The sequence below is a fragment of the Chenopodium quinoa genome, unplaced genomic scaffold, assembly GCF_001683475.1.
Source record: "Chenopodium quinoa cultivar QQ74 unplaced genomic scaffold, ASM168347v1, whole genome shotgun sequence".
NCBI classification, from domain to species: Eukaryota; Viridiplantae; Streptophyta; class Magnoliopsida; order Caryophyllales; family Amaranthaceae; genus Chenopodium; species Chenopodium quinoa.
The window spans coordinates 1,152,751-1,224,839 of NW_018744991.1; the positions used below are offsets into that span (position 1 = coordinate 1,152,751).

General features: G+C 34.2%; 4 protein-coding genes across 5 annotated transcripts; 3 read left to right on the forward strand and 1 right to left on the reverse strand.

Moving 5' to 3' along the window:
- Positions 1 to 6,776: 6,776 nt before the first annotated feature.
- Positions 6,777 to 16,236, forward strand: LOC110706864 (TATA-binding protein-associated factor BTAF1-like). 2 transcript variants are annotated; one of them, XM_021884840.1, is made up of 5 exons: positions 6,777 to 13,193; positions 13,882 to 13,963; positions 14,507 to 14,604; positions 14,831 to 14,913; positions 15,540 to 16,236. In XM_021884840.1, the coding sequence occupies exon 1, from the start codon at positions 7,059 to 7,061 to the stop codon at positions 13,158 to 13,160; it is 6,102 nt and encodes a 2,033-aa protein (XP_021740532.1). In that variant the 5' UTR covers positions 6,777 to 7,058; the 3' UTR covers positions 13,161 to 13,193; positions 13,882 to 13,963; positions 14,507 to 14,604; positions 14,831 to 14,913; positions 15,540 to 16,236. The 2 variants fall into 2 exon arrangements, with proteins under 2 accessions (XP_021740532.1, XP_021740533.1); XM_021884841.1 differs by lacking the exon at positions 13,882 to 13,963.
- Positions 16,237 to 25,752: 9,516 nt separating this feature from the next.
- On the forward strand, positions 25,753 to 48,125 carry LOC110706865 (protein MOR1-like). Its single transcript, XM_021884842.1, has 54 exons — positions 25,753 to 26,110; positions 26,263 to 26,368; positions 26,468 to 26,591; positions 29,225 to 29,304; positions 29,432 to 29,609; positions 29,702 to 29,766; positions 30,605 to 30,687; positions 30,904 to 30,989; positions 31,165 to 31,278; positions 31,387 to 31,506; positions 32,312 to 32,414; positions 33,012 to 33,148; positions 33,322 to 33,387; positions 33,474 to 33,591; positions 33,686 to 33,720; positions 35,068 to 35,130; positions 35,232 to 35,333; positions 35,417 to 35,522; positions 35,704 to 35,816; positions 37,810 to 37,897; positions 38,019 to 38,119; positions 38,316 to 38,423; positions 38,518 to 38,623; positions 38,710 to 38,789; positions 38,866 to 39,012; positions 39,134 to 39,209; positions 39,333 to 39,457; positions 39,630 to 39,740; positions 39,846 to 39,995; positions 40,107 to 40,181; positions 40,284 to 40,365; positions 40,449 to 40,576; positions 40,671 to 40,772; positions 40,868 to 40,942; positions 41,257 to 41,352; positions 41,432 to 41,533; positions 41,677 to 41,778; positions 42,066 to 42,248; positions 42,336 to 42,447; positions 43,131 to 43,207; positions 43,283 to 43,362; positions 44,051 to 44,113; positions 44,216 to 44,342; positions 44,525 to 44,647; positions 45,053 to 45,130; positions 45,236 to 45,394; positions 45,475 to 45,633; positions 45,933 to 46,030; positions 46,137 to 46,293; positions 46,411 to 46,527; positions 46,627 to 46,722; positions 46,873 to 46,944; positions 47,017 to 47,305; positions 47,406 to 48,125. Exons 1-54 carry the CDS (start codon positions 25,948 to 25,950, stop codon positions 47,666 to 47,668), a joined length of 6,069 nt encoding a protein of 2,022 aa, XP_021740534.1. The 5' UTR covers positions 25,753 to 25,947; the 3' UTR covers positions 47,669 to 48,125.
- Positions 48,126 to 49,277: 1,152 nt separating this feature from the next.
- On the forward strand, positions 49,278 to 55,019 carry LOC110706866. Its single transcript, XM_021884843.1, has 3 exons — positions 49,278 to 49,555; positions 52,291 to 52,490; positions 54,423 to 55,019. The coding sequence occupies exons 1-3, from the start codon at positions 49,466 to 49,468 to the stop codon at positions 54,676 to 54,678; spliced, it is 546 nt and encodes a 181-aa protein (XP_021740535.1). The 5' UTR covers positions 49,278 to 49,465; the 3' UTR covers positions 54,679 to 55,019.
- An 8,981-nt stretch (positions 55,020 to 64,000) lies between these two features.
- LOC110706867 (dof zinc finger protein DOF4.7-like) lies at positions 64,001 to 65,672 on the reverse strand. Its single transcript, XM_021884844.1, has one exon. The coding sequence runs from the start codon at positions 65,074 to 65,076 to the stop codon at positions 64,120 to 64,122; it is 957 nt and encodes a 318-aa protein (XP_021740536.1). The 5' UTR covers positions 65,077 to 65,672; the 3' UTR covers positions 64,001 to 64,119.
- Between the last annotated feature and the right edge of the window lie 6,417 nt (positions 65,673 to 72,089).

The window sequence follows — 72,089 nt, forward strand, 5'->3', positions numbered from 1 at the left end:
CAGACCCCTTTTCTTTTTTCATCTTTGTTGGACGACTGTTTCTGTCGTCCTTCTCTATTGTCGAACCTCTTCCCGTCCGACTGTTTCATTGTACACAGATCAGTCGCCTGTATATAGGCTTCTGCTTCAATCAAGGCCTCTTGAAGAGTCGCCACCCTTTTTCGAACTAAATCAAATTTGAAGGTAGACCCGTCTTTGAGACCTCTAAAAAAGTCAGTATAAGCTACCTCATCCGGTAACCCTTGAATCTGTATTCTCATCAGGTTGAACCGCCTGATGTAGGAACGAAGCCCCTCCTTTTCACCCTGCTGAATTGTTCCCAAATCAAGGGTCGTTTTCTTCGCAGGGATGTTCATTGCAAAGTTGGAGGCAAATAAGTAAGCAAGCGTCCTGAAACTGTTTACACAACCAGTCGGCAGGTTGCCGAACCATTGCTGTGCAATTCCCTTGAGAGTTGCTGGGAAACACTTGCACCAAGTGGGATCATCCAACCCTTGAAGGTACATCAGGTTGGTGAATGCCATCAAATGGTCTTCCGGGTTAGTAGTGCCATCATAGGCGCCTACTAAAACATTTTTTACTTTGGCCGGCTGAGCGGCTTCAGTAATTTCCTTGGAGAAGGCCGACGGCTGTTCACCAAGTCTAAGCAGCCGTAGCTGCCAGTCCATAGGTTGGACGTTTTTTGCTGCAGGTCCACCAAATGGAGGTGGCTGCATAAAATATTGTTGTTGCGGCACAAATGGTAAATTTGGTACCGCCTGCGCACTATGAAAGCCAGACTGACGGGAGGTGCCGCCTGACTGACTCTCATGGTACGACTGAGTTGGCCTCGTCGAGGCATTTCGCAAACTGTCCTGAAAATTTGAAGTAGAAGCCGACTCTGATAATCGGTCACTCTTCTTCTGCTCTAGCAGGTGCCGAGCATCTGAGAACGTTTGCCTTGACCCGTCCGCCTGAATATGACGAACCGGTTTCCTATTTCCCGTAGGATAACGGAGTTTTGTGAAATCAAGAGCAGACGGCTCCCGCTTCTTAGACTTAGGATGGGGAGTCGCCTCTCGCCCTTGAACTGGCTTCCTCTTCAGTGAAGTGGAAGGTTTTTTGGCCGCCTGCTCTTTGACTGAAGCAGGCGGTTTTTTGTTGATCAACTCTTGGATCTCTCCCTTGAATCCCCTCATGAAGGTCATGAGTTCGTTCCTTGTGATGGGAGCAGACCCATCAGTCGGCTGTTGCCGAGCAAGCGGTGCGCCTGCTGGCTCGCTTCCTGTTTGAAGATACTCCCGTTCCCTTATTTCAGTATGACGGGTACGGCGGGCCCTTAGGGTCCCGTCTGGAGCTGTATGAGTTTCAACTTCAAATTCACTTTCGGTATCATGGTCCGACTGAACTTGAGGGTCGTCTAGGGGACGCCTCTCTTCTGGGGTCGGTACAGACTTGGATGCCATCTCTGAAGTACTCTCCCCACAGACGGCGCCAAATGTTTCGGGGTTTTCTGATGTCCTGCGGGAGAGTTACAATTCCGAGACTGGAACCGGACGCCTGTACCTGCAAAATAACGGAGACTCCTGAGAGCTCCGCCTCCAACGGTCAAGTTAGTACCTGATTAAGGAGTAATTAATACAGAAATTAAAGTAAAAAGGTCTCTCTAGGTGAGAGTATTTAATGTAGATAATCTGCTTTGCTAGCGAGATCAGCCGGTTATTAGTGTGTTCTGTCAATTATTCGGTCCCTCGATTAATGAGGATTAATCGAGTATTTATAGCCTTGGGAAGCGTGCAACTCTCTAGGTTTAAGGTAAACCTAGGGCCGATCGGGCTTCTAGACTGAAATGGGCCTTGATGGCCGGTTGTCCCATTTGGCATGGGTGGACACGTGGCGTGTCTTAAGTGGTCCGTGGAGGACGCGTGGCGGAACCTGGTTGGTCCACTTGTCAAACGGCGCTTGGTGGATAAAAATCCCCTAATCACAAAGTATTTCGTATTATACTTTACTACATTACTTTACGTAATTTTCTTTTATAAAATAGTATAAAATTTTATTTTTTAAAACTTATGGATGTGGGTATTAGGCGAGTGCGAGTGGGGCGGGGGGGTATGAAGTGGGGCTGCTGGGGCGGGGCAGGGATGGGGTGGGTACAACCTAAAATCCACCCCCACCCCATCACCCATGGTGGGTATGGTTTTTATCCCCATCCTCGCCCCACCACCTATCCAAATCGGGACCCATTCCCGCCCCACTGACATCCCTAATTCCAACAAGTACCCACAAAATTACATTTATTCTTTTGTATAAATCACAAATATTAGTCAAAGAAAATTAGATAAATTAGAGAATTTTGGATAGAGTTTTATTATTATACACTTCTAATATTTCACATATACAAAATTAATCATAACTTTTAATAATATCCTATAACTATGTTCTAATTCCATCATAAAATTTATTTTAAAAATTTCTTTAAAATAAGATCCCTTTATAATATATTTAATTTATTTTTAAAATGAATCAATAAAAATAGGTTTTAATTAGTAAAAATAATTTTAGTTTGGTAAAAATTATATACTTTCAGTTCAGTAAAAATAATCTAAGTTCAATAAAAATAATTTCAAGTCTATAATAACATAGATTTCGATTTACAAACAAAATTACAAAAAGTACAAGTATTATATAAATAAGCAATATGATAATGTATGTCTAAATATCTAGCATTATCAAAAGGGATTATATGACCTTATTTAACATTCAAACCAAAAAATTTATCAACAATCTGGGCATCGCCTGGACACAAATAGGTATTATTGTGACACATATGATGCTCGTATACTTCTTCAAGGTTTGAGCCATTCTGTGAAAATAAATAAAGGCGGTCTTGCAACCAGGCCACGAGACAGCACACTTGGCACTCCAGTTTTTCACCAAGTGTCATGTCACGTGGGCGACAAATAGGTATTTATTGTGACACATATGATGCTAAGTAAGCAAAGTTTGGATAGATTTTTAAAGATAAAAATATTGTATAGAGTTTTATTATCGATATACTTCTAATATTTCATATATAAAAAATTAATCATAACTTTTAATAAATATCTTATAGCTCAGTACTATTTCCATTATAAAATTCGTTTTAAAAATTTCTTAAAAATAAGATTCATTTATAATATATTTATTTATAAAAATAATAGTAAATTAGTGAAAATAAGTTTTAATCAGATCAGGAAAAATAATTTTAGTTTTGGCAAAAATACCTTCAGTTCAATAAAAATAATTTCAGTTAAATAAAATATAATTTCAATTCAGTATGTATGTCTAAATATCGTGCATTATCAAAATGGATTATATGACCGTATGTAACATTCAATCCAAAAAGTTTATCCTAACCTTTTATCAATCAACCATCTGGGCATCGCCCGAGCACAAAACTAGTTAGTCAATAACTTAATAGTAAAACAGACATCGGGAGTGACACGTGTCACATCCTGGTGTTGTTTTTCCCTCCAAAACTCCCCTTTCTTTTTTAACAATTTTTTTTTTTGTTAATATCTGATTTTATAATAATATTATTTCAAATCTTTTATATTATCTTTATGACAAATATATTCCTTTTTATTTGGTGTTCATAATTTTTCTATACTCATTTACCTATATAATTATTCCAACTCCTTTTTAATCATTTTTTAAACGGGGTATTTTTTTATTTTTCCAAAAAAGTAATAATAAAATTGATTCATATAATTGATGTTAGAGAAATTACTTTAAAAAATCACTTAAATTTTTTTTCAAATACCTCTAGCTAATATATTATTGCAATTTCAATATAACTATATATTAAAATTAATTACAATTTTGTTTCTGAAATTTTACTACAACGTATATATTATCACAAATTAAGGATTTATAGCGTATAGTATAACTATTAAATAAATGTTATGTTTGACAATTATATCAATTGTCTAATTCTAGGGAAAGGTAAAATATCAATTAATGTTTTTGTAAATTACGTAATTAAAAAAAATCAATATCTTAGTGCAAAAAAAATTATTACTATCTTTTTGCGAGACACTTGATTGAGATGATAAATTTATTACACCTGTTATTCATAAATATACATATATATATATATATATATATATATATATATATATATATATATATATACTGAAAGACACACCGGGCATAGTGATAGTTGACATCTCCTTTTGTATTTTTTTGTTTTGATAAAAATCTATTATCTACAAACAATTATAAAAAAAAAAAGATTCAACTACAATAATTGGATAGCTTCAAACACATTTTTTATAATAACAAAGAATGACGATATCATGTATGCAGAGCATCAATCCATAAACAAAATTACAGATTAGCTAGTGTTGCCCAATTATAGATTGTTCTTGCCTTTAATGATCAGAGTAATATTTATTTCCATTGAAATTAAATGATTTTCTTAGATATAAAAGGTGATATAGTATTTGTAATAAATATATTTATGTGTACGTTGTGCACTTTTGCTAATAGTTTTAGTGGAGATTTTTAGTCTATTGTTTGATTAATTTTTTATGTTTATTAAAAGGCATTTACAAATAAGTATTTACTAATATGGCCACTAGATCTGATCAAAACAAGCCCTGCTTGAAAAAATTCTCGAGTTTGGACAGCCCAAAAAATCCATTTTTGTTTAATTTTTTTTGCTTTGCCTATTGATATAGATTATGACAATATAATTTCTACACATTTGATGTGTATGTTTCATCAAATTTTATTTATTGAATATAATTAATTTTCTTAAAAATTATCAGATTTACCGTGCATGGCACGGGCCTTAAGTTAGTATATCACTAATCGATTGAGCTATTCAACTTTAATTTCAACCTATATGGCTACACCAAAAATTATATACTCGAAATTGACCAAATGATTTAATACTACTAAGTGTTTGCAAGAAGTGAAAAATTCATTGCAAATGAGATTATTGTTTGGTTGACAAAATTGAAAGAGACGAGGAATTCAAATAATGAGGATGTTATTAGTTGTGTGAATAGATTTAGCTTTGAGCTAGCTTTGAGCTATCTACTACAAGTAGTAGCTAACTAGCTATAGAGTCTTAGAGATAGCTTTTGACAAACTATATATACTCCAATTCAAAAGCTAGATTTATTAATTTCATGAAACAATACTTCAAAAGCTATAATTTACCATTTACTACTAAATTGTCAGACATTATTATTTGAATTAAGTCATAAGAGTGTTTTTTGTGAGTTTTATTTTTTATTTAGGGAACCACAAGGGTAAGTGATGAAAATCAATCTCAAAATCCCCTAAATTTGGGATGAAAGCTCTAACCAACTGAGTTACGGAGTATTCTTTATTGAGTGCGCTCGTACATTTTTTTTTACGTAACTTTATCCAATTTAACTAATTCTCTCTCCCCTTGATCAACCCCACCTACAAGATAGTTTATGATGGTAAGACAATTTCTCTATTTTAGTTTGATATAACTCTAGTGTTTATCTAAAATGTTTATTTACTTATTTGCCTTCATTAATGCTAATTATCTCTTTTTTAAAATTTTTAGAATAGTGTGTGGATATTTAAACCCCTAAAAGTATTTGTTTGCATATTTTTTTTCCCTTATTATTGTTACCAACAGTCAACAGTTAAAGAAGTAATATAAGACCAAAACAAAAGAGCTTTTCAAATATGACTTTGCTATGGCGATATGCTAACTGCCCTAGTAATTTTAAAATTTGTACATACATAAAAAGTTTACTTAAAATTTTATTGTTGAACAATGGTTGATCCTCGACAAACCAGTCCATTGGCCCAATTTGAAAAATAATGAGAATTGGACCAAAATCTTAAAAGGAAAAGCCCAATTTTATAGGTTGATACATGAATCTTTTATCTTTGGAGTAAAGGCCTGTTCAGCCAGCTACATAGACAACTACTTGCAAGTTACAAAATACGAGTATAGCAATAACACAATATTCATGATTACTTGCGTAATTGGTATATTCTTGAGCTAAAGGCCTACTGCTTGTTGCATTGTATTCATCCAAAATACGAAATCAAGGGCAGTGTTTTCAGCATGTGCAAAACATATAAATTAATCTTTGGTCCTTAAACCGTTAGTTTGTATGTAATATAACTATACAAGTAACAATCGCGCATCATCATTTGAAAAATAATAACAAAAAAAAAAGGCGTGAAGCTTCATTTGAATCAATAAAAATAAAAACAACCGTGCATCACAAAAGGCTTGATACTAGTTTTACAATAATACATATCTTTCACATGACTTGTAACTAGTTTTGGTCGGTGCACTTGTTAGATACGAAAGGGCTACACCCGTCACCAAGAGAGAGAGTCAACTTCACAAACCTAAGGATGTTCCATTTCAAAATCATATGACATTAGGAGTAGTAGCCCCTTTATCTTATAAAGTAATTAACTTTTTATTAAGATACTCCGAAACAACCTATTTATCAATCAGAAACAACTCATTTGTCACCTATAAATACCTCTAAACAAAATAAATTTAAACCCATACAATATGAAAAACCAATCAATAGAGTAATACTATACACACTTTTCCATTGGATCATGACTTTTCAATCATAGTCCCTTAAACCCAAAATCAAATGGACCTCATAATAACCCAATAATAACATAACAAGTAGGTCAGCCCAAGCCTCAATTTTATATTAATAAAAACAAATTCCAATTATCCATAACATAACATAAAATTAATTTTATTTTATTTTATTTTATTTTTTAAGTGGGGTAGCCTTATTTGGGTGTTTGTATTTCGTAAATTGTCAAATGCCAACAGAAAATGAGGATTCAAAGCTCTCTTCTTCCTTCAAACCCTCTCCTCTATCTCTCTATATATACTCTCCAATGTATTCTCCTTCGCATTTTCCGGCTAACTTTTTCTTCCTTCAGATCCCTAATTTCACCTTAAACCCTAGATTTTTCCCCTTTTTAGGGTTTCCTCTTCTCAATTTCTCCCCCAATTGCTTCGATTTCAATCTCAATTTCTTCCTATTCTTGACTGTAATGTCATGGCGCAGCAGGTTCCGCAACCTCAACCTCAGCCGCAGCAGCAGTCATCTTCGCGGCTCAATCGTCTCCTCACCTTGCTCGATACCGGGTCGACGCAGCAAACTCGTTTCGCAGCTGCGAGGCAAATCGGGGACATCGCTAGGTCGCACCCTCAGGAGCTGAATCCGTTGTTGCGGAAGGTGTCGCAGTGTTTGAGGAGTCGGAATTGGGATACGAGAGTTGCTGCGGCGAAGGCAATTGGGGCAATTGCGGAGAACACGAAGCGGGTTTCGATCGAGCAGCTAGTTGATATTTCGGCGAAGAAGGTTTCCGATGCCGGGTTCAGGTGCCCTGAGTTGAAGCCGAAGAATGAGGCAAGTATTTCATCGTTTCGTAGTTTTGATATTAATAAAGTGTTGGAATTTGGGATTTTATTGGCTTCTGGGGGGCAGGAATATGATGTTAGTGATGATAATAATGCTAAGAATTCTAAACAAAGATTGGCTAGACAAAAGAAGAATCTTCGTAGGAGATTGGGGCTTGATATGTGTGAACAGTTTATGGATGTTAGTGATATGATTAGGGATGAGGATCTTGTGATGTTTCCATCTTCGGAATCATCAAAAACTGTAGGTGATTATAGTAGGAAGAGAGGTGGGTATCGGGCGTTTCGGTTGCAGAGGCCGAGTGCCAGGGAATTGAATCTTTTGAAGAGGAAAGCGAAGGTTAATTCGAATGATGTTAGGTGTGGGGTGAATGTGGGGGTGCAGAAGGCTGGGGCTGTTTCGTCGGGTGGGTCTGAGGCGTTTAGGGGAGGTAGTGGGTCGGGTAAGGGATCGGTGGAGTCGGCTACTGATGATGATGGGGTGGAACTTGAGGAAGATGGGTGTTGGCAGTTTCATGGGTATGTTGAACAGCTTCTTGTTGATATGTTTGATCCTGTTTGGGAGATTCGTCATGGGAGTATTATGGCCTTGAGGGAAATTTTGACTTATCAGGGTGCTTATGCTGGGGTGTCTATGAATGACTCGGGCTCTCGAGGTGGTCGGGCAGTGGATAATGCGAGTGAGAAAGTGAGGTTACCTGTGAAAAGAGAGAGAGAAATTGACTTGAATTTGGAAGTTCCAGAAGATGGGTCTATGGAGATTTTGAAAAGGGTGAAGCATGAAGGCATTGAACCATCTTCGGAGCAAATGGGTGTGAAGGTTGAGCAAAATGGAGAAAATGCTTCTAGCCTAACTGAAGCTAATGTTGGTTCTGTAATAATGAAATCTGAACCCGATGTTTTAGAGACAAAGAGTGTGAGTGAAGGTGGTGATTTGCATATGATAGATTCAATTGATGCTGCTGAGAAGAAGGTAGATGTGGTGGAAAGTCTTAGCACGAATCCTGAGCTGATGAATTTGGTTGGATCAGCTAGGAATTCATGGCTTAGAAATTGTGAGTTTTTACAAGACTGTGCTATTTGCTTCCTTTGTGTGCTATCATTGGATCGTTTTGGAGATTATGTATCAGATCAAGTTGTTGCTCCTGTGAGGGAAACATGTGCTCAAGCGTTAGGGGCTGTGCTCAAGTACATGGCCCCTGGATTAGTGCGGGAAACTATGAATATATTATTGCAAATGCAGAGGAGACCAGAATGGGAAATTCGCCATGGCAGCCTGTTGGGGATTAAATATCTGATTGCTGTACGGAGAGAGATGATGTCTGATTTGCTGGGGTTTGTTCTACCTGCTTGCAAAAGTGGACTGGAAGATCCTGATGATGATGTCAGAGCAGTTGCTGCTGATGCTCTTATACCCGCTGCATCTTCTATTGTTGCTAACATGAATCAGTTGCTGCATCCGATTGTAATGCTGTTGTGGGATATTTTGCTTGATTTAGATGATCTTAGCCCGTCTACCAGTAGTGTCATGAATCTTCTGGCAGAAATCTATACTCATGCAGGGTTGACTGGAAATATGCTTGATACGTTGATACTGCAGGGTCCTCAGGAACTTGATCTAAATGAAGATTTGTCATACAAAGATGAATTGGAGGTAACAGCAGCAAACGAAAACCCTTATATGTTATCAGCTCTGGCTCCACGTTTATGGCCATTTATGAGACATAGTATCTCATCGGTTCGATATTCAGCCATTAGAACGCTGGAAAGGCTGCTTGAAGCTCGATATAAAAGACACATCACTGAGCCTTCTGCTGATTCTTTTTGGCCTTCCTCAATTTTGGGTGACACCCTTCGCATTGTCTTCCAGAATTTGCTGCTGGAGTCAAATGAAGAAATTTTACAGTGCAGTGAGAGGGTGTGGAAGCTATTGCTTCATTGCCCTGTTATGGATCTAGTGACTGCTGCAAGTTCCCATATCTCCTCGTGGTTGGAGTTGGCTACTACTCCTTATGGCTCCGAATTGGATATTAAAAAGATGTTCTGGCCTGTCGCCCCACCTCAGAAAGGAAGATTTGTCACTGCTGCAAAAATGCGGGCTGTGAAGGTGGACAGTTATGCTGGAAGAGGTGGTAATGTAGGGGCTGCAAAAGGGACCATACTAGAGGACTCTGGAGATGCTTCTGCTTCCTCTGTCAAGATAGTTGTCGGTGCTGATTCGGAGAAGTCTGTGACTCGCACGCGAGTAGTGGCTGCAGCAGCTTTGGGTATTCTTGCTTCAAAGTGGCCAGAGTCATCAATACACCATATAACTGATCCATTATGGAAAGATATATCCTCATTATCTGGTGTCCAGCGGCAGATATCTTCGATGGTTCTGATTGCTTGGTTTAAGGAGATGAAAAATGGGGATGTTTCACCAGCACAGGGAGTTAATTCTGCTCTTTTTGAACAATTTAAGATTTGGCTGCTGGATTTGTTGGCCTGTACTGATCCTTCTTTGCCAACAAAAGATTCATCACTACCTTATGCTGAGCTGTCAAGAACATACTCCAAGATGCGCAGTGAAGCCAGTCACTTGCTCCAAGCTGTTGAGTCATGTGGAATGTTGAAGGATCTTTTGTCAACTACTAGTATTGACCTTGGAAATTTGGGTATGGATGATGCAGTGGACTTTGCTCTGAAAGTTGTGCTGCCTAGCTATGATAGCTCTGTAGAGAGCCCCGGAGAAAAGCTTGTTTTAGATGATGTAGAGTCCTCAAGACAACGTTTACTGACAACCACTGGCTATTTGAAGTGTGTGCAAAGCAATTTGCATGTTACTGTTTCTTCTTTGATTGCTGCTGCAATTGTATGGATTTCAGATCTTCCTAAAAGGCTTAATCCAATTATCTTGCCCTTGATGGCTTCTCTGAAAAGAGAACAAGAGGAAATACTGCAACAGAAGGCTGCTGAAGCTCTTGCTGAGCTTATCGATGATTGTATTGCACGTAAACCCAGTCCTAATGAAAAATTGGTCAAGAACGTTTGTAGTTTGACCTGCATGGACCCTTCTGAGACACCTCAAGCAGGAATCATAACATCAATGGAAGTCATTGAGGACCAGGAACTCCTTTTATGTAGAAGCATGAGTTCAAATCAGAGGTCTAGGGGCCGTTCAGTAGCTAGTGTTGAAGAGAGATCAAAGGTTGAAGGTTTCATCAGCAGGCGAGGAGCTGAACTTGCTCTTAAGCACTTGTGTAAAAAGTTTGGGGCTTCCTTGTTTGACAAAATTCCCAAGTTATGGGATTGTCTTTCAGAAGTTCTTAAGCCCATTGATCTGCAAGGGGAAGTTTCTGCTGAAGAGAAAAAGATTACGGTAGCAATTGAATCTATCAGTGATCCTCAACTTTTGATAAATAACATACAAGTGGTACGCTCAATTGCCCCTTTGCTGGATGATGCATTGAAGCCAAAACTGCTCACTCTCCTCCCATGCATTTTCAGATGTGTTCGTCATTCACATGTTGCTGTTAGATTAGCCGCTTCCAGATGTATTACTACTATGGCAAAGTCCATGATAGTTAGTGTGATGGCATCTGTGGTTGAGAACGCTGTGCCTATGTTGGGTGATACTGCATCCGTTCCTGCCAGACAAGGAGCAGGTATGCTTATTGGTCTGCTTGTCCAAGGATTGGGAATGGAACTGGTCCCTTATGCTCCCTTGTTAGTTGTTCCTCTTCTTAGGTGCATGAGTGATTCTGATGCTTCAGTGAGGCAGAGTGTGACACGGAGTTTTGCTGCATTGGTGCCTTTTCTTCCTTTGGCGCGCGGCCTTCCTCCGCCTGCTGGAATCAATGATAGCTTGTTACGAGACAAAGAGGATGCAAAATTCTTGGAGCAGCTACTTGATAATTCTAGCATCGATGACTATAAACTTTTTACCGAGTTAAAGGTAACCTTAAGGAGATACCAACAAGAAGGCATTAATTGGTTAGCTTTTCTTAGACGTTTTAAATTGCATGGAATTTTATGCGATGATATGGGACTTGGTAAAACCCTACAAGCTTCTGCAATTGTTGCATCAGATATAGCCGAACATTGCCTGATAAATAATGGCAAAGAGCCTCTTCCCTCTTTGATTGTTTGCCCTTCAACTCTTGTTGGTCATTGGGCATATGAGGTAGAGAAGTTTATTGATCCTGCTGTTATCAGTACTCTTCAATATGCTGGCTCTGCTGAAGAACGTATTACCATTAGAAGTCTCTTTAACAAGCATAATGTTATCATAACTTCATATGATGTTGTGCGTAAAGATGTCGATTTTTTTGGGCAGCTTCAGTGGAATTATTGCATCTTGGATGAGGGGCATGTTATAAAAAATGCCAGGTCAAAGATTACTGCTGCTGTGAAGCAGTTGAAAGCTCAAAATCGTCTTATACTCAGTGGAACTCCTATTCAAAATAACATTTTGGATTTGTGGTCTCTTTTTGATTTTTTGATGCCTGGTTTTCTTGGGTCCGATAGACAATTTCAAGCTTTATATGGAAAGCCCTTGTTGGCAGCAAGAGATCCGAAATGTTCTGCTAAGGATGCTGAAGCTGGTGCTTTAGCTATGGAGGCACTGCACAAGCAGGTGATGCCGTTCTTGCTCCGACGAACAAAAGATGAAGTCTTATCTGATCTTCCTGAGAAAATCATTCAGGACAGATATTGTGACCTTAGCCCTGTTCAATTGAAACTATATGAGCAGTTTTCAGGCTCCCATGCTAAAAAGGAAATATCAAGTATTGTCAATCTGGATGACTCCTACAAAGAGGCTAAGGATGAAAAATTTGCTCCTAAAGCATCATCACATATCTTCCAGGCACTTCAGTATCTGCTCAAACTTTGCAGTCATCCACTGCTAGTAGCTAGTGATGATGCAGTTGATTCACTAAAACATATTTTGTCAGATCTCCTTCCTGGAAGTCCTGATGTCATCTCTGAACTCCATAAACTTCACCACTCTCCTAAATTGATTGCTCTTCAGGAGATCCTGGAAGAGTGTGGGATAGGTGTTGATGCATCAAATTCTGAAAGCATGATTAACTTTGGTCAGCATAGAGTTTTGATATTTGCTCAGCACAAGGCCTTGTTGGACATAATAGAAAGAGACTTGTTCCGTAACCATATGAGAAATGTGGCATATCTGCGCTTGGATGGATCCGTACATACAGAAAAGCGTTTTGATATAGTCAAAGCTTTTAATTCTGATCCTACAATTGATGTATTGCTGCTTACAACGCATGTTGGCGGGCTTGGTTTGAATTTGACATCAGCTGACACTCTTATTTTTATGGAGCATGACTGGAATCCAATGCGAGATCTCCAGGCAATGGATAGAGCACACAGGCTTGGTCAAAAGAAAGTAGTGAACGTACATCGTCTCATCATGCGGGGAACTCTAGAAGAGAAAGTTATGAGCCTTCAGAAATTCAAAGTATCAGTTGCTAATTCTGTTATCAATGCAGACAATGCCAGCTTGAAAACAATGAACACAGATCAGCTCTTGGACCTTTTCACGCCTGCTGAGAACTCCAGAAAGGGTGGCTTAAAACTGAAGAACTCTGAGGGCAATTCAAATGAAAATAAAAAAGGATCTGGAAGTGGCAAAGGCTTGAAAGCCATTCTTAATGGTCTGGAAGAACTCTGGGATCAATCACAATACACAGAAGAATACAATCTTGACCAGTTTCTATCAAAGCTCAATGGTTGAGCATCAAAACTGGTGGAAATTTGTATATATTTTGTAAGTTCTGTAAATCCTTCTATTAATTGGTTGTGATCCCTTGCCTTAGAATTTTTTACATTTTCTTTCGAAATTGATACAGCCGGATAAGCTTCTTCTTGTTCATTAAGAAGAGCTTCGTTTTATCTTATACTTCCTCCATTTCATTTTAGTTGATACGTGTTGACTTTGAACACTATTTATGAAAGTTACTTTCACTTTTTGCTGTGATATATAATTGAGAAAATACATAGTCAATGGGGAGTCTTGTTACATTCGTCTCATTGTATAATTTCAAATATGAACTTTTTATAATTTTTTGCGTATTGATAATTGAAGGTTTTAATGTTTGAAATTGTGCATTGACAAATGTGCCTAAAGAAATGTGTAGAAGTACCTTGTGGTTGTATGCTACTTTGCACCATTTTTCTGTGTGGTGTTTATTTCACAATACCGGGCAATCTAAAGGGAGGAAAAAGATAGAGGAGTTTTTTTTTTTTTTTTTTTTGGGGGGGGGGGGGGGGGGGGGGGGTGGGGGAGGGGGCTTTGTAATAGTAGTCAATTTTAGTGATTAATCTCCAATTTGGAACTTAAAACATCAACATCTTACTTGCTACATAAAACGTCAACATCTTACTTGCTACATAAAACGTCAACATCTTACTTGCTACACGACTATGGCGTACTAAGGGTTCTCTTTTTCTGTCAGGTATACGGAGGGTCAAAACAGCTCCATGTTTTATAGAGTGCTTCTCCTCCATTTGTGTAATTGTTGCCTGTCAGCTCTGCTGGTATGTTGTATCTAATATATATCTGGTCAATTGTTATCAATACTGCTATTACCCAAATCTCTTTTTCTCTTTGCACACAAGATATTATTTTTGCTGTGGTAAAGGTTCTCTAACAAATCTGAGATTAGCTTTTGTGGGGTTAGATAAACTTTTTTGGACTAAAAATAGGGGGGGGGGGGGGTGGATTTTTTTGGGGGGTGGAGAGGTGGGGGTGGAAACAATTTGAACTATGTGATGTTTTTGGTATAAATGAGGGCTAACCTCCCGCCAGTTTTGTGACTGGGTGAGAGATATTTTTAAAACAGAGATTGTAGCATTTCTACATTATGATGGCAACTAATTGTAAAATTTCCACTGGCCTATAAAATGTAGAGTATTATCTATTTAATTGGTAGCCATTATAATTCTTCGTGTAAAGATGATTTACTGTGTACAATTCATCATTTGCATTTGAGAGAGTTATAGAAACAGACCTGCTTTACAAGCTTCAAAACCTTTTAAAATTATCATGAGCTGACATGCTGTGACCTTCTCATTGTTCAGGAATAGCACGTTTACAAGGCCAGGGGTGGTTCAGGGAAGAGCAATGGGAACAATTCAAGTAACAGAGGACTGCGTTTTCTGCCTGTTGCTCTTCCAAGGTACATATTGCAAAGAGCTCAGATTTAAAGGTTTCCGGTTAGGGCTACCTTTATCCTATAAGACTTTTCTTTGATGACTAGATGATTTGTGTTGAGGGTTTGTGAAATAGTTGTAGCTGTCTGTACCTTTTCTCCTTTCATTAGTCCTTGTTACCCCCTTTCCAAGCTGCTTTTTCATGCAAATAAATGCTAATCTAGTCCACTAAAATTTGTTTTTTCTTTTCAGTACATCTGCTTGGGCAAAATCATGTAGATTGTAAGAGATGTCAGATGAAGGAGATGGAGGAAGCCACCATTTCAGCCTTTCAGGTAGGCACCATATACACTTTTAAAAAAAAAAAAAATTAAAAAAAAATCTCCTGAGTTGTTAGTTATCCATTGTTTCTTATACTTGTACCTTCATATCATTTCTATTTGTGCTAACCATTCACTTTATGCATTCATCTACTAGTAATTTTTTTTGTCTTCTGCTTAACATTCTGATCTATGTCTGTTAGTCCCTGTTGTATGACATGTGTTGATGGGCAGTTGAAAATATACCTCTTGAAGGGGTTAAATTTGTTTAATCCCATCAGTGGGGTCGGCTACATGAACCATAAGTGATTATTCCGTATGGTCATCTACAAAAATCTTCCTCCTCCACAAAAATTAAAACTTATTTAACTAGAGTTGTGTACATAATCCTATTTTCCAACACATATCAATGCTGTGAGACTTCCAACTTTGTATCTTAAGATGTCCTAGCATTCTATGTAGTAACTAATGTACAATTTACCCAGGATCAGAGGGGCATTTCTTTTTTCTTCTTTTTTTTTTTTTTTTTTTTTTTTTTTGTTTATGGTTTTTGATCTAAAGTTAATGCTATTAATTCTTAGTTATACTGGTTTTCAAATGGGGAGGTTAACACAAGATTGTCACTTCTTTTCTGTTCTCAGGTTGATCTTTTGTGGTGAAACAAGATTGCCTCTCTTCTTTTTGTAAAGAGGAACACAGCTGATGAGAGAATTTTTATCCAGTTTAACATTCAAATCGACAAGTGTAGTGGAAGTTGCCAAGAAGTGGTGAATTTTGAAATTGTCCATTTTTTTGGATCTGAACTCTGAAGCCGATGAACATATGCAAATTTTGGAACAAGTAAACATTATTAACATGCAAATGAAGTAATGAAGCCTTTGAACTGATTATATCTGGTGAAGAAAGTAGATGTCTGACCACTATTCAATTGATTTATAGTTGGATTCTAAAGCATAGCTGGTTTTCTTGAGATATGTTGGATGTGATGTTTAGCTTTCTACTCCTATTAAATTAGAAAGAAATCAAGGAGTCCTCCGCATGTCTTCTTCCTTATGATCAAATCACAATGTTCATTACTAGAAGGGTCTTATCTTGCTCTTTCCTGTAGCTTCAATTATCTTTTTATTCCGGCTAGCTTTCTCCCAATTTTTTAGCTGCTTTGCATTTTGGTGAATGCTGTTTGCTTAATGCAATCAGTCCGCAGGTCTTTTCTGAAGCGTTTGAGGTATCAAAGATGTGATATATAAGTCATTGTAGTACCTTGCAATTTGCATCAACTTGCAAATTGAATGCTGTCAGAAATCCAGTTTTTTTTTTTTTTTTTTTTTTTTTTTTTTTTGAAGATTGTAACAAATTGATTCTTATGGTATTGATTTATCCCGAATATCAGACCAATTTTCAACAGTACAACCTGTTGCATACCACTGGTGATCGAAGCAGTGATCCATCATCCATGTGGTTCTGTTCGTTCTGCCAATCTGCCAAGTATATATGATTGTTCCAATTTTGAAAAATGTTGGTTTTCTTCTCTCAAGCTGTTGAATCCGTAGATTTTCTTTTGCAATGTGTGAAGTTCAAGGGATCCAAATTTTTTTGAGAGATGAGACAGTAGCCTTTTATGGAGATAGAGAGTTCTTTTGTCGGAGTAGTAGATAAAACTAGCCAAGTACCACGCCAAGTTTGGAGAGACCTTGACAGCCTTGGCAAGATTTTGACGCTTAGGGTAGCTTAATGTGGGTGTGGGAGTACACTGTAGATGCTAGAATACAAGCCATGTGAGCTATTTGTAGAGGGAGGTTTGATCATTCTTAAGGTTACGCATGTCAACACTTGAGTGTAAAGGTGGGAGGTAAGAGATTCCCACTACTCCCAAGCAAATGTAGTTGGTGGGGTTTGAACTCATGACTATAAAGTCACAAGGTGAGTTCCCCACCAACTTTATCAAGTTTAAAATACTATTACATTTTTTTATTTTTTTTTAAAAAACTTTTACACAACTTGAAGGACGATGTCTTTTAAAATCAAAACAAAGTAAAATCTCAAGTGAGTATATTGAATGTTTACCTAAATAATCAAAAGTTATATTTTATCATTAATTATCTCTCTTTAATTGTCCCTTTTTATATCATATTTTTGTATTTTATTTTCTTCTATTTATTTCACAAAGTCACTATTGGATGTAATTAATTACTATTACAAAATTTACTCACTCCGTTATATGAAATTAATTAACCTAACTTTGACTTTTATGAATTTTCAACTAATTCTACATATACATTTTATGAATTTTCAACTAATTCTACATATACATCAAAACAATACCAAATGATTATTTGGGATCTTGTTATGGTTCATTTTATTGCATTTTCAATAATTCAATAATTTTTTATTTTTTTTTTACCAAATTCATACAATATATGTATTTAAAGCTAGTAAAATGTAGGGTTGTTCACGGTACGATTTGCATTTTTTTCAAACCGCACTTATAACCAAATCGCACCACAAAGGCGCAAAGTGCGGTTTGGTGCGGTTTAACCACTTTTTTTTAAAATCATAAATATTTTTTTAAAAAAAAAAACTTTTACTTTATTTTGTGATTATAAACCTATAATTTAAATATTAAACTCTTTTTTAACCTTTAATTACTTAATAGTCAAAGATTACATCATAATTTTAAGTTCTTTTATATATTTTTTTGATAAAAATGGTTTAAATGTTTGTCGTTTAACGGTGTAAATCGCAAACCGCATCAAAGTGCGGTTTGGTCCAAATTTTTTTGGAAACTGCAACCAAATCGCAAACTCGCGGTTTGGTCATTTTCGAAAATCGCACCAAACCGCACTCTAAACAACCCTGTGCATTGAATGTTATGAATAAAACAAACATTTTTTTTAGGGAAACACCAAACAAAATCATTAATTAAGGAATAAAGTATCTGAGAGAAATTGATTAACATGTAATTAACATGTAATTTTTTAAAAAATATGTAAATTAATATTGTAGTATACAAATGAGTAATAATGAAATAATTATACTCCGTAAAATTTAGTATTACGACCAAAATTATTTGCTCATGGTGTCCTTCAAGCATTCAAGTTTAAGAAAACCTTCATATTTTAAGTTTTCCAATGAAAAATGATGGGATGCATCATTAGTACAAATCACATAATTAACTAAATAGACCGTTAAGTATATAGCCAAATATCTTAGTTGGAGTGGTATGGCATAGTGTACTACAAACCATTAAAAAAACACCCACTATGATCTATGATTAACAACATTGATGCTTCCAAATTTTATATTAACGTTAATAATTCAAATTTTACAAAGTATTAATACCATATAATATACGGTATTTGGAGAAGTACAAATCATAATTTAACGTCAAATTAATTTAAACCTCTAACTTTCCCCAGTTTTATTACTTCATATGGGACCCACCCTAACCTATAATGTTGACGTTTAACTACCACGCGCGCATTAGTCGTAAATTCTTTTCTTTGTAAATGAAAATCCCACATATATGGCCAAATGGCCCCAAGTCTATCTTAATTACTCCTCCAGTCCTCCGTATGTTCTACGGAGTAGTACTGTAGTAAAAGGGCCCTATTGTGTCTGGAATTTTTAACAGGTCAACTCGGTCCAGATTAACGGACTAGACAATTTAAAAGAGTGGGAAAAAGGTAAGGAAATCCCATCTCAAATTGTCACTAGCGGGAATTGGCTCTCCTTTCCACTACACTAAATTTAACTTGGTATAATTTCGCTTTGAATACTTTAGATATACAATTTTTTACTATTTACTACTCGTATTTGGGGCTAGACAATTTAGAAGAGCGAGGGAAAGGTAAGAGAATCTCATTTTCCAAATTGCCGCTAGTGGGAATTGACTCTCCTTTCCATCAGACCAAACTTAACTTGGTATAATTTCTTTTTGAATACTTTAGATATACATTTACTACTCGTATTTGGGTCAGGATAATGTCATGAGTCATGACATGAGGTTGATCATTAGTGTACATTTAATTTATACCTCTACATTTTTGTTAGTAAATTTTTTTATTCATAATTTTATTAACTACATATTACTCTATAATATTTTGTTTTAAAAGAAAATATAATGACATACCTTGGTGGTAAGACATAATTGGAAGTTACATGTTCAATGTTAGACTTTATTATAAATTTTGCGAAAATGAACCAAACGACTATATGGCTATTCAATTTTAATTAATTAATCCAATCCGATCTAATCCGAATTTTTCGATATCCAAAATATCAAATTGGAAAATTTTGATATTTAATTAGACCAGATTTTCATATTAAATCACCAGATTTTCTTGTCGAACATGGCTTAATTAGTGTATATTTTTATTTATCCATGTTTCAAAATGAGCGAATATATACAAGCTTCTCACCTTGATAATCAAATTTTTTATCTAATGGCAAAATTATAAATAAAATACCTATAGATTCGCTTTTTATATATTAAAAAAAAAAATTCTTGTACTTTTGCGTAACTTCAATGGTAGAGGGAAAGCACAACTTCAATAGAGGAGGAAAAGCTCACCTACCTTTTAGGTTAATTATCCCCTTTATTTCTCTATTTTTCTTAGGGTTTTTGTTATGCCGTCGGATATAGTGGTGTTGGTGTTGGCAAAGTCTCCATCGAAGTGACTTGAAGAAGGAGACAAAGAAGATGAATGAGGGTGGGATCGGAGTAAGGAGGAGGAATATGAAGGTAGATGGGATTGCGGGAAGAAGATAAAGATGAAGGTGGGTTGGTTTTCGGTGGTGGATCACGTGCGGAAGGATATTTATATGAAGGAAGAAGGATCAATGACTAATTTAGAGAAATATCCTTCACTATATTGCAAAAATGACACTTAGCTTAATAAGCTTATAACCCTTGATATAGTTTATCAAGGTGATTTGATAAACCTAGTCCGCTTCTTTCAAAATTATTGGGCTATTATTAATCATGATCTCAATGATCTTGTAAATTAAAACTTTATGCAAGGTATAAAAAAGGACCAATATGTTTTGATCTAACAATTTACCCATTGGGTTACTTTATTCAATAGCCACCCCTCTTTCACTTTTTGTAAGAATAAAAGTAAGCTTGTTTTCATTGTCCAAGAATAAAATATTGCATATGCAACATATTGGTTAATATCAGTAATTCTCCCTTGTTTTTTTTTTTTTTTTTTTTGTACATTATGGGAACCAACATCTATCATAAAATGTCTTTCCCAAAAGTAACCTCAGATAGTATCTCGTTCATTTATACCAAAACACTTCTTCATTTTTTTCAATTGTTTTTTTTTTTTTTTTGCTTCAATTGAATCCTTTATTGGTATTAAAAATAGTACCATATATGCATAATTTAATACCAACAAGCATTAAAGTTAATAAAGACTCAATTTATTAGAGACAAAGTATTCTATTCACAAATATCCTAGTTCAACTTTCATGAGCCAAACTTAAAACACCGCTTTAGAGTTTATGGAAAGGTAATGAATCTGATATAATTAGATAGATTTTGTTGTAGAGTTAAGTTTGAAAGAGTAAATACTCCATAGTATGCCTGATCACGGATCGGATATCCGATCCGATATCCGATTTCGGATCGGATACCCGAATCCGAAAATTTGCAAATTTGATATCCGTATCCGATCCGAAATGTTTCGGATATCCGATATCCGATATCCGAAATTTTTCGGATCGGATACTTCAATTATCCGTTATCCGAAATTTTTAAAAACTATTTTTAAAAATATTATTTTTTCCGTTTATTATAATAAACTATTTCATTATACAATGTGTTCTTTTATTTTTATTTTTTTGGGAAAAAGGGAGCATATTAAATTACTTAATCAAACGGTTCATACAAGGCATCATCAAAAAATCAAAACCAAAGCTTCTCTGATTGTCTCTAACAGAACAAACAGAAATAGAAAAGCTAAAGCAATAAGAGATCTGCATCCAATTAGTTGCTACTGTCCTGAAGGTCTTGCTCATAAATATCATTCACGCAAGTTGGAGCAACATCATGTGGTCTTTCATCATCCTCCATATTAATCGCAAGCTTCCATGTCAATGTAATTGAAGTCAATATTACGATCAATCTTCAAAAATTCTCCAATATCCCTCAAAATGACAACTAGTTCATTAGTTCCATAATTTTCTAGGATTTGCTTGCAAGCCACGATCCATCGCTTCTTCTGAGTTCTAATTACACAGCCTGCACCCGCCTCTCCGGAATTTCTCCATGATCCGTCATATTAACCTTTTGAGTACCTTGTCCTGGCCTCTTCCACATTTCATACTGGTTACGAATGGCTGGAGCTTTTCCTTTCCCCTGAAAAACAGAATTAGTGGCAACCAAATCGACCATAAACCTGTTAAGCATAGTTACAGGATGAAGCATAGCCAGGGCAGCAACAAGCCAACAACGGAGCAGCAACAACGGAGCAGCAAAACAGCAGGGCAGCAACAACGGAGCAGCAAAACAGCACGTCAGCAACAGCAATATCAGTACAGCAACACAGCACCATCAATACATCAACACAGCACCTGGCAGCAATAAAAAACAGCAATAAACAAACTAAAAAAACAGCAAAGCAACACACAAAACCACTAAACCAATTAACCAAGCAAATATTAAACACACAAAAACATATTAAACACACATAAAATAATCTCTACAAAGCTCCAAGCCACTAAAAGTCCACAAACTCCAAATTAGTAAATTACACCACAAAAAACAAAATAAAAAAAATTACAACTTAATCTTATGTATCTCAAGCTCCAATCTCCAATCTTCAAGCTCATCTTCAATTTGTCACATGTAATCATCAACAACGCCACTCGAAGGTTGCTCAATAAGTGGTAATAACTCTACACAACAATTTTTAAAAAGAATATAGAATAAAAAATTAGTTAGAAGTTAAAACTAAATTATGCAAATTAATTAAAAAAAAAAACATAATAACTAATAAAATGTTTTACCTTCTTCAATTCTCTCAATATCTTCAAGATTTTCTTCAACTACTAAAGGACCACGAGTATTTCGCAACCAATCTTGAGCACATATCAAAGCTTCAACCATATTTGATGAAAGTGAGCTACGAAATGGATCAAGTACTCGTCCACCCGTACTAAATGCAGATTCAGACGCTACAGTGGACACGGGAATAGCTAACACATCTTTCGCCATAAGAGCTACTATAGGATATCTTTCCCCACGATTCTTCCACCAATCTAAGGTATCAAAGCTCTTTCCAATAGTGTTAGGTTCTCTTTCATCATTTAGATACCTATCCAAATCATTCGGTTACGAACCCGACACTCGTCCAACGAACAGTGTGTGCATGCAACTGATAAAATAATTTGATTCAAGACACATCAAATACTAAATTTTCTAGTAGGCACAATTCTATATTATCATTAAATCTTAAATCAAAGCAAAATTAAATAAGAATTCCCATTTGATTAATTTTTTCTCCAGTTTCAGACATACCCATTTGATTAATTTTAGGAGGGAATCAGAGAACTATTAAGATAAACTAGATTAAAAATTGTTAATTTATGATTTATGCAAATCTAATTGAGAGTCTTGTTGAGAAGGGGAGTTGAAGGGAGTCTCTTTCTCTTTACAAGACGAAAATGAAAAAAACGAAAGAAATCAACAACAACTCAAAAACAGACTTCCTACATTCAAGATACTCAACAACATTTCAAGTTTCAGATATACACAAATTAATCAATGGGTGATTCAAAATTTCATATAGCATTCAAGTATTCAAGTATTCAAAAAAACCCTAATTTCAGTAAGTTGTGAAATTTGTAAAGAGAGATGGAGTTTTACCTAAGCGAGAAGGAACTTGGAAGTAGTCAAGCATGCGGCGGCCGACGAGAAGGAATGAGAGTTGAGAGAGGCAGAGAGGGAGGCGACTGAGAATTTGAGAAATCGAGAATGAGAGTCTGAGAGAGACAGAGAGCAGAAGAGGAGGCGACTGAGAAATTGAGAATGAGAAAGAGGGATTGAGGTTTAGTGGTTTACTGGTTTAGAATTTAGTAATGTAGTCAAGATCATGTGGTAAATCTGTAATTTGGTAATACTAGTTAAATAATTCAAAGTATTATGATAATTAAATTTTAAATTCGATCACTTTCAAATTTATTTGGAAAATATGTACTCCGTATTTGTTTAAAAATCAAAACATTATACCCAAAGTTAATTCAATTCATGGGCATCCTTTTAGTTTTATTGATTATTGAATACTTTTAGTTTTATTGATTATTGAATACTCAATAAGGTAGGATATTAAATTGACTATTCGATTCGGTAAATTGGTAACGATAATCAATGATCACTCTTACTCATCATGATTGAGCGCAATTTATTTCTTGAAATTAATTCTAACTTCTAAGTTTAAGGTTTTGTTAATTACAGAGTAAATAGATCAGAAGTCATCTTTAAAAAGTACAGTAATAACATACATGATCTGATGATCGTTATATAATTACCATTAACCCCATAATACTCCATATGAATGACAATTAATTTGATTAACTTAAGTATTGAGAATAGCAAGATTTATTGACCAGGTAGTATTTGGTGTAGACGTGTAGTTGATAAGAGTATCACCTCACGACTTCATGGGTTTCGATTCCTACTGGCTAGGGGTTCTTATGATGCGAGTCGAGTTTTCATTTTAGTGTATACATATGATGATACGAGTACATAAATAACGTTTTATTTATTAATTATTAATATAAAAAAAAAGTTTTTTTATCAAAATAATTTAATTTTTAGTGAATATAATATTATATAAAGGAATTCGAGCTTCTCACGAGCTTTCGAGTCGACTCGTCTCATTAACATTTCGAGTCAAGCTCACTCGAGTCGAGTTTTGATCGAGTCGAGCTCGAGTAGCTCGCGAGTTGTCTCGTCTCATAATCACCCCTACTACTGGATGTGGTTCTTAAAAGCTGGAGGTTCCCTTATCTCCCCCACCCCCTTCCCAAAAGCCTGCTATACGTAACTAAGTTGGTTTACTTGAAAAAGATATTGATCTAGTATGGTCGTTCTCCTTACCCACCAATATAAAACAAAAACTAAAAAAAAAAAAAAAAACTTGATATAGTAGGACAGAGAGGTGTCATTCAAGTGTTTGGATTCCGTGAAGTTGGATCGAATCTATTTTTTAATTTGAGACATACAAAATTATTATTTCCAAATAAGTCGATATTTGAATTTAATTTTTGTAGATTGTATCAATCGGGTGAATTTTTGACACATCTAGAACTTTTTTTTTAGATTAAGGTTTGACACATCTAGACTAGTACACAACAAAAATACATAATTGGAGTTCAAATAGAAAAAAATACATAATTGGAGTTATCTCGACATAAGTAGAAACAATTTAAATTGAAAAAAGCCCAAGATTAAGGAAAAACAGTTCCCATACAAGTTTACATTTTAGATTTTACTATTTTAGGCCCAAAAAGCCAAGCCCAGCTTAATTTTCGGATATCAATTCGGATACGGATATCCGATATCCGATTTTTATCGGATATTCGTATATCCGATATCCGATTTTTTTTCGGATATTCGGATATCCGAAATCTGAAAATTTACTATCCGAGTTGGTATCCGATATCCGACTTTAAAAAAAAAATCGGATCGAATATCCTAAAAAAACGAATCGGATATGAATCGGATTTTCGAATTTTCGGATATTCGGATTTTCCTGCACAGCCCTACTCCATAGTACAAGTATTTAGGCTTTAGGTGAATATGTATGTAACATGACACGCTCTAGCTCTACGTTTATATTATGAAAAGTTGAGGTTGTGAACATAGCTTAAGACACATTAATTAAAATACTAAAAGTGTCGAATGACGCATGAACTAATTATATTCCTTCAATCTATTAACATGGTTCCTATTCCCAAGTTTTTTTTACCCTTTAACTCCACTATATATAATGATTTTCACATATTTGTTAATTCACTAAATATACTTTATATTTTAAAATTCCATTATCCTTATTTTATAGGTTGTGTATAATTATATTATTGATTTTTAATTGAAGTTTATCTGAGTACAAAATCCCAATTCATGACCCAAAACCTATAAAATGCATGACTCGGGAATCATATTTTACCCGAAATTGCATGGAATGATCTTGGCTCAAGCAGATCTTAGCATAACCCAAATTGATAATCAACGTATTTAAAAACGTCACATGAAGTAATAAATAAACCCAAAAAATCAACCCAAACAATGTATTACTTGAACAACAATCGACTCAAATCGATCCAACTCAAACAATTTCATTACCCTTAATGGCTTTAAGTGTTGCGATGAATATGGAACGAAAAGAGTATAATGCTCATAGGCAGTATAGATTTGCTTTACCAAAATTTGGTACAAGCACGTGGACACAAAACATTCGTCACTGCGCGTAAGTGTACACACCTAAACGGCTAAACCTGAAAGCCTACAACACAATTTTTTTTCTATTTTATTTTCAAAATCGAAAAAAATAAAAAAGTTAGGGCTTGTTTGGCATTGTTTTTTTATTTTTTTTGAAAACAAAAAACTAAAAACAGGAAACAAGAAAAAGGTGTTTCCAGTTATCTGTTATCAGTTTTCAAAATTATAATGATTTTAATAAATTTGACTAATTTTTTATTCATTATATACATACATCATATGATTTTAAAAAGACAAAAAACCAAAAAGCAGAAAACCAAAACTCTTATTTACTTATTTTATTTTTGATGAAATTATAGTGTATGCTCCTATTTCTTTACTCATCTCCATTTTTTAAATTTTATTTTTTCTAATTTTCTCTCTCCTCGCCGGCAACAGAAAGAGAGAGAAAAAAATTTGAACCAAAAAATTTGAATTTCCGAAAATTTTGAACAAAAAATTTATTTTTTCTCACATTTTTCTTGCTCTCATTGCTCAAATTCAGATCGAGCTTCTGCAAATTTTATGCCCTAGAAAAAATTGTGTGATTTTCTGGGTAAATTATGTCGACGGAAGATGAGAAGTTGTTGAAGGAGGCGAAGAAACTTCCATGGGAAGATCGATTGTTTCATAAGAATTGGAAGGTTCGTAATGATGCGAACATCGACCTTGTTGCATTTTTCGACTCCATTACCGATCCCAAGGACACTCGGCTTCGTGAATTTGGTATATTTTTTAGGGTTTTTGATTTTGTTTTAGTGGATTAGATCTGATGAAATTGGGTGTTTTTTTGATAATGCATTTTGAATTTTGGATTTGGATCTTATTGTGTGAAATGGGGTTTTTTTGATTTTTTTTTTTGGTTGGGATTTTTTCAGGGCATTATTTTAAGAAAACAGTGACTGATTCTAATGCACCGGTGCAAGAGAAAGCGCTTGATGCTTTGATTGCTTATTTAAAAGCTGCGGATGCGGATGTTGGAAGGTGGGTTTGGGTTAAGAGAGTGAAATTGTTGGTTTTGGGTTGTTCATTGTTGCTTTGAAATTTATGGGTAATTTTGTTGGTTTTGTGTTTATGATTTAGGTATGGCAAAGAAGTATGTGATGCTGTTGTTGCGAAATGTCTTACCGGGAGGCCGAAGACTGTGGAGAAGGCACAAATGGTGTTTATACTTTGGGTGGAGTTGGAGGCAGTTGAGGCTTTCTTGGTATGAAACTTTCCTGTTTAGTTTCTATTACGCAATTGAGTAGCCGGTATTGCATTTTGTTTTGTATCTGTGAGCTCCTTTTCTGGTGGGAGGAACGAGTGCTAAGATAGATTTTTGGAGCAAAAGTGTATTACACTATGGCCTTGCTTTTGTAAACTTGTAATGCAGTGATTATTTTTGGAATTGCATTTTACTAGTGTTTGGCTATGTACCTTTTGCAAGTGACATAGAGACTGTTTCTGGTTTTATCTACTCTGGAGTATTAGACAGCACTGTCAGCTTCTTTGCTAGTATATTCATGGTCAGCTTTTCTAGCAGATGTGGTTTTCGTTATTGAAAACTTATTGTCTCCATTACTATTTAAAGGGGTCTGAAGCCTGAGTTATCTCATGTAATCTATGGAAAAGGTTTGGGTGATTGAGTTTCAGATTAATAGAATATATATGTTGAATTTTCACGGCAGAGAGTTTTGAAGAGTGGTATGTTGAAGTCTTTCTTGCTCTTGTTTCATCTAACTCAATACCATCACTCTATGGGTTGGCTACAACATTAAGTTTTGATCATGTCCTTCCCTACATGGTTTTAGTAAGTTATAGGGCGTAGTATTATGGGTACTTTGGCCTAAGTGTAGTGTTATTACCTTTGTATCTATCTCAATTGCTATTACCATAATATGCTTTAATTAAAATTGCAATTGCAATGGTAAAAAGCTCCGGACAATAAATGTACTTTTTGTTTACAATGGTACCATATATTTAATATATTTTGGAGGTAAGAGAACCCAATTCAGGAAACACTTGAAAGGTTAACGTTAATATGGAGGGGGAAGAGATAAGATACCAAGTTCTGTGATATAATGAAGAGGTAATTGTATGAAATTGATGGAACTTAGGAGTAGTTATTTAAATACTAGGATGAAAGAGAGATTCAAAGACAATGGAGGTATTCCTTAAATGCTTACATATTATTCATGAAGTGTGGAGTACCAATGGCTAGACAGTAAGACCCCTTGCACCTTTACTACTCAACCGCATTTTATTCTTCTATATACTATCTCCGTTTCAAATTATTTGCAACTATTAGACATTTTCTACTCACACTTTATGTCAAGTCATTGCAAATAATTTCAAACAGAGGTAGTATAAAATTAAGCCTAGTCTCAAGCCGCGACTAGAGAACTTCAGGAAAAGAAATTGCAATGTCTTGGATTTACCTAATTCTAAAAGTATGTATGTACATATTTCAAGTATTTTTCTGATTTACCAAGGAATGTTTAGGTTGCTTTTGGCCAATCCCTCACTACTAGGTTGGCCTAGATGTCAACCTGTGGAAGCTCCCTTAGTTACTATTGGACATATTTATTCTCTTCTTTCTTTTTTTTTTTTTTTTTTTTTTTTGTTGTTGTTGTTGTTGTTGTTGTTGTTGTTGTTGTTGTTATTCATAAAAAATATCTTGGCTGAAAGGTGTATTTTGCAGAAAAGTTTATATGTTTTAAACCCAAATTTAAAGAGGAATTTTAAGTGTATTAGTTTTAAATTTATTGTAATTAAATGGCGTATTTAGACCAGAGTTTTATTGTAGCTTTATCTGAGGATTGAGGTCTTTGTGCCTCCTGTGCCTAAGTGATAGCAACTCATCTTGGTTCCTAAATTGGTGTCCAACTTTACAATACTCTGCTTGTTCGAGATTGTATGTTAGATATGGTGGATAGTTAAAGAATGTTTTTCTCTATCCCAGGAATGGATATTATATATTTAATCTGGTTGATAAATTTATATTTCTATCATTGACATTTATAATGGAAAGGTTAGGACCTACATGTACCCTATCACCTATATACAATTTTTAGAAGTACTTTTAGGGCCAATCTGCCATCACATGCTCACATAGACTTCTGTCTTTGATTCCTATGGGCTATGGCTGATATTTAGAGGAACTGTCATCTCCTGTAGCTCTCTATGTATTTGGAGGGGACTTTGTCCTTTACACTTCCTACCGTATGATTATGACAAAATTTGTATTTTGAATTTAAGAACACACATGAAGCATCATGGGTTTTCTAGGAGCTACTTATGTTTAATCAATGTAACAAAATTTGTCTCGTGTATGCTGACAAAAGATAAGGTCTTTGAACTTCCAGAGTTAACAGAGATTGTGATTGAGCAATTAGATCGATTTGGCTTTTAGTTTTCATGTGCAACTTGGCTGATCCTGCTGGCTCTAGTGAGTGTAATAATTTTCTCTGGCATTTTGTCTTATAATAATTGTTCAAATATATTTTGATGAGAGTTGAGATGTTGAAGCTGGTGGACTTTCTGTGGTCATGATCTGACCTGTTTCGTTATCTGGTCTTTTGTATTCTATATTTTCATGTACATAAAATGGATTTAAGCATCAACTGGTATTGCTGATGAATTATAGAATGCTCTTGTAACTTACTCAACAATGATGCAATTTTTGATTTTCTTTGATACCCTTTTTTTTGATTTCTGTGTTGTTGGCTTAAGTCAGCAGAACATGCTTGTTGTTTCTTTTGTGCTTTCTAGCTATAGTAAATGACCTTTAAACTCTGTATGTTATCTCTCTCTCTCTCCCCGTCTCTCTCTAACGAATTTGTACTTATTCAATGTAAGGATGCTATGGAAAAGGCTATTAAAGCCAAAGTGGCTAAAGCTGTTGTTCCTGCCATTGACGTCATGTTTCAAGCGTTAAGGTTCGTGGGCTGTACTGCATGTGCTTAATATATCATTTTTGGTTATTTTATTATCTATGTCGTTTTCTTGGTTGACTTTAGTTTCTCTTATGCTTACAATCTATCTTATCTTTGGGGTGTTAAATAGTGAATTTGGGTCCAAGATTATACCCCCGAAAAGAATTCTTAAGATGTTACCAGAGCTTTTTGATCATCAAGACCAAAATGTTCGTGCATCCTCTAAAGGATTGACCTTAGAGTTATGTCGCTGGATTGGACAGGACCCAGTGAAATCCATCTTGTTTGAAAAAATGAGGGATACAATGGTAAAACTATCTATATATTATCATACTTTTTTCTATGCTCTTTCGTATCTAGTATGTTGGACTGATGATTTATTTTATTTTTGTGTCTTTAGAAAAAAGAGCTGGAGGCAGAGCTTGTCAATGTTACCGGGATAGCGAAGCCCACACGAAAGATAAGGTGATGCTAGTATGCAATTTGATTTTGCGCTTTCTGATTGTGACAAAGTGTGTAAGGTCAAAAGTGATTCATTATGCTCATAGTCTGGAATTTTCTTAAACCTCTAAATTGTATCTTAGATGCTCATACCATTTCCACCAGTTTCTCTGACTATCTTGATTAGGCTGTTTGATTTATGTAATATTCTGATTGCTTGAGGCTGGGATTGAAAATATGTCAATAAATTTAGCTCCGTTTGATTTTTCCGAAATGTCCTGAATTTGAATGTATACTTGCCTGATGGCACAAGGGGTGATATATTTGTCAAGCAAGGTTTATCTGCTTTTATTTGCGTTTTCTTTGTTTCAGATATGGATTTTGCCTTAAAACTACACTCTTTCCGTCATAGGGTTTCTCCACATTATCCTTCTCCTGATTTCTTTTCCTTTGATCTTGTATCTGTTTTGTTTTTAGTGTTGGCCATCTGAACGTTTTTGTTCGTATTAAAATTGGGGGGTTCATTTGATTTTTGTAGTTAGATGCCCTCTAGTCTTATTCAGAACAAATCCCTTGATGCCAGTGCATCTACTCTCAATTGATTATTTCATTAGGAAGGTAAATATTGAATTCACAGCTTCCTGCGTGAAATATTTTTTATTGACCAGAATTTTTAGCTACCTGACCACCTGTGTGTTCAGCATGAATAAGGCTTTTGTATCCATAGGACATCCCTTCTTCAGCTAAAAGGCAAATCGATCGTCTGTGAATATCATGAATATGAATTTTGTATCCGTTGAACAGTTGCTGAATACAATAATGATTTTCTTTTTGGTTATCCATGCACTTATTATTTATTCAGATCTGAACAAGACAAAGAACCCGAACCTGAGGTTGTTGCTGAAGTGGAAAACGCAGGACCTTCAGAAGAATCTACATCCGATGGTATGCAATGATATACGTTGATTCATATTGAATACTGTTTAGCTGATGATACTAGCAAAAGAAAAAAAAAAAAGGCAAAAAATTCAGCGATATATGTCAGAAATTGAGTAGTGTATGTCGTATAGCTCCATATAATTACCATATTTGACTGGGGAAACCCCCCATTAATCTTGGCTTGCTACTGTGTTGAAATTGATAGCAGCACTTTGGTTTCAGCTCCACAGGTTATAGATGAATATGAGCTAGTTGATCCGGTGGACATATTAACACCATTAGAGAAATCAGGATTTTGGGATGGAGTGGTCAGTACTCTCATACCAATTTGTTCTCTTTGTAAATGTTAGTTCTATATACTATAAATGTAGGGTTTTATTATGTCAGTGGCTAATTGACACTTCAATCTACTGTTCATTGGTCTCTTTATTCTTTGGGAGTTTTGTTGGAGACTTATTGTCACTTCTGATTTGGTTTGATTAGAAAGCTACTAAGTGGTCTGAACGAAAGGAGGCTGTTGCGGAGTTGACAAAACTTGCTTCCACCAAGAGGATAGCACCCGGTGATTTCACTGAAGTCTGCAGAACACTCAAAAAGGTTGTTTTGACACCTCTTCTTTCCTCTTATATATGATTTAAATCCTTTCCATTGACTGTGGTTAGTCTCTTGCTGCTTAACACGTTTGACTATGTAATGTCGTTGCAGTTAGTCACAGATGTAAACATAGCTGTTGCAGCTGAAGCCATACAGGCTATTGGGAACCTTGCTCGAGGCTTAAGGGCACACTTTGCTGGGAGCTCACGCTTTTTGCTTCCTGTTTTACTTGTAAGATGTCACAATGGTTTCCGGAAGGCCTCTTTTTATTTTATTTTATTTTATTTAATCAGGCTGCTTTCTTTGTTGTGTTTTGTGTTGCATCTGCTTACTGTCTAAGTTTGGTATTGTTATAATGAAGTGTGCCACCATGTTGACTTAACATATCTATGCATGACTCCTTTGTGTTTCTAACTCCACCCCACCTAGGGGTGCTTATGATGCGAGTCGAGTTCGAGTTTGGGGTATCTCAGACTCGACTCGTTGACATATCAAGTCGAGCTTAATCGAGTCGAGTTTTGACCAAGTTGAGCTTTGACCGAGTCGATCTCGAGTAGCTTGCTAATTGATCCGGTCTTAGTAGAACCCCCTATTTAGTGTAACATTTGTTCCTTCTCTTTATTTTTGTATTATAAAAAATATACATGTGATGATATGAGTACATAAATGTTATATATATGTTAATAATTATTGTAAAATAAAGTTTTGAATCAAAATATTTTTATTTTTATTAAATATAATAATAAATAAAGGAATTCGAGTTTCTCATGAGTTTTCGAGTCGAGTATTGACCTACTCGACTCAACTCATTAACATTTTGAGTCAATTTCGAGCTCGAGTCGAGCTCACTTGAGTCGAGTTTTGACCGAGTCGAGCTCGAGTAGCCTGCGAGTTGTCTCGTCTCATAAGCACCCCTAACCCCACCCCTCTCTTCTAAGTGTATTTCTGTTTGCTATTCAAAAAAAAAAGTGTATTTCTGTTTGTGATCTTATGTAATGTAATTGCCATGAAGATATAACTTCGTCTTTTCTGACAGGAAAAACTGAAGGAGAAAAAGCCTACCATCACAGAAGCTTTGACTCAAACGTTACAAGCCATTTACAAGTCTGGATGTGTAAATCTCGTTGATATTGTCGAAGGTGAACTTTCATTTCTTATTTTTTAATTTTCCTTCTGATGCTCAGGCAGATTTAGATGTCTGTAGACTACAGTCCACAGGTTCAGGTGTTGTGATATTTGGGCCAGCTACTTGGAACATTGATGCATTGCATTGTACATGCCATTTAAACCAACTGTCCTGGTGAAGAATTTCTGCATTCTTTTTCTTTAGTGACTGCAATTGGGACTTCTAGGATTTCATTCATTGTTGTGATCAAATTAATACATAATAAATACTACAAGTGAAGATAATGGGTTCAGCAAAAAATCTAGAAACGGAAAGATTTCTTAGATTTGTTTTTCTTTCCCCAGTTTTAGATTACTTGGGGTGATCCTCGGGCCAACATTATGGCAGAGTAAATAATTGGCAAAACGTAAGTGTGTTATTAATTGTGTGAGTTTACTTATTAAACTTGACAAATGTTTTGGAGAAAGTATGATTTTCTCTGTGACAAATTTCTTTATTGTAATCTCCCCGTAAATGTTCTTATATCTTTTTTTTGTTAGCTATTGTAGATATTGTCTAGCAGTCAATGTCCATTTTGTGCTCATTTCTGATTCTTGTTTTATTTCTTCAGATGTTAAAACGGCTGTGAAAAATAAAGTTCCTCTTGTGAGATCTTTGACTCTAAATTGGCTCACATTTTGTATCGAGACTAGTAACAAGACTCTCATTCAAAAAGCTCACAAGGATTATGTTCCCATATGCATGGAGGTCGGTGACTTTTATTGATGACTATATTTGCTGCTTATTTTGTATATGTATATTTTTTGAATAGCTGTTTAAGTTATTTATTTTCATACTAGTGATACTAGTTGCTTAAATTTGGATCTGCTATAATACTTATAATTCTAATCTTATGATGATTTGCTTTGTGTAATGTGCAGTGTCTTAATGATGGGACTCCTGAAGTAAGAGATGCAGCCTTTTCTGTTTTGACGGCCATAGCCAAGGTGAGTATCTTATATTCTAACTTTTCCTCAGTCTTCTAGTCAACATGTTGCAAAGTAGAAACTGAAGTGTTCATCTCTTGTTTTAGTTGGTAGGTATGAGACCTTTGGAAAGGTCATTAGAGAAACTCGATGATGTCAGGAGAAAAAAGCTTAATGAAATGATTGGTGGTTCTGAAAGTGGTCCACCTGCTGGTGGAAGCTCAGGTTTGGTCTTTCATTTTTAATTCCGTTGTCCATTGAAACTGGATGTCTTTAATATTAACCTCTTTTTTTTTTTTTTTTTATTATCGCATGTCAGTCAATGTGCAAGTCTCAAGTGGATCTGCATCTGAGGTGTGTTTTGCTGTTTATTTTATATTATTTATTTTTGTTTTCTATCTCTCTTATATTGATTAATGCTTTTAGCTTTCGATGGTGCCTTCACTCCCAATTGTAGACAATGTATTTCAAAAGCGTAGGTTTTGCTAATAAAAGCACCCATTTTACAAAAAAAAAAAAACCTTCTCCTTTTACACTGCAAATATTTATTATACCCTTACTTGTATGCGTTAGTTAAATGCTTGCAATATCATGGACAAGTTTGTAAGTTTGTAATTTTGCCTTACTTCCTCTGCCATTTTCCCATGTTTGTAAGTTTGTAATGTGCACTTCCCCATGTTGCATTATTAAGGGTGTGTTTGGTTTGATGTAAAATAGTTTCATGGAAAATGATTTTCCCATTATCCATCTTTTTCCTTTTGGTTTATGAAGGGGTGGTAAACAATTTTCCTATGTTGGAAAACATTTCCTTTACAAAACAAGGGAAGCACATTTTCGTCTTTCCTCCTTACCTCATTTTTACTTTACTCTCATCTACGTCACTTTTCCATCCCTATTTTTAATTTCTCTACAACTTTTCTCGTAAGAAACCAAACAAAGGAAAACTAATTTGCAATTGTAGTTTCCATTAAGCTCTTTTTCTGGAATTGTTTTACGTCGAACCAAGCTGAGCCTAAAGGAACATAGGTAGCATTACCAACTAAAAAAGTGAGAATAGAGAATGAGGACAAACTGTTTTTTAATCGTTCTTTTGTAAACGAGTTGTGGATGAAAGTTGGTGTTCATCTTTTTTTGGAGTATATGGCGATGATTACTTCAGGGAAGTAAAATAATAAATGTGTATTACTATTAGCTGTTCGGAGTCCACGAACGATTCCGACTGGCGGTCTGTCAATTTAAACTGGTGTTTTATGGGTTGTGGGTGATTGAGGAATTTCTTAATAATTAGTCTATGTTAGACAATGATTTTCATCTATATATAATTTCCTGAATCGAAGATACTTCCTCTGTTTTTTTAGTTGCATCACTTTGCAAATTGCGGACTCCTAGGCAATTTTTTAAGATGAGATAGAGGGAATAAAAAAAAATGGACCCATGGGATAGGAGAGAGAAAGAGAGAGTTTATTAACTAAAAAGGAAAGTGATGCAACAAATTTGAAACCTCTGTTTTAGGAAAGTGATGCAACTAATTTAGAACTTCTGTTTTAGGAAAGTGATGCAACTAAAAAGAAACAGAGGAAGTATATACTTTTTTAATCAGCAATGCATTTTTTTTATGTTAATTTACATTTCTTTTTCAGTTTACTTGTTTTAGTGGGCTTATCATTTCTTACAATTTTACACTGTTTTTGTTGTTGACAGGCCTCATTTGTTAAAAAGTCAGCAGCAAGTATGCTGAGTGGGAAAAGGCCTGTTCAGGCAGCTGTGAGTGTTCTGGTTCATTTGAATCATTATTTGATTAAGTTGTAATTTTTTCTGCTCTGGGATTTTTTAAATTCATCTTGTCTGTTTTTATATTCGGTTAGCCTGCTGCCAAGAAAGGTGCTACATCAAAACCTGCTGCCAGCAAAAAAGTTGATGGAGGTGGGCAGCAGAAAACCGTGAAAATTGAACAGGAAGATGTTGAGGTATTTTTTCTTTATTTATTGATGAAGTTCCCCGGTACTTGATATAAAAAATGTCATTTATCTGTGTTTGTCCTGGTGAGCAGCCATCAGAGATGAGCCTTTTAGAAATTGAGAGCAGACTGGGTTCTCTTGTACAAGCAGAGACTATTTCTCAACTAAAGAGTACCGTATGGAAAGAAAGGCTGGAAGGTTCAAATTCTATTTAACCTTTATGTGTGGCATTATAATCATTCTTTGACTTGCTTTCATGTTATTTTGATTTGTATCTGATCTTTTTAGATTAGTTTTGTGTTGCTTTTTCTCTGTCGTTGCTGATATTAAGGTTTTAAGTGTTAGCTTTAATGGGTTATTTCTATCCACGTCCATGCAGCAATTTCCTCATTGAAAGAGCAAGTGGAGGGCATTCAGGAACTTGATCAGTCAGTGGAGATTTTGATTCGTTTGTTATGTGCCGTCCCTGGATGGAGTGAGAAAAATGTTCAGGTACATAAACAAAATTCCAATCTTTAATAAGTACCTGGTAGCTTGCACTGATCCAAAACTTTTTTCTTGAAATCATATCTATTTTAACAGTAGCTTGCTGTATTGCCAATCTATATTTTGCGAAAGACTAGACATCCGCTTTGGATGAAACATATAGGAATGGCATGGGGATTTATGTAAACAGTAAAGATAATTTATTTGCTTTGTTACCCATGTGATTTAAGGGAAAGCGTGAGGGAGAAACTACTGTTTTATTTTTTGGCCACCAAATGCCACTGCTTTACCACAGAAGCTTTACCAATCATCAACCAGGACAACCCCTGCCATTTGCCTGCCCCAACCCACCAAACTCCATTGTGATGAACCACACCATTCATACTTCCATCATACCCACTCACTTGTAAGCATTGCATGACCATTAAAATAGAAATCACCAGCAACAGGTAGATTTTTTTTTGGTTAATGTCAACAAGTTGGGAGGTTTTTTTGGGTAGTGTTTGTGACTTGTGTGTGAAGGTCTCATGGGCAGAGAGAGGATGAAATAGGTTTTGGATTGGTAGATTGATGATGAAATAATGTGTGGTTGCCTTGGATACTGAAAATTGTTGGAAATTAAAGATGAAGAAATAGGTGGTTTTGGGTATATGAGTTAAGTGGGTTTGTTTGATAAGGTGGGTAATTTAATGTGTGGTCAAATTAATTGATTGGAAGTTGTAACTTAATGTTTAGCTAAATGAATAAATAAGGATATTTGATACGGGGGAAATTGTTTGTGGTAAATTTTTGAAGTGTTGCATTTATTTGAATCTTCCCTTCTTAGGAAACTGTTTCCTCTGAAAAACATGGAGGAAATATCCTTTATCCAGATAAGTGGCATGACATAACTATCTAGCAAAAACCTTATTACTCTTCCATTGGTCATATTCAGAGAGTTAAGTCATTGCTTTTTAGCCATATAATGGCTAAAACAGTTGAGCATACCAAATCTCCAAAAGCACTTCATCTTCTGATCCTTTTTATTTCCTTCTAGATCTTATGTAATTTACATGCAAGTGCAGTAGAAATTCAAGTTTTGAAAAATATTGGTCTTCCCTGATATAAACGATATATCCAATGACAATTAGGCCACCACAAATTTTCACAAATTGTAAATTGTTGGTTCCTTATTTCATCGATGTGAAGACACTTGGCACATGCTATGGTGTAGACATTCTGCTGTTGTCAGTCTTGTCACTTCTATTTAGATTGTCTTAACACACTACCTATAGTTCCTTGTGTTCTATGTAGAAGTTGTCAATAGGAATGGGGAAATGGTAAGACTTCTGTGTATAGGCTGGCTAGATAAATTTCCCAATCTGCCTCTCTTTTTCTGGTGAATTTCTCTTAGCGCCATAACAAGTCAATCAAATGTTAGCTTATATTGGATAGTGGATTTATTTGAAATTGCAAATTTATAAATGAACATTTTTTGCTTTGAATTTTAAAATTTAGGTAGAGTAAAAAGGTTTTAAACCTGGCTCAATTAAGGAAACAAATATATGAAAGGGCTGTACGCCTGAGCTTCCTAACGCTAAAATTAGTCAATTGTTATGATCAGGGTAAAGAACCAGGAGTATAGTTTGGAAAAACTTTCTATATACATGTTTTAAGATTCCAAATTCCTTGCCTGTCTGTCTTATCCATATTCCAAGTCCGTACTTGCTCTCTGCTTATCACTCCATAGGATATTTGTATTTATATCAAGAATCAAGGATGTGTTGAGAATTTAAAGGATATCTGCCTAAGTATTGGTATCCCTGTCGTGAAATGATGTATGATTCTTTATTATTCCTATTTTACCTAGGTTGTATTGGGCAATTTTTAAGCCTTTAGCTAATTTAGTCACCTTTTTGTAGTCCAATTTTTCGCTCTATGGAAATTGTTGTTTAATGTTTTGGTACTGTTTTCTTACCACAGCTACATTGTTTAGTGACTACTATTTTGAATGTCACAGGTCCAGCAGCAAACTATTGAAGTTATTTCTTATGTAGCAATAACTGCTACAAGATTTCCCAAAAAGTGTGTTGTTCTTTGTCTTCATGGTGGGTATCTTGTTACATTGGCTTTCATATTTAGTTTATTGTTGCTTTGCTTGCTAGTGTTATCCAGAGATACAATTTTTTATATTCTGTATCTTTTTTTGATTGATTGTCTACTTCACAGGTCTAAGTGAAAGGGTGGCTGATATTAAGACCAGAGCCCAAGCGATGAAGTGCCTGACTACATTTTCAGAAGCAGTAGGTCCTGGATTTATTTTTGATAGAGTAAGTAGTTTCTATCTTCATGCTCTGTATTTGCTTCCCACCGTGCAAAACTTTTCTCATGCTCTTGATGTTGTCAGTGAAGAATTTTTGAATGAATGAAGTGATTTCTTGTTCCTTTTTTGTGAATACGGGATACAGCCCCACCTTTTCTTTATGTTCTATGGTTATTTTTTTTAATGACTTTCATTTGCTGCAGTTATATAAAATTATGAAAGAGCACAAGAATCCAAAGGTACTTAGTGAAGGCATTTTATGGATGGTTTCTGCTGTTGAGGATTTTGGTGTTTCTCTTTTGAAATTGAAGGTGATTATCTTTCTGCCATGAAATATTGAGTTATGATATAGTTTTCTTTTGCGGATAGTAATTTTAATGTAAATGCTATTTTTCTTCTGTGAAGGACTTAATTGACTTCTGCAAGGAGACAGGACTACAATCAAGTACTGCTGCTACTAGAAATGCCACGATTAAGTTGATTGGTGTCTTGCATAAATTTGTTGGCCCAGGTAATTATAGCCTCTTCCCTCGACTGCATGCTTTTCTCTTGTGAATGTGTGAAGCAGTGGAAAAGTGTTAACCAATCTTATTGCAGACATCAAGGGGTTCCTTACAGATGTTAAACCTGCACTTCTTAGTGCACTTGATGCAGAATATGAAAAAAATCCTTATGAGGTATGTGCATTTCACTATTCCTATCCTAATGTATTTAGTTTGGAGATTTTTTTAGATTAGTGTTACTGTAATGCAGGGACCATCTGTAGCTCCAAAGAAAACAGTAAAAGCAACCGATTTGTCATCTGTTCCTGCTGGTGGCTCGGATGGTTTACCACGTGAAGATATTAGTGCCAAAATAACACCAACCTTGCTGAAAAATTTTGAAAGCCCTGATTGGAAGGTATATATTAATTCAACATTTCAATTTATGTATTATCATTGATTTTGTAGCGTTGTGCTTCAGAATTTTCCTTTTAAAGATATTGAAAGTGCTATCATCTTTATGTTTTGATAATATCTAGATACGCTTGGAATCCATCGAAGCTGTGAATAAAATTTTAGAGGAGGCCAATAAGCGTATTCAACCCATTGGAACTGGTATCACTGTGTTATGCTCATGGCTTCAATCATGTTTGAAGTTTCTGTTGTACTTTTAGTTGGCAGTGTCAGTTGTAATTTCTTCCCCCATTAGTTGTTTATGAGTATTATTTTGACAAACAGGAGAGTTGTTTGGTGCTCTTAGAGGTCGTTTGAATGACAGCAATAAAAAGCTTGTGATGGAAGCATCTTCTACCATTGGTGGTGTTGCTTTCGCCATGGGTCTTCCAGTTGAGAAAGCAAGCAAGGTTGGTTTGTTTATTTATTTGATGTTGAATTTGCTGGAGCTCTACCTGGGGTCTTTCCAGTGACTTCCCTTTTTTTTTTTTTTTTTTTTTTAATTTTTATTTTTTGATGTATTCTTCTGTATTGTTTTGTATGTGTTCTTATCTAAATTTAATTTGATTATGGCTCTTACAGGGAATTCTTTCAGATGTATTGAAATGCCTTGGTGACAATAAAAAGCAAATGAGAGAATGTGTTTTGACAACTTTGGACTTGTGGCATGGTGCTGTCCATCTTGATAAAATGGTTCGTCTAAGATAATGACTATTGTTGGATTCTTGAGTAAATGAAAATAAGCAAGAATTGACTGAACAGGAAATTGTTGTTAATAGTGCTGTTCTGCGAGTATAGGTACCCTATATTACTGCTGCTCTTTTGGAATCAAAACTTGGTGCTGAGGGGCGTAAGGATCTTTTTGAATGGTTATCTAAGCATCTTTCCCTGATGAATGACTTTCCTGATGCAGTGCAGCTGCTTAAGCCAGCTGCCACTGCCATGACGGTATTCTTTGACAATTCTTTTTATGGTTTCTGTTTGTTTTTATTGTGGTCAAATCAAATCTGTGTCATTTTTTAATTGGAGGTCCTTTTATCCTTTTGGATTTAATTTCAGGATAAGTCATCTGATGTTCGTAAAGCAGCTGATGCATGTCTTTTGGATATTCTTAAAGCTTGTGGTCCAGAAATGGTGCAATTTTAGGCTCTGCTTTAATGTTTTGTGATCAAGTAAGATTTTTGATTGTGAAAATGGATTTGTTTTTTAACAATCATAGCCTTATTGCCTTCTTAGGTGACCAAGAATTTGAGAGATATACAAGGCCCGGCTCTTTCTCATGTTGTTGAGAAGCTAAAATCTTATGGGGCTGTTCCAGGTGTGCCTTTATAAATTTTATATCATGTCTGTTAATTGTTTGCTTAGTTTGTGCTTAAGTTTACTAAGTTTTTCTGCCATCAGATTTGCACGATTCTGCTCAAGTTACTTCTACCACATCACTACCTAAGGGCAACACCAGAGTGGGTAAAACTAGCTCAAACGCTGCTGCGGAACGTGCACCCAAGTACGGAGCAAAATCAGCATCATCGGTGTGTTCCCTGTTTTGATTATTTTCCAGCTTTCACAGTTTAATTTTCTTATTTTGTGGCTTTGATTATTGAATGACTTTTGATCTTTCTACAGAGAGCTCCTCCTGCGCGGAGCTCAAGAGCAGAGTCCATCATGTCTGTTCATGATATTGCTATCCAGTCTCAGCCATTATTAAATATTAAAGATTCAAACAAGGTATTTCACCGTCGAGGTTATTTGTTTGTATTCTGTTGTTTCCTTTATTACTGTAGGGGAGTGATAATTTATGTGGTTATGATTACGTTCTGCAGGAAGATAGGGAGAGGATGGTCGTCCGCCGTTTTAAATTTGAAGAACCTCGTTTGGAGCAAATACAGGATCTTGAGGTTCGTAACTTCTAAATATCACTTCGACTCTAAAGTAAAACCGAATTTCACTTGGGCACATGTTTTATTAGGATTAGTGAGAAAATACGGTGGGGTTAGAGGATCTTGTTGATAAAATTGAATGAAAAAGTAAGTTAATGGATGATGGACACAATCAAAGTGAGAGTGTGAGACATGATGCTTCTATTTAGGGACAAGGATTTTGTTGGGAGGAATGGGCTTATTATTTGGGGACAGAGGGAACATATTTCTCAATCTAATTAATTGGTGGGCTAATCTGTTGAACTATTTGTAAACTGGCTGTTTTGTTGCAGAGTGGGCTTGCCAAATTTTTTAGGGAAGATCTGAACAGAAGGCTTCTGAGTACAGACTTCAAAAAGCACGTGGATGGCATTGAAGTGCTACATAGGGTGAGTTATGTTATACTCCGTGTCAAATTTATTATGGTATCGTTGGGATTCAATTCTTATATCTGGTTTCTTTAAACAGGCACTTCCAACCATCGTAAAGGATCTAATTGAAGTAATGGATATAGTTTTAAGGTGGTTTGTTTTGCGATTTTGTGAATCGAACACAACATGCTTATTGAAGGTGTGGTCTTTGCTCTCTTCATCTGATCTGAGTACCTTGAGCATTTTTTTCATTTTTCTTATATAGTAACATACTCTTGCTTGTGGAATGTGTGTATAATATCAGGCATCTCTAATAGGCAATTCCCCTTTTCTTAATCACAGGTCTTAGAATTTCTTCCTGAATTTTTTGAGGCATTAAGGATTGAGGGGTATGCATTGACTGAAGCAGAGGCAGCCATATTTCTTCCATGTTTGGTAGAAAAGGTTTAGCTTTTCTCTTTTTCAGTAGAGATTCTTTTTTCTTTTGATATATCTAGATGCTGTTGTGCAATTGATGAAGCACGGAACATTCCCGCGTCTTACAATATGAAGTGAATGATTTGGGTCTGATATATGATTTTACTGACTTTAGATCTTTTTTTTGCAACATATTTGATATATTCCAATTAAAATCAGTTTAATCATTTGGTTGTTATGGGTCTCTTTGTGTTTCATTCGAAGGCATGTTTCTGTCGGATGAGAACTAATTTGGCCTCTTTTTAAATCTGTAGTCTGGACATAACATTGAGAAACTACGAGAAAAAATCCATGAGCTCACTAAACAAATTGTTAGTATATATTCAGCAGCAAAACTTTTTCCTTACGTCGTGGAGGGTCTACGCTCAAAAAACAATCGAACACGTATAGAGTGTGCAGATCTTGTTGGTTTCCTTCTTGACAATCATGGAGCTGAGGCAAGTTTGGGACTTTTTTGAAAAATAAATTAGGATTAGTGTTTGATTGATGGTGAAATTGAGCATCTGCTCTCTCCTTTTTCACAGATAAGTGGGCAGCTGAAAAGCTTGCAGATTGTTGCGAGTTTAACAGCTGAACGAGATGGTGAAACTAGAAAGGCTGCTCTGAACGCGCTGGCCACTGGTTACAAAATTCTAGGTATCAAATGCTGAATTATTAGTTGTATATGTTTGCAGCTCCTTAGTTGTTTGTCACTGGTTACAAAAATCTAGGTATCAAATGCTGAATTATTAGTTTGTATATGTTTGCCGCTCCTTAGTTGTTTGTCATATTTTGATAACTTGTTCCTGGCTTGTGTAATACTGTAGATCATGGTGTTATGGATCATTGGATCTCCATTTTTTTTGTGAGATATGGCACCCCCTATTTCTCCATCAGTCCAATTTTTAATTCTTTTTTGGTGTCTGACCAAAGATTGCAAATTTAGTAAGCCCTTTTTTTTTTTTTTTTTTTTTTTTTGGGGAGGTAAATAGAGTACTCTCTGAATATCGTGTTGTCCATAAAGGTTCCTGAACTATGGAGTTTTCTGTTTCTTAATTCCTCGTATCATTGTTGCCTCTGCAATCAACAATGAAAATTGTTGTTCATCTCTGAATTTAAAGTGTTCTTTATAATTATTGACTGTTCCGGCTTTTACATGGTCATGAACATGATAAACAATTTGTTCAGCTCTTCCCAGTCCATCTGTGGTCATGCTTCTTTTAGTAGTACTGATTTATAAACTTCATTTTAGTCCAACGGTTTTATTTAAGGGAGAAGTATCTTAGTGGAGAATGAGATACCCTTCAATTTTTTGTTTTGTGACACTGTTTCTCTTACAGGTGAGGATATTTGGAGATATGTAGGGAAATTAACAGATGCTCAAAGAAGTATGATAGATGAAAAATTTAAGACAAAGGTATTTATTTCTATTTTCCGTTTTTGTGGTATCTGTCTTGTTTGTTTTAGCTGATCACATAGTGCTTTTCATTAGGCTCGTGATATGGACAAAAGGAGGGAAGGGAAGCCTGGAGATGCAAGGGCTGCTTTAAGACGCTCGGTCAGGGATAATGGGTGAGGATATCCTAATATTCAACTATGGGGCTTTACTTTGTTTCTTATGATGTACTACTTTTTACAATGGTCTCATAGCAAAGGGTTATCTAACAACTCCATTTGCTTCACGATTATCGACACTTTTGTTTGGATAAGCTTTCGCTTTTCTTCTATTTTCCACCTAGTTCAGATTGCTTTTTAATGTGTTTTTTTATCTTTGTCTGATGGCCTACATGAAAGTATAGAGTTGGAGCCTGGAAGTCCTTTAGGTTGGGAGTGTATGCTTTGTGCTGAGTTATTTTTGTGCCACTCTATACTATCTGTGACACTGGGTGGCTAATAAAATATCTCTATGCCAGTTTATATCTGTACATTTTATGGTCATTCCAGCTTATCATATGTTTGCCACCCTTATCTGAGGGGGTATGTTTTAGCAGCTAGAGGTGGGGACTTACTTATTTTTGGAGCTCTACATATGATGTATATATGTGGTTCTATTTCTTGCTTATTCCTTACTCTCTTCCTCATTTTTGTTGTATTTGTACCACCTGTATCTTCAATTTTATGCATACCATTCTTTACCTGGCCCTTAAGTTCTAACTGGTCATTTTTCTTTCATTGCTACCCTCGTCACACATTGATTGGTTGATTGCAGAAGTAAAGCTTAAATATTTACTTGCTTAAATTTTATATGAATATATCATAGGTCTGATATAGCTGAACAGAGTGGAGAAGTTTCAAGATCAATTGCTGGCCCAGTTTTTGCCAGGTATTCTCCGCTTTTCTTCCTTTGGGCTCCATCCTATCTTCTTTGCTGTTCTTATGTCAGCTCAATTTTAAATTGGTCATTTGTTTGAATTGCCTATTTCAGGGAATCCTATGTTCATCCTGAACTCCATATGGATAGAAATTCATTGCCTCGAGTCCATGCTGGTGTTAGTGGTCCTACTGACTGGAATGAAGCACTTGATATCATTGCACACGGTGCACCGGAGCAGGTATTTGTTATGCTTAAATGATCCTTAAAATAAATCCCTTAACTTTGTTGTTTGATGCTCAATAAAGAAGGCCCTTATGCAGTTCTTATTTATACCATGTTTTGAATATATATATCTGTACTTCTGATCCATGCTTGTTTCTTGCATTGAACTCATCTTTCGTGTAATCTAATTCTGTGCAGTCTGTGGAAGGAATGAAAGTAGTTTGCCATGAGTTGGCGCAGGCCACAAATGATCCTGAAGGAAGTACAATGGATGACATTGTCAAGGATGCAGACCGACTTGTCATAATCTTAGCCAATAAGGTACTCGCTCCGTTTTCTCATATGTATTACAATTTGTACCAGCACATAATGTTAGGAGGTTTAATTGATTTATTTTATTAAGACAAGTGGGGTGGGGGGAGGGTATTTGGGGTATTTAAAAACTGTAAGAAATGACAGTGAAGTTAATAGTTTATTAAATTTAAGGGATTTGAGAGGAGAGGTAATAAAAATGGAGTGGGGACCATGAGAGGAGAGAGAGAGAATAATAGAATGTAGTAATTTATCAGAAATAGAAGTATAACACTTAAAATGATAAACGGAATTAGGCAAGTGTAACACTTGGAAATTTGAGGGATTATTGGTTTGCATTCTGTAATTTCTTTCAATTCCTTTTTTTTTTTCTTCTTGCAATGCAATACTTAATTTTTGTGACAATTGAAACAGGTTGCAAAGACATTTGACTTCAGTCTAACTGGGGCTTCTTCGAGGTCCTGTAAATATGTTTTAAACACACTTATGCAGGTGATTTTTTTTTTTCTTTTTTATGGATATTTTCTTGTTGCCACTCATGCTAGATTTTATGTCTATGTTTTTGTTGCTCTTCTGATGGTTTTTATTATGCTGCAGACATTTCAAAATAAGACTCTAGCTCATGCTGTCAAGGAGAGCACCCTTGATAATCTCATTACTGAACTTCTTCTTTGGCTTTTGGATGAACGGGTTCCTCGCATGGATGATGGAGGCCAACTTCTGAAAGCTTTGAATGTTTTGATGCTTAAGATCTTGGTATATATGAATTGGCCTTTTTTGCTATTGTTTCATCACCTTTATAGTGACCTATCTGAAAGTAATGTCAATTTTTGTAGGACAATGCTGACAGGACATCATCATTTGTGGTACTCATTAAACTACTAAGTCCAGTGAGCTCCTCAAGATGGCCAGCACCTGCGGTGAATGAGTCCCTGAATGTTAGAAATCAGAAATTTTCTGATTTAGTTGTCAAGTGTTTGATAAAACTAACAAAGGTAATTTTCCTTTGTTTTGCTCGGGTGGGTGAAAGCCTTGAGTTGCATAGAGTGTAAGCTTTGCTGCTCAAAAACACCCAGTGCCGACACTTGTACTTTTATATTCTTTTGCTTAGTGTTCCTCTAAAAAGACATTTTCTGTATAGTAAATATCCATAATCAATCTTCTTTGTCCCTCTTAAATTTATACATAATTCTTTCTCTTTTCTCTTAATTCTTCTCTGCTACACTGCACTTTCTTTGGATTTACTGAGGGTTTAAAGATATCAGGTTTTTAAAATTGCCTATTCCTACTTCAGGTTCTTCAAAGCACTATATATGATGTGGACCTAGATCGCATTCTTCAAAGCATCCATGTGTACCTTCAAGAGCTTGGAATGGAAGAAATAAGGAGAAGGTAATTTTCCCTCTTCGATTGTTAGTTCTGGTTTCTTCTTATTTGAGAATTATACTCACTCGTCCTTTTTATTCTCTTATTTTGTTATAACTCTGTCTACATGAAGAGCGGGAGCTGATGATAAGCCTTTGCGTATGGTTAAAACTGTTTTGCATGAACTTGTAAAACTCCGGGGTACAGCTATCAAAGGTCATCTCTCCATGGTTCCTATAGATATGGAGCCTCAACCCATTATTCTTGCATACATTGATTTGAATCTACAGGTACTGGAATTTTGCTTTGCGCTTTGGGTTTCTAGTCAGTTTAGCATTTGATCTGTCTTACTTGCTTTCACATGTTCTTAATTTCTGCTTTATAATTTTACTATTTTCCTGTACCAGACTTTGGCAGCGGCGAGGATGCTTACCCCCACTGGACCTGTGGGCCAAACTCATTGGGGTGACTCAACTGCTAATAATCCATCTTCTGCCACTCATTCTGCTGACGCTCAGTTGAAGGTAATGCTGGACTATCAATGATGATGACATCTGGTGTCTATGCCTTGAATACATTTAGTTGTGACTGATTATGATATCTTGGCCGTATGTCTCTTGCAGCAAGAACTGGCTGCAATTTTTAAGAAAATTGGAGATAAGCAAACTTGCAGTATTGGTCTTTATGAACTGTATCGCATTACACAATTATACCCCAAGGTAACTTTTGTGCACCAACTTGGTTATCTCCTAATGCTTTGTTTTCTACCCATTAGCCTCTTTCCTCTGTTTGCATTACACAATTGCTTGATTTTGCTTAAGTATTATGCTTCAAGCATCTTTATGCTCACAATCTACTCCTATTTGTAGGTTGATATCTTTGCTCAGCTCCAAAATGCCAGTGAAGCATTCCGAACTTATATAAGAGATGGATTGGCACAGGTATGCAGCTAATTCACTATCATCGACATTAATTATAATTATAGTGCTATGCTCATCTGTTCTTTCCTGCAGATGGAGAAGAATGCAGCTGCCGGAAGGACACCATCAAGTGTTCCATTATCAACTCCACCTCCATCATCACTGAATCTTTCATCGCCAAAATTAGCTCCTCTGTCGCCTGTACATACAAACTCGCTAAATGATTCAAAATCGCTGAATACTAGAGTTGAGCCAACAAGTTTTTCTTTACCCCCATCATTCAGTGAAGATGAGAAGACAGCCAATGCAACTTCTAGAGGTTCAAATTTTGATCATCAACAGCTTCTAGGGGACCAAAGAAGTGACAGACTGGCAACAGGAGGTAACTTTATTTTGTTTTTAGTTTCTTGTTTTTTTCATTTCTTTCTTTTCCCCTTGGGAAGATGATTTTGATTGTGGGAGCTGCTGTGTGCATTGAGCAGTTACTACTGGGACATTAGATGCTATTAGAGAAAGGATGAAGAACATGCAGTTAGCGGCAGCAGGTGTAAATCCAGATTCTGGAAACAGGCCCTTGATGCCAATGAATGGTAATGTTACTCATAATCAAGCTCAGCATGAGCTAGATGATTCAGCTGCTGACAACCCGGTTCACAGTGGAGTTCTTCCTATGGATGAGAAGGCATTATCTGGGTTGCAAGCCCGGATGCAAAGACTAAAGAGTGGGTCATTTGATCATGTATAGGACAGTAAAATTGAGGATTACGATGTTGAAAGCTGCTTTACCATCTCACATAGTGCAGATCTCGTTCAGTGCCTTTTCTGGGCAGACCTCTGTACACTCTCGGATTTTGTACATAAGAATATGTAGCCAGGTTTGATGGGAAGCTTTACTTGAATTCCATGGTGGGTGTAACGGATCTTTTAGATTGGTTTCCCAGAAAAGCTTGTTACGAATGGCTCATGATATACTGTTAGCTGTAATCTATTCAGCTGTAAAAGGCCCTAGGTTTGCTCTTGGGTGATTGATGAGAGACTAATCGGGGAATAGTCTAAGAATTATTTCTTCCGCTAACCAGTGTGCAATGATTCTTGTAAACCTTACAGCTTATCATTTGTATATGATAATTGACATTATCTTTTGTTACAGATGTATCTTTTTGATGTAACTTAATGAAAAGTTTTGTTTTGTTTTGATGCAACTATTTCTTTTGGGCAATTTTCTCCACGGTTTTATTTCTTTTGCTTAAATTTAGTCTATAATTCTATATGTTGGCACTATTCTCTCGATTAGTTGCTTTTTGCTTGTTATTTTTGCTTATAGCACAACTTTTCAAGGAAAGTGAAAAGATAGGGAGTGGAAGGAAGTTGGTAAATAAAAGGCGGTAAAATTTAAAATAATAAAAAACAAAAATACCGAGTAATAAATTACAATGTAAAACTCGAAAATGTAAAGGTGAAAAAAAATATAGGTCTTAATAAATTGATTTTCTTGAATCAATTAACAATTCTCATAAAACATTTGTACCATCTGGCATTGCAACGTTTTTTTTTTTTTGGCTATAAAAGCTACTGGAGGTCTGGAGCTTATTAAGTTTAATATTAATGTCCTTGTGGATCATCAATGTAGCCATACCAAGTTACCAACAATGTCATAAAGTTAATTTGGCACAACTAGTACAAGTACAAAGTTGATGGAAAACTTTAAGTAGGTTATTTATCTGATATTTCAAATATTTGCACAAAAAAACTAAACGTCGTTGTATTATGGAGTAAATAACTTGTCTTACGTGTATCGTGTGCATAATAACAATTAATCTTTTATGTTTCCATGTGATGCTAAATTTTAACAATTACCAACCTCTTAGATTCTTATAGTTGGGTATGTTATACTATAATAGTAAGTTTTAATATATGTAAGCGACAATTCCAAAAACAATAACTTCAAGAATTAAATTTCTAATTCAAAAAACAAAATTCAAAGAAGATAATTTTTTAAAAAAAAAAAAAAAAAAAAAAAAAAAACCATAGTGCACAATAATACGTACTTCATAACAAACAAAGCACATCAATTGCATATAAGATTGTATTCGTATAAATTTAATTATTTATCAATGATGGATAACTTTACATTTAGTTTTAGTTAGAACAAGAAAAAATATTTCATTTGATCCTTTCATTCTCAATCAATCAATAAAAGCTTTAATCCCATAAGTGAAGTCGGCTACATAAACTAAAAGTGATTACTTTAAAAAAAAAAAAAAAATTCCTAATTAAATAAATAGGGGTGATGGGAATTACAAGAAGCGCGTGAATACATGAGAGTGGACTTCAATCTAATTTACCAAATCAATAACTTGTATTATAGTACAATTATAAAATAAAAATCATTAGTTCAAAGTTCAAAATTAATTCACTAATCTTCCCCTGTTATTTCTTTCAGTAGCTTCTTTTATCCTCACTCTTTCTGACAACTTCTTTTACTCAACGCTTTCTCTCTCTATCTTTCTGTTTCTCTCTCTAAGAAAAGGGTTAATTTAGAATGGCTTCAACACTTCTGTTAGTGATTGTATTTGTGCTTGATTTGATTGCTTTTGCTCTTGCTGTTGCTGCTGAACAGAGGAGAAGCACTGTTAGTTTTCCCTTTTTGCTCTACCCACAATTAAATTAAGTTAAAGGTGGAATTTTTTCTGGGTTATATTGTTAATCCCCTTAAAAATTAAAATAAAACAAATTTGTTTTTCTTCCTGTAATTTGCTAAAGGTTGAATTTTTTTCCTGAGTTCTTGTTGTTTAATTTATTATTGGCTGATAACTTGAGTTATGGGGTTTATTTTAAGCTAATATTTTCCATTTTTTTTTGGGGGGGAGGGGGTGGGAGGGGGGGGGGGGGGGTGGGGGAGGGTGGGATTTTTTTTGTTTAATGCCAATTTTAAGTTTATTAAATTAAATAATTTTGTTGTTTTATACTTTTATTTTTATGGGTTTCTTTGTTTTCAAAATGATTAAAAAAGAAAAAATTGTTTGGGAGTTTATTGTTGGGTTTTGCATAGGTTTTTGGACTACTGAAGATAAATTCTTGGTTTGAATCATTTTTGGATTAAGGATTTGGTGTTGGTGTTGTTGGTTTTGCATAGGTTTTGTTTAGGTTATGTCAACACAAATCGGCCTGGGTGTTCCAGTGGATTTGTGTACTTTTGTGCCTGATTTGCTTGAGTAGAATCCAAGTGATTACATTGAATATTAGTAAAAACTGAGTGAGTGATTGCTACAAATATATCCTCGAATAATTAAGTATAGTAATATCAACTGTCGGTTCGAATTAGATTGATGCTGGTTGCCTTTTTAACTTGTTACCATAGTAAACTATCAAGTTGAGATCGAACGCTACCCCTCAATGGCCATATGTCAAGTAAATACTTTGTATTTTATAACTTGACTAGGGGTTTTGGCTTGAATTTAAGAGAATTAACATGCTTGGAACCAATCCTATATGGTCGGTATCTTGGTAATTACTTGCATGATGGAAGTTTTTCTGTTCAAAATTTAACATGATTTAGGAAATTCTTCATGAAACTATTAGTGTTGAAGGTTTCTTGTAGTTTGGATGCAAAGTTTAAGCTTGATCATATAGGGAAGACTTATCTTGGGTTTTTATATGCTCTCTGGCTCTAGCTTTCTTGTATTGTTCATCGGGTTTCAAATTATAATACATGTCTATCAGATTTGGTGGGACTAGTAGTGGATATTGGATATGCCAAATGGGGAAGATCGGATAGCCAATTGGTTAGGTATCTTAATTTGAGGTTGTAACACTTCAAGGTATTGAAGTTATGGAGAAGTGTATATACAAACTATTGTAGTGTGAACATAGTAATAGTACAAAATCATGGGAGATTATTATCCCCCAAGTATTATACTGTGAACATAATTGTACAAAATCGTGGGAGATTATTATCTCCTTATATCAAGATTACAGGCAAATAAATGAGAATTACTCATAGCACAAACAAGGTACATAAACTAGGCATGCATAATGATAGTGATTGACTTGCTTCATCCCCATCACTCATATCCATTGATGTGTGTGTTGATCATAGCACAACAGTAAGATTTCATGTCATGCCAAAAATATTTGGATGCAGATAGTAGACTCTCCCTGCTTAAAAAATTCAATAATTACATTATGTTTTTATTTTGATTGTGTGTTATCATATGTTTATAATGCACAACTACCTGGGAACTCAGATATAAGAACATACTTCGAATTTCATTACTGTGTTAAGTTTCGTATATGACACATTTTATTCACCAAGCTGAGCATTTCTTGTTTCTCTCTCTCCTTTTTCAGCCTATATGCTAATTTAATAGTTTATCTTAAGCTCATTATTGGCCAAGTTCCATCTATTTGCCTGTTTCTAGTGAGCTTAGAATTCTGTTCCCTTTCATTATTATACACATACTCAATCTAGTTCCGTTCCTGTTAAATTTAAGCAAGTTAGCATGATTGGTATGGATTTAGTTCTAACTGTAAGGTTTTCCAGAAGTCAGAATACATCTTCCATATTACTATTACACACATACTCAATCTAGTTCCATTTCTATAAAATTTCAGCAAGTTAGCATGAATGAATGATTGGTATGGATTATGGAATATGGATTTAGTCCTTAACTGTGAGGTTTTCCAGAAGTCAGAATTCATCTTCTATTTTCATTTCTTTTTAAGTAGATCAGTTTGGAAATACATACTTAATTTGGGACATGAAGTAAGATATTACAAGAGTAAGATATTATAATTACTAGTTTACTTTAAAACCACTTCCTAAATCCTAATAGATTCCATGATAAAAAGAACCTTTGAATGTATGAAATTTTTCTGTCTTTGAATCATGAATTGGCTTATACAAAGTTGACTAGTGGAAATATAAAAAATCTATTTTTCCAATATCCTGGTTCATCCTATCATATGGTTAACTATCACCTTATGAATCTAAGATACAATATCTTTTTCAAATATCCCGGCTCATTCAATCAAAACTTTCATTGTATTTCAAAATACTAGCTTTATGTGAATTGGCAGTTTCGCACAGCTCAACACCATGTTTCCACACTGGCTTTTCGTGGGATACTGACATTGGGACTGCCAACTATGTTAGAGAACTGAGGAATTAATAAGAAGTATTAATGTTAGATAGCTGAGAAAAGTATAAAAAGGGTTAAGAGCTTATATGTTTGTTACATGACGTGAGCTTTTACATTGTGTATTTACCCTAATAGAATGGCTTCAAGATCCTTTTGTCCCGTTATGAACTAATTCCTTAAGTTAGCTTTGTACTTTCAGCAACTTATTTTTTTTTTTGGATGACAGGCCTCACTGGTTAATACAGGGACTGAATCTTACTGCAAATATGATTCAGATGTATCAACAGGCTTAGGTATTGGTGCTTTTCTACTCCTCCTGGCTAGCCAACTTCTTGTAATGTTAGTCAGCCGATGCCTTTGTTGTGGCAGAGGTCTGAGACCTGGTGGTTCCAGGACATGGGCCATTGTGCTGTTCGTTAGTTGCTGGTATGTACCAACTTCAATTCTTTCGAAATTTGATAGCAAACTTCCATATAAGGAGTACATATGTACTAAGTAATATATTTGATATGCTTACTTTGTTTCCTTGTGTTAGATATAGAGTTTACAAAATAATTAAAAGAGAAAAAATTTCACACTGCACAAATAAATTAAGAAAATTACAGTAACATAGGACGTGATACTAATCACTGTCCTTAGGATAATATTAGCCCCCACTATAAGTGTTGTTGGAGATATCCGCTAATTTACCCCCAGGATAATCCTATTTTCTAGAACAAAAAACACAACCATTTTTTTTGATCTCCATGAACGTTTTAATATTTGAAGCAGAGAGAAAATATTGAAAAGGGAAAAGTATGAAAAAATTAACTGTCCAAATGAAACCATGCCATCTATATTTATAGATAACAATGACTATCTTATTCCACGGATTTTCAAAATAAATAAATGTAATTTATCCGTTTTTAATGATAATGCTAATGTACCCAAGTGCTAAGTGCTATCTATGACTTTAGATATATAAGTAGTTATATATATCTAACTCACGTAGTATAGCTCTAAACAAAGTATCCAATTCAATTAGCCACTTAAGTATGCACTTGAATACATCAGTACAATTCTCCCTCTTCTTACCATGTGGGACAATGTTCCCTTTGCTCATACAATTTAAGACTACTTCAACACCTTGTGTATCGTAACCTGCTTTCAGGGTAATTACATGTTTAGATAAGTTCCTATAACTTGAAACAATGGTTCCCAAGTTCAATTTTTAATCAAACTAAGTTCGGATAGCTAATTTAGCAAATTTCAGGTGGAAAAAAAAAAAAGAAACCTTTGATTGTTTTTAGGAAAAATGAAAACTAATAATCCCACCTTTACCATTTCTGCTCAAAACAATCCCACCTTTTCTAAATCTAGAAACAATCCCACCTTTAACCTCCATATTCTCAAAACAGGTCTTTTACCGGTTTGTGATGTTGGTAACTTGTTTTAGAAGGTGAGTCACCACATGTCACCGTTTGATTGGTCATATTTTATTTTTTTAAATTAAAATATAAAAAACAAAAAAAAAAAAAAAAATTCCTTCCCAACTCCCCACCACTGCCACACCAGACACCACCTCCCCACCCCTTCCCCTTTCCCCACCTCCCTTTCCCAGTTTCCCTACCCACCTCCCCTCCCCATCCATCGCCCCCTTGAACTAAAAGCCCACCCCTCGTCCAAACCTGCAACCCCAATCCGGCCAGCCTCCTTACCCACCGCAACCCTCTTAATTTCGATTTGGGTTTTCTGGGTTTGGGTTTCACTTTGGGGTTTTCTGGGTTTGAATTTCGTTTAGGTAGTCAATGGGGAGGCAGTTTCATGGGGGGTTTAGGGGTTTCGTGGGTGGTGAGGGTGGCTGCGGTGGTCGATTTTTGGGTAACGGGTGGTCAGATTAAAGAGTTAGGGAGTTTTCGTTTAAGAGGTTGTCGGATTTAGGGGTTAAGAGGGTTTCAAGGTGGTCGGGAGGGAGGTTGGTGTAGTGGCCATGGAAGAAGGTGTGGTGGTGGCCATGGAAAAAGGTGGTGTGGTGGTGGCTATGGAAGCTTGAACGAGGGAAGCTTAAGCTTGAAGAAGAGAGTTAAAAATATATTAAAAAAATTAACCTGTTCAACAGGTTGTAGGTTAAAAGGTCTGTTTTGAGAATATGAAGGTTAAAGGTGGGATTGTTTCTAGATTTCGAAAATTTGGGATTGTTTTGAGCAGAAATGGTAAAGGTGGGATTATTAGTTTCCATTTTTCCTTGTTTTTAACGGAAGATTGCCCTCTAGTAGGTCTTTAAATGAAAGGTGTCTGTCGGCTGCTTAGTTTTCAAGATGGTACTAAATATTTATTTGGTCCTTATCATTGATCAAATTTGTGTTGCTAATGATTCAGGGTGCTTTTCCTTATTGCCGAAGCATGTCTGCTTGCGGGTTCTGTAAGGAATGCCTACCACACCAAATACAGGAGTGTCTTAAATAGCCCACCTTCTTGCCAGACACTTAGGAAGGGAGTTTTTGCGGCTGGTGCTGCATTTACTGTCTTTACTGGCATAATCTCTGAACTGTACTACGTCAGCTACTCCAAGGCCAGTGTGGACTTCATTCCTAAACAACCTGGAGACACAGGCTTGCGCATGGGCAACCTATGAGATCATTGATGCATATTCTGTTAACATATACATTTCTTGCTGATGATTTTTCTGTATCTTGTTGTAGTCTCATGATGTTGGCATTGCTAGTAGCTACTAATGAACAATTGCAAATGATGTCTGACTGTCTGTCATTAGGTCTACACATAATTAGGTGTGAAATTAACATTGTTGCTCGACTCTAGAATTCTAGTATTAGTGTATATTCCTGTGATTTGACTGACATTGTTGATTTGTTGTAATCGTTTTAGCAAACTTGTGAATTGTCATTGATGAGGTGATTATTGAATTGTTATGTGTCGATGCCTTCATGGATAATATATCATGCACATTTCAGCTCACATCAGGCAAAGTTTATGACAGATTTTATTCTAGTGTTGTTCAGTTGTTGCAGGGGAAGGCGTTTCACTGTTTAGGAGGCTGACCCTCAGTTTGTTGGGTGACTCGCTAACTCGGGTCATTTTCTTATTTCCTTTACCCTATGTGTCTCCCACTTTTTCAGGGTTTCACCAAACCCTCGAAACTCTTCCATACCATGACCGCCTTGACTATCATTGACCACCCCATCACACATTCACACAACACCAATACCACCCCACCAAACCACCATAATGGAAAACCCACCCCGAAACCACCCAACCACCACAGATACGTAACAACCTTAAAAAACGAGCCGAATACACACCAAAATTTAATAATCGGCCTAGCTCAAATTGTGCTAGAATGGGCTTAGGTCTAAAATGACATAAATAATACATCCGAGCATGTTTATTATGATGTCATTATTTCATTGTTAGGTTTGAGATATCAAAAGTTGTACTCCAAATTCTATAATCTATAATATCTCAAACATGCGGAGTACAATATTTACCAATTTTATAGTTTAGATTCAACTAAAATAAATCTCTATTTATTTTAATAGCAATTGGAGTATTGGTTGTGAAATTATTGCAAATTTGCAATACCTTTGGTTTTGCAGTCTACAAATAGAATATGCTAATTTTGACTACATAATTTACCATTGAAAGCAAATGTAAAATGTTGATCATATATTTCAGATAGTGTATAATTTTGACAAGAAGTTTTACTGATTTATTGGCATCTTATAATTATGATTTTATTTATTTATTTATTTATTTTTATTTTTTTTAACATATGAAAATTTTTGTTACTACATATTTTGAATTTTGAATGTAAATGATCATTAGTTCGAGTTACAATGTTTTACTTGTTCTATTTAAATAGAATAGATCTAAACTAGGGCTACAAATAGAATAAAGCATAAATCTCATACATTAGCACGCTAGTATAAGTAGTATATAGCATAATACTACCCTTAAATTGAGTCATAACATTTGAAAATGTTTAAGGTGTCTTAAAAAGTAAAAGCACCAAACAAAAGAACATGAAAATAATTAAATGAATAAACATGAATCTTCTTAAGCAGACTGTTTTTAGTTGCTACAAATCTTAGTGGAAATACCCATAACTTTCTTTCCTATGTTTGTATGTAGCTAGACAAATATGATAATATAGTGGTAGACAATTCTACTCTGTAAATACTGTTAAGCCCAAAGAAGGCCCACCTGAGATTTACAAGTCTCATTAACTTATTCTGACAAGTGTGGATCACTTTGACCCATTTCTTCTAATTGTCTCTTCCATACAACAATCCTTTACATCTTTGAATAGGAGCCCTATCACACTTCACACCTATCCATCCCACTTTTATATAATTACCATCTTCGTTCTTTTTTAATCGCAACGGAAATGTACACTGTACAGGAAGGAGAAATAGAAAGAGATAAAAAGGAAAATTCATGTGATCATAAGTTTGGAATTTCTCCAATAGAAGTGTATTGCTACAGAAAAGGAATAGAGCGAGAGATTAAGTATATGAGGTATTAAACAACTTAGCGTCATATTCAGAATTTCCATACAGACTTTGGGAGAAGCATTAATTGTAATAGGTATACAATGTCTTAAAAAGTTAAACCTCATTAAACATAACGGTTTTTGGGTAATCAAAATTACTATGCAATTGACTAAGGTTTAAATTTTAACGACTTTTACTTGTAAGTTGCTTTTCACTCGCCCAAACTCATAAATCAAACACATATCCTTTTCAAATTAAATTAGATAGGTGAGTTAATAATTTGCCTTTAGCATTTAAGCCTCCCAAACTACCTAATCTTATCTAAATTTAAGTCAAGATTGTCATAGTCAAGGCACAATCTTGTCATTATTGTGAATCATTAGTCTGATGAGGTTTTACTAGATAAAATGTGTTACAAGGAGAGAAAACTTCAAGTGTTATTTTAAAAAAGATACTGATAAAATAAGAGGTTTTATGGTATAATATCCAAGACAATATAAATCACAAAGAATCTTTCTACATCATAACGTAATTGTAAATTCATTACAAATAAGGTTATTTTGGAGACATATAGTCATTCCAGAGTTATATTAGGAGTTTGTAAAAAGACTAAGTTTCGAAAAACACCATAACATTGAGTTTAATTTAACTTATACTAAGAAGAAGTATAATATTGTACATTCTGCATAACTTGTTTTCACTTCCCCTTAAACTACGTACTGCTTAGTACGTACCTTTGTCCAAATATTTGTTTTCAATTTAAATCACACTATTCACTTAGAATAAATGATGAATGACGATTTTGATTAATTAATTCCTTTTTATCTGTAGTAAAATTGATATGGATCATAGACTTCATAGTAGAATGAAACATTAAACCAATGCCTGCGGCAAATGGCCTTTAAATTTTGCTCCATATTACGGCTACATTAAGGTCGGAATAATAACATCCTTGATAAAAATTGGGGATTTGTAATCAAGCAAACTAAGGTGCACCAAAATATGACATGTGCCGCTTTATTAACTTCTCTAAAAACAAGTTGAAAAACAACATATCTCTTGTAAAACCATCTAAATTATTAGAGCATCACACTACTCCTTTAACGTTTTCACTACTTGCAAACGCTTACACTCAACTATTAACGTTTAAAGTTTTATTACTTTAGTTTTATTTTTAAAAAAAATTGAGTCTACAATAATATGAATACACAACTTGCATAGAAGATGTAGGAAGCATGCTTTTATCAAAGTTAGGAAACATGAGAATATTACACTTTTTTTTTTTTTTTTACTATAATCAGTATATTCGGTAAGTGCATTGCATTCTATGCCATATTTACTAATCTAGTTAAAGTTGGATAGTTGAGATTTATATTACAAGTAGTTGTTTCAATGATAAGGATACTTTTTCTTAAGAGATGGAAGAAAGATTGTAAGTTGCATTGTTGTTATAATGCATAATTTCATACCAATCTATTGACTTTTTCAATCACAATAGTGAATATAAGGGCCCTATTGTACAAATAGGTCGGTAGATTTAGCGGCTTAAGTTAATTTAGCCGCCCTATATAATATCTACAGTTTTTAATTACGATTACGAAGTATGTTGTTTGATGGTGTAACTAGTTCCACTGATAATACGACTCTTATCAGTAAAAAAAAAAAGAGAGCTTAGATGTAATTTTTCCAACTTTAATCAAAACTTTATAGCATGACCTTGTCATAATTTACGTTGTACTTGACATACACATACTCTATGGATCTCATAACATTACTAGTATCCTAAAGTTCTAACCCTAGCCACTCAAGGATAATGACAATAGACAATTCAAGTAAAATAATGTGTTCTTCTTAGATGAAAATTGATGAGAAATTCCCTGTGCCTATTTTCTACAAAACATGGACACACTTGTCACTTAGCATGTATGTAACCGACTAAATTGACAACTTTTGTAAAGCAGATGGTCCTAACCACTAAAATAGTCTTTCGAGGTCTCATAGTGCTTATGGCGAGCACCCTGGCCTCTTTCCTTTGTAGACCCAAAAAAGTTGAAATTGTCCAAAACTAAAGGCTATAATCCACGCTATCAGACCAATTTTGAAAGAAAAAAATTCCAAAATTGTAGTGGGTACGTGGGGGTGTTGTCCAACGTCATAAAAGTTGGTTTGGAATCATAACAAGCTTACCAAAAGAACTCTAAAATACTAGGAATAGTTTGTTTTAATTATGTGGTTATTTTGAAATTATATGTTGTATTGGTAGTCCATAGATGCAAGAGATGGTTCAGTATCAACTTGTCTTCCTAGGATCCTATTAAGATGTCAAGAATCGTATAGTGGGTTATCAAGCCCAAACTTACTCATTCATTACTTACCATATATGCCATTGTTGATGCATACATTATATAGGTTGTTTATACTTCGTATTATATTAGTGTTTGTTACTCAACACACGATTGTTAATTTTGGTTGTTTACAATAATTATTCATAATGAAACCGTTTTTTTGATTAAAAAGTCTCTGTAACAATGGATAGTCATTATTGATGAAAAATCACACTTACTTGCTAGTTAGACTCAATGAAAGTGTGAGAAAATAATAAGTAAATCTCAACCCCTTAAAATTCCTTATTGAGATTGATTACATGACTTAGCTTGCAAGTCATAAGTCCAAACCCATACCACGCAGTGGACCAAACAAGTCTTTAATACAATTATATCCCTTAAATTCCCTATTGAGATTGATCACATAACTTTCAAGTCACAAAATTGAACCCATACCACTAGACCAAACAAGTCTTTTTATACAATTATACTTTGTATGACCTAGTGTAATAGGCTTTAATCCTCCACCTTGTGAGATACTCATATCCCTTTGTATTATTTATTTGGCACGATAAAATGGTTATAATTACATAGTGGTTAGACCATATTAATTTGTGTTGAACAGTCAAACCTATACAATTAGGGTCATCGGAATTGAATTTTAGGAGATAAATAAAGATTCAATATAGACGTTATGAACTTAAATTCTTGCATTCAAATCATGCTCATATCTAAATTAATAAAGGAGTGAATTGTTTTTTAATAAGTACATTGGTCAAGGCATAAGATTCAAGAGTGAAGAAGTAAGACTTGAAGTCACAAATTCCACACCAAACCATCCGTATGAAAGCGACTTTAGATTGAAGACCAAATTTTGTTGATGATTAATTTAGTACAATGTACCTTATAATTATCTAAGGCAACTATGTGTGGTTGTACGTTGTTGTACCATCTTTCCACATTACATTCATGCATTAGAAACTTATGTGTTCAATTCACCCGATTTTCACTTATCTAAACTTATCTTATCTAAACTTACCTAAACTTATCTTAACTTATTAGACTTTATTAAAATTTATTTTATTTGTAATTTATACTTGGGTAATCCTTATCACTACTTATTTTTTCTAAACTGAACTTATTTGAACTTATTACCCCTGAAATAAGTGAAAATAAGGTGAACAGAACAGACCCTTAAGTATCATAGCATGTTCTTTTCCTCAAGTTTTCTTCTTCAAATTAGAACACATAAGGTATGCGCATATAGGACCGTATAAAAATTGTTCAATTGTTTTCTAAATCTCAAGATTGGACTTCCTATTTCATCAAGGAAATTAGGAGAAGATGTCATACTATCGAATTCTCGACACTTTAGGAGTAGAGGGAAAGATTTGGTACCCCTAGGTACCAGTCCGTACCAATAGTCACCAAACCAAGTATTACTGTACTCCTTCGTATTATACGGAATACAATAAGACAGTAAGTTAATATGGAAAAAAAAATAAAAAAATAAAAATTAAACGATCAAGTATGTCAAGTAAATAAAGATGGGGATTACGACGCATATTGCACTAGCTATAGGTAAACGGAATTGGGCGACGAAGATGGAACATGATGAATGATGACCTGTAGATGCATGCCCAAGTGCCGAAAATGAGTGATAAGGCACGGTAGGTTGATAAACAAATAATAGTAGAATTATGGTATAATGTAAGGTACAATAGTATAATTTAGAAGGGCTAATGATGGGACAAAGCAATGGAAAATGAGAGAAGTGGACCTCTAAAAGTTGAAGCACATGATCAAACAATCAAATTGGGTATGTTAAGAGTGTGTGAAAGGACCACTTTTGTAAGGAAATGTTAGTGCTTCTAGCTTTACAGGTAGGGCATATGATACAATTCCAACATCAACTAAAGTGACCCACAACAAGCCCACAAGCTCACCTTAGTTAAACAATTTTGTTAAATCTCATCTATTTTGTTGGATATAGATAATATAGGCAATTTTTAACCACCACTTAGATTTTTCTTGTTGAATGAAATGACATTTCTATTATTGTATGTAGGGGTGGGCTTGGCCGACCCGATATTATAATGATCAGACTCATATACATGTTCAGCATGTATGGACATTATTTTCAAATTTTGGCATGAGTTTTATATGAGTACAATGAGTCGACCCGTTTATTTGTAGCAAAATACCGAACGTATAAAAAGGGCCTCAATGGCACAACTCGACATTGCACAACACATGTGGTTTGGGTCATGCATGGGCTTTGTTTATGAAAGAACAACAAGAGTCAACCATGACATGAATTTATGAGCATAATGAAATATGGTACGAGATGTGTGCCTAAAGAGCCCGAATTGTGCCTAGCTTTAATCATATGCATGCTTAGGATTGAATATATTTCGTATGAAACAAGAAAATTGTACACTTAAAGATTTTATAGGGTTAATATTACTACGGATATGGTTTAATACATTTGATTATACCTATCCTTTAGTTAATTTCTGAGCATGTCCATTCTGTTCTTGGTACACCGGGATACTTAAGTAGTTGCACCAATGTTCCTAGAAAAAAGTTAGTTAAGTTCTTTCTCTCTCTTTCTTTTTTTTTTTTTTTTATATTTATTTTTTATTTTGAAAAAAGTTCTTTCGTATTTGGACAACACAAATCATATGAATAAATAAAATCTTCACAAATCATGTTCCAACCATCATTAAAAATAGACTAAAACAACAAAACATCATAATCCTAGGTGAGTAAACATATTTGCATCAATCCACCAACTCTTGTGTAGCAATAATTATACAAATATACAATAATGATTTTCTTAAATAATAGAAAATGAATGTAATATCAGAAATAGTGGCTATAAAAACCGAAAAAAATAATGCAAAAATTGGGTCATCTTCTCCTAAATACCCCAACGGAAAACATGCATAATGTCCACAGGAATCTTATATCACATCTGGAGAATTATGACCATTATTCATAAATCATAATTCATTTCATAGCTGTTTGGCGACCCCATTATTTTTGCCGTAACATCCCTATCTATATCTAATCTTATAACACTATCTAGTGCTCCTAATTATTTTACCAAATTATATGTGTCATACAATATAAGTATAACTAACCCTATATAGCTTAGTTTAACCAAACATTATGTTCCCCTTCCTCCTAGGAGAATAATTTGTGTTCAAATCGGTGGACCTAGTGGAGAAATCGTACACTATCACGGAAGTATCGAGAAAGAGCTATATATAATAAATGATATAAACAGAATCTGATCACAAGTATCGGACAATACGACTTTACACCATTTAATTTTAAGTTGATTTGATTTTCGTTATAACAAAAACTTAATTCATTTATGACGATTAATTACATGCAAGGATGGATCTTTTATGAATGGGCGTCGAGGCATGGCCGAGTTGGCCCCCTATAACAACCTTTGTTATGACAATCGTGGATGCTTAATTTTAATAAGCGGTTGAAAGTTTAAATCTTAATTCTGCATTTCCTTTAATATGTGATCAATTTAACTTGGTGAAAGGGGGATTGGAGAGGCAAACTACCTCCTATACGACCATGTCGACCAATACATGAGTGGACTTAACGAAGGAAATCTTCTTTTGTTAAAATTATTTTGTTATAACGAGTACTCCATAGCATATAAACTTCCACACAATTCCAACATTTGCAATATATGTTGCAAAAATTTTCTATGAAAACAATATTTTGTTCCTAGTGAGGGCAAAATGAGTGTATTGATGGTTTTCAGGATACAAAGTATATAGTAGCCAAATATCTGTGAATGCATTGCACAATTGTACCCGAATTTGCTACTTTTTACCTCTAATTAAATTACTTTGAGAACCACAAAATAATACGAGTAATTTTTTATTGAGCCAAGTACAAGCTCTTTTAGGAAGAGAATTTACCTCATACAAGCTTAATGAGATTCCATTTTAAAGTCAATTATTCTTTATATTTTCTTCAATATAAGACAATCAGTCACAACTCACATCTAAGTTTTTCATACTCCATAATTCATTATAAGGGTGAAAGATGGATAATTCATACATTAATTGGATGCAGTTGCCCTCCGACATATTTTTCTAGGGAAGAGACGTGTGACAAATTGAAATTGTGACCGAATTATACAGTAACTTACTTTGATAAGTCATATATGAATAAAGAGTATTTAGATTATGAATTCAAAAAAAAACTGTCAAGAAAAAAGATGTCTTAAAAAACCTAGGCGTATCTATGACTTGTGAGCATAGTTTTCCCATTTTATCATCTAGCTAATATGCATCCAAATCTCCACAAAAATAAACAAATAAATCAATAAATAGCAAAAACAATGTCGTAATGTCATTTTTTTTTTTTTTGAAGGAAAATGTCATAATGCAACATGTAATTTCAGAATTGACTTTTATTTAACACATTATTCCTAATTGTCTTCAATTTTAATTTAACTCAAGCACTACATGTATCTTCATAATTGTTAACATATTCCTAATTTTGTTAAGTTTTGACAAAGGAATTAAATTTTGTCAAATGGTTGGGATTAAATTGATTTATTTCACTACAACGTAGAAAAACTATGAAGCAATTCAATTGAACACAATTTAATTCAATTTTGAGTTTTTGAAAATTATACTTACATATCATTGCTGTTCAAATTATTTAATTTAATACGGAGTAATAAAAGAAGTACTCCATATTATTGTAGGAGATTAAATTCATGTCTTTAATATATTTAGCTTAAGTTTCTATACATAGTCATAAATATTCCAAACTTAGTTAAAACACATCATCATAATTTTGGATGACAAAAGTATGAAATTATCTAGGAACAAGCAAGAAAACATTGAAAAACTAATTGAAACATGATTATTCTTAATCATGAAATTAATGCTATACCACAATAGGAAAAACAACCCATTAAAAATGAGGGCATATTTTAATTATTCACTAAACTCTATTTCATTCCAATAGTCAAATGAACAAAACATTGTCAAATTTATCAAAGATAAACTCCAAAGTCACCATTAAAAAAAATTAAAAAACCCCAAATTCCATATGAACACACATACTACAGTAATTAAGCTAAAGTAAACTCAGATATATGAGTATTTATAGTTATATAATAATATTGTAAGATCATACTATAAAATTATAATATAAAGTTTTAATAATTATTACTTGATAGTGCATGTCCTGTCAAGTGGCTGGTGGATTGATCTCTGTTTCATCCCATGGCATGGTAAGATCAGCTTCAACTGAAACAAATTTATCAAAATCATCCCAACCCCAATTATTTGACATATCAATCACACTCATTGAGCTGCTATTACTTGTATTCATCACTGAATCTTCCAACCCATTTGCAGCATCTTGATGATTTTGTGGTTGTTGATGATGATCCTCTGTATAATTGTAGAAATTTGAGGAAGAAATTGAACATGGGTTACTCTCAAAATTTCCAAGATTTGAGTATGGAAATTGAAGGTGTTCTTGATCATTGTTGTTTTGAGAAATACCCAGAAAAATCCCATCATTTAAGCTCTTGTTATTGAAGGTAATGGAGGTTTCTGGTAGTGAAGATGGTGATTGCCTAACAAGTGTTTGATAAAATGCCTCAGAGAAACTGTTTTTCTCATCAAAAGAAGTACTTGTACGAGTACTTATTAGTGATGATGCTTCTCCAAGAGGGAGACTAAACCTTGTTGGTGGTTGTTGTTGTTGGCTTTGTAATAAAGTCTTAATGTTGTCATTTGTGGTGCTGCTATTAACTGTGTTTGTGGTTGTTGTGATGGTGGTGTGAGCTTTCGAAGCGGTCTTAGTACCGCCATTCGACGTCTTAAGACGCTTATTCTTCCGGCCACCGCCAACGGGGACGTTGCGGAGGGTGCCACCTTTGGTCCAATGCCTCTTACAAGCCTTACAAAAATGCCTAGGTTGTGATTTGTTGTAGTTGTTGTAGTAGCAAAATTTTGTGTTGGATGAATCACATCTAGGGCACTTCAAAGGCTCTTGTTGTTGTTGTTGTTGTTGCACTTGTGGTGCTTGTCTCTTTAGTAATGGAGGTGGTTTTGTAAGCTCTAAGGTGCTAGCTTGTAACAAAGCTTGGTTCCAACCATGCCTATCACTTGAAACTTGTTTTGAGCTCAACCCCATTTTATGAACCAAAGAAACCAACTATAATGAACTTTACAATATGCAAAAACAAAATTCTATGTTCTAAGTTATCTTTGACGGTTGATCCTAGGCTTAAAAAAAAATTAACCTTTGGATCGCGGTATGAGTAGAGAGATGAAGTTGAAGAACAACAAGATGGGGTTGTTAAGATGGTTTATTTGAAGCTTATTAGTGAATAGATATGAAGAAATAGAAAGAGAGACGGTTGATTTAAGGTTAAGGAAGTGGCTAGGAAGGTGAAGAGAAGTGAGCATATCTTATACACTCTCTTTCTCTCTATCTATGTCTTTGTTTTTATCAATCAATTGCCTATCTGTATATGGAATAGTTATATGAACCAAGAAAAGAAAATATGTGATTTAGATTTATTTTCCTCTTTTTTTTTTTTTTTTTTTTTTTACTTTGAGAGTAGAGAGGCTCAGAGGTTAATTGATTGATATATAGGTGGGGTATATGAGCCATTTGCTTCATGTTTTCAAGTCTATATGTAAATAATTGGAGGTATCCCTAGTACGGAGGGTTTCTATTTAATTTCTCTGTTACTCCATACAGTATTTTATCAGCCCAAATTTTCATATGTGTCTAACTATACGGTATGGTCAGTGTTACTTGGTTAGGGGTTATTTGGTCGATCAGTGGTTATTCGATCAGGGGTTACTTGATTAGGGGTTGTGTGGCCGAGGTTATTCGGTCAGTCAGAGGTTACCCGGTCAGTGTTTTAATGTGTGTCAGCTTGCCGTAAGATGTGGCTGACCACACCAAAAAAGCGTCGTTTTATTAGTGTAACATTTGGAATTTTGCATTATTCAGTTGGAAATAATTTTGACCATTTATTCATAAATACTTCGTTTACAAAAATAGACAATCTTATTTTGTTTCATACTTTTGTATTATTTAATTAGTTTTAATGTATATTTTTATAATAACACAATTTTATAATTTATACAAATCATTAATTGCTTAAAATTGTAGATTGACAAGCGTAATAATTCAAATGTTACTAGAATAAAAGAACCAGGAAAATCTTTGTTATTCATGTTCATCTCTACTATTTATGTTCACATATTATTCGGTTATATGGTCATTTTAAATTTTAGTTAATTAAACTAAATTAGAAATATGGAATTAATTTATTACTCAAAGTCATTTTAAATTTCAGTTAAATAAATTAAATTAAAAATATGGAATTAATTTATTACTCCATATTATAGTACAAGTATAATTTATCTAATTTTTTTTGCTAAGAATAATTCATAGGACTATTTTTTTTTAAAAAAAAAAACAAAGAAAAAAAAACAGAACAAAACCGCAACACAATAGTAATTAAATCATGTCTATTCGAAAAGAGAAAAAAAAAAAAAAAATCATGTGTTGAATTTCACTATCAACCAAATTTTACAAGATTATTCTACTACGATAAGAAAAAATTAATAACCAAGTTGAATACTTAGTGATTAAGGTGAAAGTGGGCTTTAGCCACGTGGAAGAAGAAGAACCCTTGATAGTGCCTTGTTTGTTTGGCCATTAGTTTTGGACAGTTTAAAAGAAGAGGAGAAGATCTTCATACAATCCCATGAAGTAAACAGATGAATTTGGAAACAGAATATAAAAAAGGTCGGTGCTGACATGGAATGAAAGGATTGCCTAAGAAGCACTACACTAGCCTAAGACCTAAGTGGGGTCTACTTCCCTTCTCTTCTCTTCTCTTCATTGGTAAAGTGATTTTTAACAGTTGGCATCATGTGAACCCTCGTGGCCTTGTAATATACCTTAATGTTGGTTTAATTGATTTGATTTAGAACTAGATTAAGGATGTGGCTTTGGTGGTTATGAATATCTTTATCGCTTTTATAGGGTACGCATGGGATCAGTTAATAAGGGAGTTATTTCATCTTAACAGATGCAAAGTTTATATGTATGAAGTATATGGATGAGGAGATTGATATAATGAAAGTAATCACTAATCAGGATTTAAACCTGACTTAACTCAAATCCAAATAACTAGTCAAAGTTTAATATGTTTGGAATTAACAAGTGGTTAATTTTCAATTGATAATGTTTGTTAACTCAAATATAGATCAGCCAGACTCTAATACATTCTAAGTTACAGTAGTAGGTAATTATTGATCGGAAAAAGTTGTTCAGCATTGCTAGTGTTTGTTATTAGCATTGATTATCAATTGTGCCAATAATACAATGCTTAGACCTTATTTGGTTGACAACATAAAATGGGGGAGTAGAAATTCATGGGATTTGATAAATTGAGAAATTGTTTGGTTGACACAAAAAAGCAAAAGTGGAGGAAGTGGAAATTCATGGGAATTTCAACTTCCCACAAAACAAGGAAAGTAAATTACCTAGTCTTCATTAGGTCAATCAAAATTCATGGGATTTCTAAATTCCAACATTGCCAACCAAACAAATTTAGGAAATTCCTAGGAATTTCATGAGGGAAATAACTTCCCATGAAATACAATTTTCTATGGAAATTTAATTTCTATGTCAACCAAACAAGGCCTTAGTTCGTGAAATCTAAATTAATTATCGTGGTACAATTTGATCAGTTTGTAATTCTTTTGAGGCGGTTGAGAATTATTAATACTTTTAATAGTACTAATGAGGTTGTTTTACTTAGAATTTTCAATATATACTGATATTAGAGGTGGCTCATAATATTGATAGCATTAATTTCCCATTCAAATTTTCAACTAAATAGTTACCACATTTATGAGTTTCACTCTTATGGAATTGAACAATACATAATTGAAACAAAATATATATCATAAATGTTAGCAAATAGCCAAATATAAATTCGGATTACAATAATAAGCAAATCTTAGAGGAAAAAAATCCATAGAAGAATAAACTATCTTATTAGAACATACTTGACTTTTTTGACATTGTTAGGTTAATTAATTTAAATATTCGGTTAAAAATATCACCTTTATTCAAGTTATAGATTTTCTATATGTAGAATTAGAGAGCACAATGTAATTTGAGATTTGAGAATTGAGACATAAGTTTTGTGTGCAAAAATTAGTAAAGAAACCATAATGAAAAATGGTGGGTTGGTGGATTATATTAACTAAAAACAAGTGAATTATGGAGGCTAAAGAAGAAAAAGATGTAAAAGCACATTAAATAATGATACTAATATCTCACTCAAGGGCTTAAATAGTCGGCACTATGGGTCCCCAAGATTCTAATACACAACCTACTACATTCCATTCTTTGGAGTGGTCAGAATTTGTCCTTTGAAGGATCAAATTTGGTATGGGATGTGAGTTTGAAAATAGGGGATGGACATTAATATAATTAATTAGCTAACTATAATTCAAGCCTTTGAAGGAGTAGGGTTTAATGTGGTGACAAGAAGTCAAGAGTAAAGAGTTGATTACCTAATAGTGTCTAGATCCGAGTTTTAATTAGGATTGAAGGGTACTTAGCTTAGAATTGAATTGAAAAACTGTAGGATCCTATGCATGCGATTTGTTATGTAGTAACGTGTTTATTAATTATATGACGAAATAGTGTTCAATGGGAAAAGTTCTACTATTAATGATCGCAATTTAACATATGCTCCTCGTTAAGGAATCTTGTATTCATTTCATCTATGAAAGAAATACACATTAATGCTAGAAATCCCCGAGCCTAGAGCAAAAGAGTTTCAATTGTCAAGATTGTACATAGTTGACTAGATGTGCAACGATAAACATACAAAATGTTTAAATTAATTTATCCAAATTTACTTTTACGTACCTGTGTACCTGTAAAAAAAAAAAATTACTTCAAGAAGTATAAAAATATTATAATATGTTTTTTTTGGACATTTTTTTAGTATCATTATTTCATTATAATAAACACAAGGTATTTGTAGATGTAAGCAACCATCGTCCGTTATTAGACCGTGACATTTCAAAAATAAACTAATTCACCTAGATACATAGTCTCAACCTCCAATGCTCAATTCACTGTCAAATACGGAGTTAAGTGATATTTTACTGTCAAATCACCAATTACACATAAATTCAATCTTATTACCATTATATATTAATATGTAGATTACAACTTACTAAACAAACAATTAGAGTAATAAGAATTGTAATTTAAATAATTAAGAAAAATAAAATCGAAAATCTTCTTTTTATTTAATACAATAATAAGTCTAGCCCACAAATCGCGATTAAGGAAATTTTGGTCGGTTTGTTTGTTAGGTAAAGCGACTCTATGAAGACCAATCAGAGAATATATTTTGTCGGACAACGAAGACAATGACGACCTTAACCAATTAATAATATCCAAGTCATATTATACTATTATTATATAGTTTAATTTATTCTTCTAATTATTAATCCAACATTTTTAAGTGCTCTAATCTGTCCACTCACAATTAACATTTTGCCAGTCTGCCATCAAATAGGACTAATCAAAATCAATTTGCATTAATCAATTAATGTTTAATATTTTAATTGAATAAAATTATTGTACGCGTGCTACCATTATTGGCCCTTCTTAGCAAGCAACCATGTTCATTATCTAAGTAAAGAAAATTTTAAAAAATAATAAAATTGCGGCTTTATTTGTTATGTACTCGTATTTGTTTCAATATAATCAATATGATAAATTGGTAATTTGATAAGATTAACACAACCTTTGGCATTTAATTAATCTAGTTTTCATTTGACTCTATTTATTTTTGTTGAGTTTAACATTTCATTAATAAATTTATTTTTTAAAAAGCATATTCCTACTAGATTAATCAAACTTAATTTTGTGATTATCAAACTTAATTTTTTTTGTTTCCATTTTGGCAAGTTTTATGTGATTAATATTATAGAAATTTATTTATTATAATGAAATATATTTTTAAAATTAGAAGAGAACGTAGTCTTAATAATCTAGGTTACAATAATGTGTGTAAAAATACGAGTAATATTTAGTGTGGTATGTACTTATAGCTATCTCTAAACGTTAAATGGAATTTCTTTTAATTTTATTTTTTTTCACAATCATGCTTTGATATTATGAATACTTAATTAAAATCTATTTCTATTTTCCCATAGTTATCCCTTAGGTATAACAATTTTCAAATAATTATAATTATCCTTAGTTATTATTATCACAATGAAATTATGTTGTAGGGATTAAGTAATGGATCTTACAACATGCACGTGGTATTTTTAATTAATTAATAGGGTCACTAATGCTTGGACCATCATACCAACTTATTATTGACTCAAGTTGTTGGAACATGGATTATTTAGCAATTGATTAATTAAGGAATGTCATGCACATTATTATGGAATATAATGTACATACTTGCTAGATACATGCTGCTTAGTTTAATATATATATATATATATATATATATATATATATATATATATATATATATATATATATATATATATATATATATATATATATATATATATATAAGGTTATTATATTGTGACCAAGTGCTACTTGATGACTATGATGGCATAACACTGCCAATCTATGAAGCTCTAATGATATCTAGGATTTGCAATAATTAACTTGATTCACTTGATGTTAATTTTTCATAGATAATTATTAGCCAGCTAATACGCGCTCCTAATTCATATATATTAGTTACATACTAGATCTATATACATACGCCTATTTTTTTTGATAAGAAAAAGGATCCTATTGAATCAATCTTATAGGGCAGATCAGCTAGCCTAGCTACATTAGTCATTGCTTGAGAGTAGAGAAGGAGGTCAGGTAAAAAATAATAATAATAATAATAATAATAATAATAATAATAATAATAATAAAATAAAAAAAACCCTAATCCTAAGCAAATTTAGTTAGTGGAGCTCGAACTTGTGACCTCAAAACTATGTATGCATACTTTTTTTAATATTAAATACAAAGTATATATGTAATACATTGGCCCATTAATAAAATATCATTGTAAGAGATTATAAATAGGGATATTTTAGACAATTTAAGCTGAAACATCAAACTATTCAAAATTAGTTATATACTGTAGTAAAAATATACATTGTACCATTTCAATATTTCCCTACATTGTTCCTGCTTCAATCTATAAGTACTAAATACGAAAATACATATATCCGACGACAATTTTTATTCAATATTATTTTTTTTCAAGTAAATTTTAGGAGAGCGACTTGATCTTCCCCTATGTTTGGCCTCTAGCTTACACCAATATTAATCATACATATCCATCAGAAAAGACTAAATTATATGTGTTTAATGATTCAAGTGTGCATGTTTTATCCTAATCTCTAGTAAAAACAAAGATGTCAATTTAACAAAACCTAATATATGATACATTGTACCCCACAAATTAGTATGACTTTGTAATTAAGCTAAATATAATATCTAATTAACCCTTTTTAATTGATGTTGATGAGCTTGACAATAATCTCCATGCATGTAGACATAGCCTAAGTACATATATATTACTCCACTCAAAATTTAAAACAAACAACTTTGCAATTTTTTTTTCAAAGAAAAAAAAAAAGGTAATAAAATCACCATCACTATCAATTTGATGTTAACTTTCAATTCAATTCCCACTAGTATCACAATTCACAAATAGTTTGCACGTAACTTAATTTGACATACTATGATATATAATATGGTATTACAAATTGACTCATGTCCTAACCTATACATTTTGTACGGAAAGTGGGTCCAAAAATAAAGCCACAAATAATCACTAATAAATAAAAATAGTAATTTTCAATTGCCTATTTATGTAATTAAGGTTTATATTCGTGTGGCATTATATAAGAGTGCCAAAGAAGTAAGGTATTTTACGAAAAGTGTATTTATAAAAACGACATCATTTTTTTTGGCATAATATAGTGATAGTGCTACATGAAACAAAGTACACATTTTGCAATTTTTGCTAACACTTGTTATTTGTTTTCTTATGAACATAGGTTAACAAAAATAATGATAAAAAAAAAATAAATTAACATAAGGATATTTTTGTT

What these genes read in the sequence shown, in the direction of transcription:
- LOC110706864 (XM_021884840.1), top strand. Translation starts at nt 7,059, where the DNA reads ATGGCGCAGCAGGTTCCGCAACCTCAACCTCAGCCGCAGCAGCAGTCA.
- LOC110706865 (XM_021884842.1), top strand. Translation starts at nt 25,948, where the DNA reads ATGTCGACGGAAGATGAGAAGTTGTTGAAGGAGGCGAAGAAACTTCCA. An exon ending in ACCTGCTGGTGGAAGCTCAG is followed by an intron (nt 33,592 to 33,685) that starts GTTTGGTCTTTC and finishes ATCGCATGTCAG; the next exon opens with TCAATGTGCAAGTCTCAAGT. An exon ending in TTGACAATCATGGAGCTGAG is followed by an intron (nt 42,249 to 42,335) that starts GCAAGTTTGGGA and finishes CCTTTTTCACAG; the next exon opens with ATAAGTGGGCAGCTGAAAAG.
- LOC110706867 (XM_021884844.1), bottom strand. Translation starts at nt 65,076, where the DNA reads ATGGGGTTGAGCTCAAAACAAGTTTCAAGTGATAGGCATGGTTGGAAC.
- LOC110706866 (XM_021884843.1), top strand. Translation starts at nt 49,466, where the DNA reads ATGGCTTCAACACTTCTGTTAGTGATTGTATTTGTGCTTGATTTGATT. An exon ending in CTGAACAGAGGAGAAGCACT is followed by an intron (nt 49,556 to 52,290) that starts GTTAGTTTTCCC and finishes TTTGGATGACAG; the next exon opens with GCCTCACTGGTTAATACAGG. An exon ending in GTGCTGTTCGTTAGTTGCTG is followed by an intron (nt 52,491 to 54,422) that starts GTATGTACCAAC and finishes CTAATGATTCAG; the next exon opens with GGTGCTTTTCCTTATTGCCG.